Below are 72,089 nucleotides of genomic sequence, written 5' to 3' on the forward strand. Positions count from 1 at the left end.
GTTGGCCTAAGTATTAGTGAGCCGAATAGTAGTTTACTACTAGAGATGCGTCAATATATATATATATATAGAAATGTTCCTTTTGAAATATAAACATAGGACAAGTGCATTCATTGGTCCGGAAAAATGAAACAGATGGAAGGAACTTGACATAGATGTACTAGACCTCTTCAGCACATACTGTAACCTACTGTGCTGCTTTACCTTCCGTGGTAGGCAGCATTTTCTGTTGCCTATTTATTCCAATACTCTGCATCCTCCATATGATTTCATAAGTTGAAATATCTGGCTGTAGATGTAGTTTTTCCAAGACAAAGAGACGCAATTAATAAACTGGTCTTGAGAAAAACACAAAAGTAAAAAATGAAACTCAGTTGTAAGCACAGCAGCAACACGAACTTCACTTTGAAAGGGGGAGGGAGGAAAGTGGGCATTCTTTATTAACAATGAGCAGCAACTTCTACCTGTGCAGTAAACATCTCTCCGAGAGAAAAGGTCCAGCGATTGGAAACTGCTGGACCCGACTTCTTACCAAGTCATTTGCATGCAAGGAGCTGGTTCTCCAGGGCGCCCCCAGGAGGGACATTCACACAAGGTCGCAGTCATGGGAGCCTCTTGCAAAGTAACTTCAATTACGTGACTTTAACGTGTGTTGTGGCGCTTTTACTATTGTTTTGCAAACCTGAGCCCTCTGACATATTTGCCAATCACACTTTTCAGAGTTGTCACTGTGGTGCACCTTTTTGTTTGACACCCCTGCAATTTAACTGAAGGAACCGCCACTGTCCCCCAACCTCCCTCCGTCCTCTGCATCCTGTATGCCTCATTTCCACTCCCCTCCCCCAGAAAATGTTTATAGCGTTTCCAGGGTGTTCCCTAGTCTTGGCTCTCAAGAGGGACTTTGTTGCCATGTAAAATGGGAAGCCAGTGGAGGGTGAGGGATTACCACGCTATTAAATGTGTGCCTTTGTTCACAACCTTAAGGCTTTCAGCTTGTCAAGTAAAAAGGAGAGACGCCCATAATTCGCCCCCAAGCACACCAAAAAGCAAGCAAAAGGACAAACACTGAGCAAGCTTCCGCGCCACTGCAGACCCACCATCCAGTACCCTTGTGAGAAGGCGTGCCTCACCTCGCAAGCTCAAGCTGCACTCCAGCGAAAATGCAGGTCCTCCCGTGCAAGCCCAGACTGCACTCCAGCTAAAACGCGGGTCCTCCCTTCCAAAGCCAGACTGCACCCCAGAAAAAATGAGCGCCCTCCCTTGCAAAGCCCAGACTGCACCCCAGCGAAATCGCGCACCTCACCTCGCAATGCCCTTGCCTCTCACTTTATCTCTAAAACCCAGGACATCCTGTCCACCCTCCCCTACCCTTCCCCTCCACTTCCTGTTCCATCTGTGCTTCCTGACCCTCCTTCAGCCATCCCCCAACTCCCTTCTCGTCCTTCCCTCTTTTCTCTCCCGATGAGGTCGCTAGACAAGTCCGATCTATGAAAGCCTCATCAAAACAGGTTCATCCCTGTTCCTCTAAAACTATCAAGGACCACATTGATACCGTCGCTCTGGCCCTTGCCGACTTTTGCAACCACTCCTTTGCCTCAGGATCCTTCCCCTCCCCTCTAAAGCACTCCCTTGGGCATCCTCCTCTCAAGAAACCCACAGCTGATTCTTCCTGTCGAGCTAACTTTCACCCAATTTCCAGGCGGCGGGGGCGGTAGAGAGCCCGACAAAGATGGCCGCAGGCCCGTGAAGCTCTCCAGCACCACATAAATCCGGTCTGCTATCCGGCTGTCTCCGCGGTGTAATTTGTGATCACGCTGGGTGATTAGTTGCCTGACTGTATTGGGCTCCTGGGGACCTCATTTTTGGGCCAAATCAGTGAAGAAATCGCTGTGGGCCGGTGCGGCGGAGCTGCAGCCGTGGGCCGGGCTGGAAAGGAGTGGGGGAGGTGCGGTCCCGCCGCGAGCTTGGTGTGGTGAGGCACCCCGAAAATACCATCTGGAGCAGATTGCAGGCTGGGCGTGCAGAGAGGATCGTATGCCACCCCGGGGGGGCGCCCGCCATGGGGGTGTGCACCCTAGGTCCGAGAGTCCTGGAGGTGCCACTGTGCCTGGCGTCTGGAGGGGAGCCTCATCGGAGGAGGTTTGGGAGGCAGCGGCACCAGAATGCGGAGTGAGCCAGGAAGAACGGAGGTCTAGCCCGGGCGGCTGGCGGGAGGAGTGCCTTGTACTCTGGCTGTGCCATGCAGGCTGGGCACCCCCCCGCGGCTGAACGAGGCAATGGACATCTGCTCCGCGTTAGCCAGGGGTGCTCTGGGCTGCAAGCAGGTGCTATTGGGGTCTGATCCCCTCTGGCGGAGCGGCTCAGTGAGACGTGCCGGATTGCGCTGAACCCCTTGGGACGTCTGGCATTAGCAGCGGCGGTCCCCCGTGCGCAGCTGACTAGGGGAAGCGGGGCTGTGCCAGTGGGGCCCCAAGGCGAGAGCGGCCACCGGTGTGGACACTGAAGGAAGGGAGCTGGTGAATACCCCGGGTCCCGCTGTAGGCTTCCAAGAACGGGCACGGAGGGTGCACTGCTGGGAGCAGCAACCAGGTGAAGCACTGGAGGAGACTGGTGTCACAGATTGTGGATGCTGGTGATCTGAGATAGGAGGGAGTGTCGAGCCAACTAACTGGGTGGCCCAGCCACGAATCTGGGATGAAAGAGACGCTGTCCAGCCATCATACGGACTGTGCGTGAATTGAGAAAGCCACAAGGGTGGACATCTGGTACTCCTATAGCCTGGGAACATAGTTGGGTGCTTGCTGTGTAGGTTGGAGGAGCTGACCTTAGGTGGAGTTGGTCGTACCTACGGCGTTCGAAATCACGGGAATTCCGCTCCTGTAGGCACAAGGACGCTTGGGTCTAGCGTACTGCCGCTGTGGTGAGGCAGCCACTGCAGATCGGTGGGCCGCCTCCCCTTTGTCCGTGTCAACTGCAGCAGAACCTGGGATTGGCCGCACGGCTAGGCCCGGACCCCCGAGGGGAGAGAGGTGGATATTACAGGGGCGCCATCGGCCCTAGCCGCTACATACAGCAGATTGCTTTGGTGGCCTGTTTGTCTCAGGTATCATGTCTAAGTCGGGCAAGGGAGGCAAACAGCAGTTGAAGCCACACTTTGAAATGGACACTTCAGCAGCCAAAAATAATGGAATAGATAACTCGGTTGTTTCTGAGGCTAGGGAGAAAGGAACGGTATCCTATAAAGGCGATGTGAGCAAATTCTTCCCGGACTTCTCGGATAAAGTGCAAATGGCTAGGAAAACGTTCCTGGATGTTAAGAGGGAGGCTACGGGACAGGAACATAAAATATGCTATGCTATTTCCGGCCAAGTTGCGGATTGTACATGAAGGAAAGTCCCTGTTTTTCCAAACCGTTGAGGAAGCCGCCTCCTTTCTCGACATGTTGCCAAATTCCCCCAGGTCAAGGAATAACAATGATTGATGCTGTTCAACCATGGATGTAGCATAGGTAGCGTGATGTCACTGTACAGTTGGAGTTACACATAAGTTGGGAGACAATGCTCCTGCAACGGTGCACGGAAGGGTTGGGCTCGTAGCCGCCCCTTGAGCGAAAGCCATCTGCATACATGCTAAGGGCAGTAGGGGTGCTGGAAGGTTGGGGTATCCAGCGTGGGAGGGTGGGGTCTATGTTGGGGATGGGCAGGGGTGTGGGACAGCATGGGTGGGGGGATCACCGACAAGTTGGGGGGTTGTTGGTAGAGGGAAGGGGATGGTAGGGGAGGGGGAGGGACTCAGCGGTACAGAAGGTGCTGATGTATCTGATGATAGGAGGCGACTGGTCAGCATATACCAAGATATTCCCTAATGGCGACGCTGAATCTTATGACGTGGAACGTCAGGGGCCTTAACGGCCAGCCTAAAGCCCGGAAGGGTTTGCAATACCTGGGGGGCATCAGGTGGAGGTGGCTTTCCTCCAGGAGACCCACTTGACAGCGGCCACTAAGTCTAAATTTGGCAAGAGCTGGAGGTGCCATAGGTACTTCTCTTACTACAACTCCTACTCCAGGTGTTTGCATTTTGGTGCATAGTTCAGTGGGATTCTGGCTGACAAAAGTTGTGAAGGATCAAGAGGGCCGGGCCCTGGTGGTGCAGGGGATTATTCAGGGGAAGCTATATACACCGATTTGTTATTATGGTCCCAACCAAGATACGACGGACTCATTAGATTGGGTGGAGAGGCAGTTGGGGGGACTTCCTGACGGGGAAATTGTATGGGCAGGAAATTTCAACTCTGTTCTGGACCCGACTTGGGATAGGGTAGGCAACACTACACGTTTGAGTAGCAAAAGCTCTGTGAGAATTCGGGGCATGCTCACAGTGTGGGGTATTGAGGACATATGGAGGGTGAGGAATCCGGGGGTGAACCAATTCACACACTACTCTGCACCGCATGGCTCCGCCGCTCGGTTAGATTATTTCCTGGTGTCTCATGCGATTATGGGCCGGTCCACGGGGGTGGATATTATGGCCTGTGCTCTTTCGGATCATGCCCCCGTTCTTCTGTCTGTCCGAATGGGGGGTCAGGCGAGGGCAAGGCTCCCGTGGTGATTTAAGAGTGATGAGCTCATGGATGTGGTCTTCAGGGAGGAATTGGCGAGGGCTATAGATGGATATTTTGAGGTTAACGACGGGTCGGTGGTTTCGGCTGGCATCCTATGGGAAGGATTCAAATGCGCGATGAGGGGGGAGTGCATTGCAAAGGAGTTGGGGATCTTGAAGAAGATACGGAGGGACCTGGCAGTTGTAGAAGGGGACTTACGTGCCTTACACGGGGTGGCCCTCGCCCTGTCAAAAATCCAGCAGGGTAACATCATGCGGAAACTACAGAAATTTCATCCTCTGGCCCAACGGGAGGTGAAATATATGTGGGATAGGGCAGCCCCCCGGAAGTATGGAGAGGGTCAGGCCCCAGTGCGGTCGCTCGCTAGAGCCACCCGGATACGCGGCCAAGAGAACAGGGTAGCGGTGATCACAGATGAGCGGGGGTGGATCACTTCGAAGACGAGGGGATAGTTCATGAGTTCCAGGAATTTTATAGTCACTTGTGTGCATCCCAGTTGCAGGCTGCGCAGGCCGATATAGAGGCTTATCTTGGCCAGGTGGGGCTGTACTGGTGCTCAGAGGAGCAAAGGGAGTGTGACTGAACAGGCCGGTGACACTAGAGGAGGTGGTTGGGGCCATTAAATCGTTACCGGGTGGGAAGTCCATGGGCCCGGACGGCTTTACAGCCGAATTCTATAAATGGTTTGCTGACAAATTAGCGCCATATCTACTGCGAGTGTATCAGGAGGCAGTGTCTGTGGGTCGGCTACCAGATTCTCTCAAGGAGGCAGTAGTGGTTGTATTGTTAAAGCCAGGGAAGCCGGGGGAGATTGTTCCTCATATCGCTCGATATTGCTTATCAATCTTGATATCTTGGCAAAAATTCTAGCGGCAAGGCTTGCACCGTTGATGCCAATTATGGTGAGGGCAGATCAAGCGGGATTCAAACCTGGTCGGTCGACCTCGTTTGAGCTGCGGAGGGTGTTTGGTTTGATGGCGGCTCTACCAAGGAATGACCCAGTGGTGGCAGTTTTGTTGGATGCCACCAAGGCATTTCATTCCATCGAATGACAGTTCTTATTCACGGTTCTGCGCAGGATGGGTCTGGGTAGGCTTTTTATCTCCTTGGTGGAATTATTGTATACAAAACCGGTGGCCAGGGTGAGGGTGAATGGGCGGACCACCGGATTAATACCACTTGAACGGGGGACGCGCCAGGGCTGTCCACTGTCTCCTCTACTATTTGCCCTGGCGATAGAGCCTTGGGCTGAGAGGGTTAGGGAGCTACACTTACACCGAGGAGTCCAGTTGCATACTCACAAAGTGGTGATCTCGTTGTATACGGATGATATGGTCCTATTCGTTCGGCAACCGGAGGTCAACCTGGATCCGATCATGGTGTATGTTAAAAAATTTGGTGACCTCTCGGGGCTTAAGGTAAATACCAGTAAGTCAGTTATATGCCCGTTGACGGACAGGTTGTGTCAATTCCAGGATGCTTGGGGATTTCAATGGGACTTGATTAGCACTCGCTATCTGGGGATCACAGTAGCTAAGAAGGAGGAGGTGGTGTACCGTAGTAATTATGGGGAAGCTCTTGAGTCGGCCAAATTGGCGATGTTGAGATGGGACTCTCTCCTGATCAACTTATATGGTAGGATCTCTGTAATCAAGATGACCATTCTACCCAAGCTCCTGTATGTGCTTCTTAATGCGCCTATAAAGGTTCCCCAAAAATATTTCCGAGACATCCGCTCGCTGGTGACAAAATTTGACAAAATGTATCTGGGCCGGTAAGAAGGCTCGGGTATCCTGGGATAAGCTCACTGCACCGGTTCGGGAGGGAAGTCTAGCATTGCCAGATTTGGAACTTTACTTTATGGTAGCTCAAGCCAGTTTTCTCCGGTATTGGTATGGGATGGCAGCGGAGCGTCGGCATGTGGAGATAGAGAGGTCAATTGCATCGTTGTGGCGGTCGGTCATTCTGACTGCTCCGAGCCGCTCGCAGATACCACGGAATTTGGTGGAGCTGACATGCAGGGCCTGGTCTCTCCTGGAACGTGTGTCCGTGGGTGGCATCCTTTACTCGCCACAGCTCCCGACTATATTCATCCCTGGCGTTCCCCTGACTAGTGAAGCACGGTATGTGGCGATAGTGAAGAGGTTGGGTTTTACTGAATTTGGGGACCTGTTCCTGAATGGAAGGTTCATTTCAATGGAGCAATTGAGGGAGAAGGGGGCCCTCTCAGGATTAGATGTGTTTTTGTATTATAGGCTGCGGGTGAAGCTACAGCGGCTGTTCCCATCCTTTCCCGAACCACCCCCAGTGGCCGTGATGCTTGATAAAATGATAGGGGGAGGTATGGGGCAGCGAGTCCTCTCGGAGTTATATGCGATGGCCCTGAAAGGCAGACCTGGTGCTGCAACGTCGTCCCGAGAACTGTGGGAGAAGAACTTGGGTAGGGAAATATCAACAGCTACATGGGATTATTGCTGTGAAATGACCAGGAGGGGGCTGTCAATACAAATTTCAAGCTGATTCACTTTAAGTTTTTGCATCAATGCTACTACACCCCGGCTCAGCTGAAGGATTATTTCCCTCAAAGGTCCGGGGCCTATATTAGATGTGGGCGAGAGGCGGCGGGATTTCTTCATGTGGCTTGGGAATGTGGTGAGTTGGAGCACTTCTGGGGGCAGGTGTTTGTGGTGATCGGTGACATTGTGGGGCAACAGCTCACACTGCATCCCGTAAAGGCCCTATTGGGGTATACCAAACAAGTACCTAAAGGGACCAGGAAGTTGATAGGCCTCCTACTGATCCTGGCTAAACGCTGCGTGGCCATGGGGTGGGGTAGGAAGTGAAGCCCGACAATCGCCCAATGGACTGAAGACATTTTGTATTGTAATGATATGGAGACTAGATGGGGTGCAATGAAAGGGAAATGCTGGGCAGACAGGCAGATGTGGGACGCCAGGCCACAATACACCAACTTACTCCATATCCCACGCATCAAAAAAGCCAAAGCTGGTGGCCTAAGCTTCCCCTACATTGCTGCCAAGTCCTGGAACCCTCTACCTGCAGACATTAGAGCGGAGAACTCATTGTCGATTTTTCGTTGGAAACTTAAGACCTCCTTCCTTGCACAATAATATGTGACACTCACTAACCTATGTAAATATACTGCACTGTAAATTTGTACAAATGTCATACCTGCTCCTGTACATTATGTATTACTTGTGTATATGCAACTAAGATATGTCTGTAACAAGCGCCACGATGCCCCCAGGCTGACGTGCGCTCTACAAATCCGAATAAATAATAAATAATAAATAAATAAATAAATATATCTCCTCATGCAGCCAAGTGGAGGGGGTTCTGAGCCCTTTTTGCCGCAGGAATGTTCACCTCAACCTGTCTTGTAGGGAGAGGCTTGCCTATTAACCAGAGTTCCACTTCAAGGCTAGCAGGGCTGTGGGACCACACTGGCGTAAGAACCTGGGTCTATGCGGATGCTATGGCATGACTTGATTCTCCTGAGAGCGTTAATTGGGGGACGTTGGGCTTGTCATCCATATCGCGTTGGACTCATACTGATGGCTGCTATAGTATATCTGTCAACATTTGTTATTTCTTTCCTTCTTTTCTCTCTTATCCAGAACGCCCTGTCATGGAATGAATCCATACCTTCATGAATGTACTGGGGGGGGGGGTTTGGAGGGGGTAGGGGGATCTGTTTGTTGTTTGTATTGTTAAGTAAAATGCCAATAAAGAAAGGTTAAAAAAAAATCTATTGCCCAATTTCCATTGCTCCCTTTCTGGGCAAACTCCTGGAAAAGCAGGCCATCTCCCAGCTTAACCTCCACTCCGATTCTGTTGGCTGTCTCCAGGACCACCAGTCTGGCTTCAGAGCTGCCAGAAGCACGGAAACTACTCTCTTGAACATCCGTGAAGATCTGCTCTCCAACCTTGACTCTAACATTTCCTCTGTCCTCATCCTACTCGATCTCTCCTCTGTCAACCATACCATCCTGCTCAACCGTCTCCGTGATAACCTGGGTATCAACGATCAGGTTCTGGCCTGGCTGACCTCTTTCCTCTCTGATCGACCCTCCCAGGTCTTACTGGGGTCCTTCCTATCATCTATCTCCCTCTCTACCTGTGGTGTTCCCCATGGGTCTAACCTTTCGCCATGAATTTTCAACCAATGCCTGGAAACTCTCGCCCACTGCATTGCCATTTTCTGCTCAAATTTCCAGTGCTACACTGATGACATTGAAATCATTTTCAGACTACCCTCGGCCATCCCTCTCTCATCTCTGATTGCCTTACTGCCATTCAAGATTGGTGTTCCGCCAATGCTCTTTGTCTGAATGCCAGCAAGACTGAGATCCTCCTCATCGGCACACCTTCTCCATCCTTTCCCCTCACTCTCTGGCCAGCCTCCCTTGACCCTCCTCCTACCCCCACCTGTGAGGCTAAGAACCTTGGGGTCATCTTTGATTCCACACTTTCCTTCTCCGCCCACATCTCTGATGTCTCTAAAAAGTCAAACTTCCTACTGCACCTCCTCAGAGGTACTCGGCCTTTCCTCTCCTTCCCCCAGAAGCTCATTGGGCCTCATTACGAGGTTGGAGGTAACCATGGCGCTATTAGCGCCATGGCTGCCTCCAAATCCTTACCGACTCCGCCCTGGTGAATGGAGCGATTACCGCCACATTCCAAGGTTGGCGGGGTCGGTAATTCCCCATTCACCAGGGCACTTCCCCATTCCCATTTGAGCCCCCATAGGGCTCAATGGGATTGGGGAAGGCGATAATAACGGTACCGCAAATTGCGGTACCGTTATTAGCTCCAAAGTCCCTTTGCGGGTCCAGTCCTTACCGCCTGGGAAACCAGACGTTAAGTGAGGACCCGCAAAGGGAACTCGTAGTAGGGCGGTAAGGGATTGCCGGCACCGGTGCCCTTACCAGTGCCGGTAATCCCTTACCGCCCACCTCGTAATGAGGCCCATTTATTGTCTCCAAAGCTCTGGTTCTCTCTAGGTTGGACTATTGCAACAGCCTCTTCTTAAATGTACCTGCCTCTACTCTCCGCCCTCTGCAACTAATCCAGAACAGGACTGCAAGACTTCTCCTTGGCCACAGGCCCTGGGATCGCATCTCTCCAGCTCTGAAATCTCTCCATTGGTTCCGAGTGGTTGCAAGGATTAAATTCAAAACCCTCTGCATTGTCCACAAGGATTTCTGGGGCCTGGGTCCAAAATACATTCAGCTATCCCTCCACAAATACCTCCCCTCTCAAGCTCTTAACTCTTCTACCTCTAACTCCCTCAGGGTCAGTAGTTTTTTTAAAGAAACCAGCTGGGTTTAGATCTCTATCTTCGGCTGGTGCCTCCCTCTGGAACAGCATCCCAGCCACTCTAAAACTTGAGGAGAACCATCTCCGGTTCGGGAAGCACCTCAACACCTTCCTCTTTTCTTCTACCTTCGCTCCCCCTCTCACCTGCTGATCTGTTCTCTCTTGGCACTGTGCACCTGGCCACCCTCTGTCCTCCGGGCCCAGGTACCTGCTCACCCTACCACCCTCCCGCACTGCCTCCGGGCCACCTCTTGCACTGGGGTCTGTATCTGGACCCATACAGTCCCCCCCTTTTTTCTTCCTGCACTTATCTGACCATCCCTTTCTGCTCCCTTAAACGTAGCACTTGCCACGTGTTGGCTGCACTACAACTTTTACGGCTTTTATTATTTATTGATTTATTTATTATTATGTATTCTGTTTCTCCTTTTGCTCTGCACTTTCCACTTCTCCCCCTTCCTTGCACTTTTCCCCTCCCCCTCTGCCATGCACTTGCACATTCTTAATGCCACTGGCCCTCATTACGACCCTGGCGGAATCCGGAAAACGATGGCGGAAATGCAATACCGCCATCGAATAGCGCTCGGTGCGACTATGACCCGTCACCGCAAAGTACGATGCCATTAGCGACACCGTAGTGAACGCCAACGCCAACTGCACCAAGCACGCGCGCGCGCGCCATGCCAAACCGTAAACACCACCATGGCGCAAGGGTACGCCAATTCCGACCCTAGCGGACATGTACCTAACGCCATCAAGCATGGCGGAATGCACCATTCCGCCATGGTGAGAAGTACGGCATCGCGAATCAACCGTAAACGGCCCCACTGAGTGCCTGTACACCGCTCCCTGCCCACAAAGTACAACTCCCCGTAGGTGCAATGAAGTCACAATGCAACCATTGAAATGTACAAGTCACCCATGCATGCCAACGAACAAAAGAAACACAACAGGGGCCAATGGGAGCTGCAGGGCACAGATGGCACGAATACAGAAGCCATCCCAATGGACATGACCACAGTCCCCCACCAAGAAACGCACGCAAACACAGGCACCTGTGACCAGCAATATTCCGAAAATCACATCATTCCACCAGTCCACCTGGCTGACCGGCATCTGGCACACAAAACCCAATCCCCCGCCCCTGAGCATGACAACATTGGGCAGCCCCCATCCCTGACCTCACGGGCTTCGTAGGCAAACGCGCCCAGTACAGTACCACGCAACTAAACTCCGAAGCTGGAACCCAGTGCAGATCTCCTCACAATACATCGCCCCCCAAATAGGCATATGCCACATCACTTGCAAAGAAGAACGCTACACGGGCCAAATCAGAATAGAAATTTAATGCACATCAAAATCACCAAGCCCATACAGCCATCAGGCCATGAACTCCAAAACACATTTCACCATTGTGGGCTGCATCCGCAAGAAATGACCAGCCACTACTTGTGTGACGCCCTGTTCCCTCATGGTACACAGAGCCACATTCACGTACGAAAAGGCAACATGGAAGCGCACAGAACCGCAGGGCCGTCCCAATGGGGAGGCAATAGTCCAGCTGAAAGGCCGAAATGTTGCTCCGAGCCACCAGTACTGCGTAAGGGCATGTGGCCCCTTGGCGATCGTCTCATAAGATCGTAATGCTGCTCCACTGATTAACACGAAGCAGCAGGTGTCGGGAGTAAAACCCATCTGCAGGAGTGGCATACAGATGGCAGTGGCAAAAGGGGAGGAGATACCTGTCAACCAAAAGAAAAGAAAAAGAACAGAATGGCCATCAGTACTACATTCCAACAACTCACTGCAATGATCACACTAAATCCACAGCCACATGCATGCTAGCCCACTCCAAAGGTCCATCACCACCCAAAAACCACTTGCGACTCATAACTATCTATATCGAGGTGTAAACACCATCACAAACGAGTGTACCTGTGCATGCGCCTGTGAAAACAGAATCCATCTGATGGGATTGTTAACGTGCATGGACACAAGTGTCTGAAGGCGCGTCGAGACAGGGAGGGCTCAACAAGGCCAGATAGACGATGGTCCCACTATGGCAGCCCTGCATCACATAGCGCAGGGGAGGCGGACAGATTCCAAGAAGCCCTGTACATGGCAAACTCTGTATCAAATCATCTGCCCATGCATCCATTCATCATTCCCTCATCCCGGTATAAAAACGCCTGAATATTTACTCACATAACATTAGAAATATCCATTGAGTCTGTGCGTTATGCAGCCTGCAAAATCCACAGTGCCCCAGCCCGTAATTCCAGTGTAGTGAAGTAACATGTATTTGGGAACGTCCGGCCTCATCGCCCACGTCGCTATTGCGCATCCCAAACCATTCATATCAATCATTGCATTATCGCCATGGCTCCTGTCTCAAGGACATTGTACAATAGTACGTTATATTTGCAGTCAGACCTGTGGGCATTTCCTCGCCGCTAGCTGAAAACCGAAAGCGCCGCCCTCCGAATTCCTCATTTGCAACATCACGTCGAAAAGGCATCTGTGGCCGCTTGAAATCACAAATTAATCCATCTAGTGCGGCTGTGTGTGAAAATGGCAACTGCCTTCACTCACAAATGGCACGCCCCGCCCGTCGGTGAACCTCGGTACAGTGATGCATGAGGGTCCACCGTTACTCGAGTACTACGTTCCACTGACCCTTCACAACTCTGTTCGCGACTGCACAGATAGTATGTGAAACAATGGGACCACAGCAGAATGAACATATCAACCAATGTTACACGGCCATCGGGTACAAATACATGATTGCAATAGCAAGATGCCATTCCACGAATTGCAGCGTTGTGCGCGGGACGTGCTCGGCCAAAGGGGAGAGCAGTTTGCACAGGTGGAATGAATCACCACAGGTGGAGGCCATTCAGCCTGAAAACACATAAATTGCACAGCCAGTCTCCTCCCACAACCACACCGAAATGCTACCGGCAGGACTCGCGATGTTGGCCCTGGGGGACCTGATAGCACTGCAAGTACTCCAACTCCAAGAAGAAGACGAACACCAACTACAACCGGCCGCACGGAGGAGACGCAGGAGGAGGAGGAGGCCAAGGCAGGGCCAGCAAGGGCCGCCAGCACAGCCACTACCACCACGCAGGCAGCCCGCAATCCCACGCCTCCGAGCACATCCGTTCAACCTCACTGATGAGCAGATCCACACCCTCTACTGTCTGGACCGGGACACCATAGCCGCCATTGTGGACATGACACAGGCTGACCTTGTCAGCATGATAGACAGCCCAACCGCCATCCCACCCCTACTGAAGGTGGTGTCTGTACTCCACTTCCTGGCCACAGGCACCTACCAGCACACAGTCGGACAGTTGCATGGCATTTCTCAGCCACTGTTCTCACGGACACTATTGCAAGTGCTCGATGCCCTCCTGCAGCACGCAGACGACTACATCTCCCTACCACGCTCGGAGCAGGAAATTACCAACACAAAAGTGGGATTCCATGCACTTGCCGGCATACCTGGTTGCATTGGTGCCATCGACTGCACCCATGTGGAATTGGTCGTCCCACATGCCATGGAGGCCCAGTACCGCAACCGAAAACAATTTCATTCTCTGAATGTACAAATGGTGTGTGACTCCAACAGGATCATTACACATTGTTGTGCCCGATTCCCTGGATCAACCCATGATTCAATGGTCTTGAGGAACTCTACAATACCACGCTACATGGAGCGACACGCAGGGAACAGATCCTGGCTACTCGGTGAGTCTCATTACATGCATGATAATGTGGGGTATGTGATTCGGCAATGACCTGGCAGGAAGGGGGGGGGTGTGCGTACGTAGCAATGGCATTCCACATCATACGTTTCTCGTCCACATACAGGTGATGCTGGATATCCACTGAAGAGATGGCTCCTCACACCAGTCCGGAACCCACGGGACCAGCATGAGGAGGACTACAACCATGCCCACTCACGTACCCGTGTAGTCATTGAACAGGCATTCGGCCTACTGAAGGGTCGTTTCCGCTGCCTCAGCAGGTCTGGCGGGGCACTCCTGTACCGCCATGAGAAGGTTGCAAAGATGGTGATGGCATGTGTCATGCTCCACAACATGTGCGTACGTAGAAATGTGCCCATGCCCCCTGACGCAGAACTGCAAGCACCTGATGATGGTCATGATGAGGGTGGGGATGTGGCAGCACCTCAAGGAGTCCGCGAGGCACAGGAGGGCCGTGACATTCGTCAGCATCTCATTGATGCATGCTTCTAGCACTCACGCCTGGTGGCTGATACATGGACACGGGACTCTTGTGTGTCTGGGACATGCACAATATGGACTGTACGCCTATGATGGCCTAGTACACAAAGATCAATGTCCACACATCTCATTGGTTGATCGTGCACTTTTTATGGCATATGTGATATCATGTGGAACACCCTATCGACCCGCCACCCAAGTGAGCCCAACACACCCCCTCCACCCTCCTACCTCCCCCCCGAACACCAGTGTCCAAAGATGCTCATTGTCAGTGGGCAGTCGCTATTGCAAGCCCCCTCTGCGGGTATCAGGGGCACCCCTGCCTGTGGAGCGCAGGTTCCTCCCAGATCTACGTTGGGGGCTGCCCTGGACGGAACTTGCAACGGATGATGTCTCTGCCTGCTCACGTCCATGCATGTCCCTAAGGGTTTGCGAGAGCTCAGTGAGCACACGGCGCACTGCGGCAAGTTCGGCACATACGTCCTTGGACGTCGCATGCAGTTCCCCCCTCAGGCTCTCGGTGCTTCTCTCCATTTGTACTCTCAAGCTCTCGGTGCTACTCTCCATTTGTGTCCTTAGTGTCTCTGTACTCCTCTCCATTTCTGCCCTAAGTGTCTCAGTTGATGTTTCTATGTCTGCCTTAGTGCCCCCACATTCATCGGCATGGTCCTTGAGGAGCGTGGCCAGTTGCTGCTGTTGCACGATTAACTGGTCGAGGGACTGTTGCCTCTGCTGGGCCATGGCCATTTGCGGGGGTGTCACAGAGGGGCTGTTGTCCTCATGTTGCCCTGCCACAGGGCTTGTGGGGGATGGCCAGTCGTCGTCTTGTGGGTGCCCCTGCGTGGTATCCTCATGTTGTACGGGATGGGACAGACAGGGGGATTGGGACAGGTCATGGATGGATCTGACTTCGACATCCCCGTCTTCTGTGTCGGAGCATGCTGCCATCAATGGGGTGTCACCTATGGTGCTGCTGCCACCGGAGGCAGTGCCTTCTGTGGCATCCGTTGGGGGGACCTGTGGTGGTGGTGTTGTGGGCATGCTGGCTGCTGGGGTGCCTGTTGATGTTCCCTCCTCTGTGCTGCCACCTGATTTGTGCTGCTGCCGTGTCTTGATGCGTGCAGCTGAGGTGGAGGGTCTTTGGCCGTTGGTCTTGGCCCTCTTTGCAGGTGTGCTGGTAGGGGTGTCCTGAAGCTCGTCGTTTGGATCGGACCCTGTGGTGGAGTAAAGGAGGGCGAGGGTTATTGATGGGTCTGTGGGAATTGGAATGGCATTGTATCACATGCATTGGGGTGGTACCTGAGGGTGATTTGGGTCGGGGCCTTGGAGGTGCTTTCATTTGTGTGTGGAGTGAGGGTGCAGTTGTTTGGCAGCCTGCAGTTAGGGTGTGCCTGCTGCACGTGTAGTGCGTGTTTTAGGGGTTTTTAATTATTTATGTATTTATTGTGGGTTTTAACGTGCGCTATCAGGCCGATGTGTGTGGCCGTTCTCCTGGACATGTGTTTCTGTTGCACTATGTGGACGCATGGTACTTCACATGGATGGACTTTGTGGATTTGGCATTGTTTCATTTGGGCCACCTACCTGAATCTTCGGATGTCTGCACTCCTTTCTCCATCCCTCCGACTCCCTCTATGCTCTCCATTCCGATGGTGGAGGCACAGATTTCTTCCCAGGGGGTCAACTTGATGGGTGATTCAGGACCTCCCCCGGTGGCTGTGGCAATGTTGTGGTTGGCAGAGAGTATGCTGCGGACGCGTATCCGCAGGTCGTCCCATCGCTTACGGCATTGCTGTGGGGTGCGGGGTGCGGTCCCCACCGCACTTACCCTCTGTGCCACCAGAGCCCATATGGCCTTCTTGTTTGCAAGTGCCGTCCTGGTCATTTGCGTGCAGAAGACGACGGCAGCATTCTCCTGGAGGGTCTCTGTTAGCACGGTGAGTTCCTCACGGGAGAAGTGGACCTGCCGCTTGCGGTCGCACGCTTTCTTCGCTACTTTTCCCATTTTTCTTGGTTTCGCTAGGGTGGATGACGGGTTGGGGTGTGTCTCAGGGTAGTGATTTTAGTGGTTGTGTGGTTTTAGTGGTTTTATAGGTGTACGGCGGGATGTTTCCCGTTCCGGGCCCATGTTTTAACTTCCGTTTCCGTATATTTCCGGTCACCGTACTTTCCGGTAGGCGCACACTGCGGTGTTCGCTGTGATGGGTGGCGGTATTGCACCTAGGGCGCCCTACGGCGGCGGTGTGGGCCGTTTTGGGGTCATTTCAGCCATCGCGGACTTTGCACTTCCGCCATGCCGTGGTGCTCGTGCCCGATGGGTCGGAATGGGCCGCACTTTGCTCCATCGTGCAATGGCGGAAACGCTATTTACGCTGTGGCGGTCCGGTCAGTCACTTTCCGCCAGGGTCGTAATGAGGGCCACTGTGTCTAGTAAGATCATTGTTTTGTTCTCCCCTGTTCCCCTCCCTTGCCTTCTTGCGCTCTGAAACACTTGGGTATGAGCGCGATAGAAAGAAAAATATCAATATCAAGTCATGGATTTAAAGACGCATTACTAGCCAATGCGCAAGTAAAAACAAGCTGCGCGAGGAACGTCCACAACACGCCCCCACGCACACCAAAAAGCAAGGAAAAGGACAAACACGGCACAAGCCTCCGCATCACCGCAGGCCCACCATCCAGTACCCCTGTGAGAAGACGCGCCTCACCTCGCAAGCCCAGGCTGCACCCCAGTGAAAACGTGTGCCCTCCCTCGCAAAGCCAGACTGCACCCCAGCAAAAACGCACGCCCTCCCTGGCAAAGGCAGACTGCACCCCAGCAAAATCACGCACCTCACCTCGCAAGCCCAGGCTGCATCCCAGAGAAAATGCAGGTCCTCCCTCGCAAGCCCAGACTGCACCCTAACAAAAACACGGGTCCTACCTCACAAGCCCAGGCTGCACCCCAGTGAAAATGAGTGCCCTCCCTTACAAAGCCAGACTGCACCCAAGCGAAATCGTGCATCTCACCTCTCAAGCTCAGGCTGCACCCCAGCGAAAATGTGTGCCCTCCCTCGCAAAGCCTCACTGCACCCCAGCGAAAATGCATGCCCGCCCTCGCAAAGCCAGACTGCACACCAGTGAAAATGCACACCTCATCTCGCAAGCCCAGGCTGCACCCCAGCGAAAACACATGTCCTCCCTGGCAAGCCCAGACTGCAGCCCAGCGAAATCGCGCACCTCACATCGCAAGCCCAGGCTGCACTCCAGCGAGCATGCAGGTCCTCCCTCGCAAGCCCAGACCGCACCCCAACGAAAACGAGTGCCCTCCCTTGCAAAGCCAGACTGCATGTTAGGGAGAATTCTCAAGAATGTGCTAATTTCCCTTAACTTTTGAGACCCCCAGCAACTTTGCTGGATTTCTAGGATTGGATTTTTTGCCTGGAAAGAGTGTGATCCTTTTTTTCCCACTCTTTCATGTATTTTCTGGTGTGTTTTACTTTTGTGTTCTTTGGTTATGGAGTTTTAAACAACTCTATAGGCATCATCTTTTTCTGTGTGTCACACAGCACCCTCAGTGCAGTGGCACAGGGATTTCTTTCAGACTTCCCAAGGTTTAAATACCTTCTCTGGGACTGACTACTGTCTCCCAGAGCATGTAAAGTTAAATTGACTTTACTAGTCTCTTTAAATTTACTGACCCAGCACACACTATCTTCCTATAGAGTGCTGGAGGGGTTGCCTAGCATCCCCTGCGTCAAAACACTCCTGTAACAGTCAAATGTTACCCTTTCCTACTTTAAATGGCCGGTGGCAGTGGTTTAGATCAAACTACCATGATTTTTCCCGACCACAAACAATGGTAGGTAAAAATCGGGTCAGCCATGTTTTTCAATATGGCGCCCCAGAATTATCTGTAAAAACAGACTCCGGTCGACTTTTTTCGCCATTTATTTTATGAAAGGTCCTTCTTGTGTTTGTCTCTATGAGCCAAACCAGGTTTGGTCCCTTTGTTCGTTGTCTTTTGGCAGGCTTCAGTGCTGAAGCCCTCCTCTGGCGCCTCAGTGTCTGGGGTGGACAGGATGTGAGGGAGGTGCCCGAAACTCCCTGTGCTTAGTCTTCTAGGAGCCCCATATGCACTCTGGCGTGATTGGCCGGCTGGCTGTCCGGCAAGGACAGCCACCCTGCTGTGTGAATGAATAGGGGAAAACTGTTTAAAAGCAGGTCTCTGGGACTTGGAAAGCAGAGACGACCACTGGAACGAAAGAACCAAAGACGAGCTGAAGGAAGAGGAGTGCTGCAACTCCTGGACGACCGGTGAAGCCCTGATGAAGGTCCGAATTGCCTGAAACTCCATCGACAGAGAAGACCTTCAAGGTTAACTTCTTCCCTCGAGTTTGGTGGGAACAACCAACTTTCAAGCCACCTGGACACCGTCCCCATCTGGTCGAATTTTCATTAGAGTGCTGTTGAAAACCGGATAGCCAGAGGGAAGGAAACTAGCTGTTGGACTTTAAGGCACTCACACCTTAAACCGACGTCTTGCTAAAGCTTTTGGCCTCATCCCTGGGCAGTGCAGGAACCTCCTGATGTCCTCCTTCTTGTCCCCACGACTGAAGCTTAGGAACAGCGAGATCTGCTCAAACTGCCAGGAACAACTGCCTCAGCTACAGCTCTTCTTCATTCACAAGGTACTGTGCAAACGCGGTCCGGAAATCTTTTCGGCCATGGAGAAAGTGTGTGAAACGTTCCTCAACTACGAAGGCTTGTCCTTCCCTTAATATTCGTCAAACATTTCGCCTAGCCAAATTCTTCTAATCTCCGTGGCAAAGACTTAACCGTTATCTACCAGAACTGTGCTATCCTACACAAAAACTCTGAACCATTGACTTTGGCCCAGGCCTATGAGAAGAATTGCTGGTTGTAGTGAACTGAAACCCTTTGCCCAGCCTATGGATGTATTTGGGCTGTCTATTCTTATAACCTTGTCTTTTTACCCCTTTAATAAGTATCTGAAGTGCCTTTTTGCTCCCACTTCAGGGGCGCTAAACTTGTTCATTTACTTACCGGTTGTATTTTTGTGGTTTATTAGTGTGTGATATTGAGCTGCTTATGCTAGTGTAATGTTTTCTAACTGACTGATTAAATAAATGTATATTCTTTTACCAAGAAACCTTGAGTAAGTGTATATTTGAATCACTCTATTAGTTGGTCCTTTCTGTAACTTGTTCTACTGCTCACTCAACTCTTGAGATAAGTCTGGTTGCTCAGCCACTGCTACCACATAAACTGTGTAGTACAGGCTTGTACCAAAGGTGAAATTGTACTGACACTTGTAGTCTTAATTGCATGTAGTGTTCCCAAATGGTACTACATGTGATTCTGCCGAACACTGCACCCCAGCGAAAACGCGTGCCTCACCTCGCAAGCCCAGTCTGCACCCCAGCAAAAACGCAGGCACTTCTTCACAAGACCAGACTGCAACCCAGCGTAAATGTGGGTCCTCCCTCGCAAACCCAGATTGCATACCAGCGTAAATGCGTGCCTCACCTCGCAAGCCCAGAATACACCCCAGTCAAAACAGGGGTCCTCTGTCGCAAGCCCAGACTGCACGCCAGCGAAATCGTGCACCTCACCTCGCAAGCACAGGCTGCACCCTGGACACCACCCTTCAGCCCCCTCCAGACTGGACACCACCACCCAGACCCCCTCTCCAGTGACACCTCCAACAGGCAGCCCACTCCAGACTGGACACCACCCCCAGCCTCACTCACCTGTGACACCCCCTACAGGTATCCCCCTCCAGACTGGACACCTCCCCCTACCCCCCTCACCTGTGACCCCCCCCAGGCAGCCCCTTCCAGACTGGACACCAGCCCCCCTCACCCAAGAAAACCCCAGGCAGCCCCCTCCAGACTGGACAGCACCCCTCAGCCCCCCTCACCTGTGAAATCCCCCCATGCAGCCCCCTGACAGTCTCCCACAATACCAGTGCAATGCATGTCTGCAGCTCTCCTCCTGAGCATGAGTGACCTGGGTGGCAAAATACCTGTCAGGGAACATCACATTACAGGGCCATGCATGGTTGATGGCAGGGCAGTCAGAGGGAGAATGACACACAGAGACTGGAGAATTGTGCTGCCACTCCAGAAGAGCAAACATGGCCCACTACTGCATTCCAGTGGTAGAGGTTGAGCAATACATGAGAGAAGGCATTGTGTAACTGCACATGCTGGTGAACGTGGCTGCACAACATGGGTTTTACAAAGAAATGCCAAACTAATGTGCTATGAACGTGACCATGGAACACTCCCACAGTGAGGCCACCTCCCTTAACCACAACCACACTGATGCCAAACACACAGTGACGATGCACATGTAAATGGTAATGGAACATACAGTGCAGACCCAGTCGTCTGATGGACCCACCCGCATATGTCAGGCACATGTGCATCCTGCCATCCGCAACCATCCCAGCAACAACAACACACAAACATGCACACCACAAGACACATGACTTGCAATGGAGAGATGCACTGGCTGAAAATAGAACTATCAAAGAGGCCGACACAGAAATGAACTGCATGAATCGTGGAATGTAACAAAAAGAATAATGTATTTAAGGTAAATTTGTACAAAAATAAACTGGGAATGAAGCTCAAATTAGTCCAGGGGAAAAATGTAATAAAACTAATATCCTATGCCTAAACAACTATATACAATAAAAATGGGTAAGGAATGTCTTCAAAGTCTGAGGGAAACCTACACCTAAAGAACTATATTCACAGCGACAGGCTAGTCCAATTCCTGCTCTCCTATCTCAATGAGCCTTTCCACCAGGGCTTAGTCCAGTGCCATGCCTAGGTTCTTGCCTGGAGGGCTTGCAGGGTCTCCAGCATTTGTGTCTCTATCACTTCGGCCTCCCTGCAAGTGGCCTCCAGGATGGCAGCCCGTCTCCTCGCCAGATGCAGCGCAATCTCAGCCCTGGCCATCACAACCCTTGCTTCCCGAGCCCGCTGCCTCTCTGCCCCAATCTGTTCTCCATGTCATCTGAACATGCAAGACATCCGGTCCTTCAGGTCCACGTGTGCCTCCTGCTTCACACCGTGCACCTGCCTCCTTTGGATGGTCTGCCCTGAAAAAGACAGCCTGCTCCTTGTTGCCACCTGCTGCCACAGTGCCGGGAGCCTGCTATGTGTGTATGCCCTCCGAGCCGATGACACTACCCGGAGACATGCAGCACCTGCACTGCTTCTGGGTGCCTGCTGTCCCTGTCAGTGACTTGGTAGGCACGGTGACCACCTCAGCTGATGTGCATTGGACTCCCAACTCGTGCAGGGATCTTGGCTCCACCAGACTGGGCAATGTGGGTGGGACTAGTGCACAGGGAGCCCTGCTGGTATCTGGGCCGGAAGGCACCCTGGAGGATGACTGGCGGACAGAGGAGGAAGACGAGGAGGGGTTGCAGCAGTGAACATCCCATGGAGCACAACATGGAACAGGCATGTTGCAAGTCAGCCGATGAGGTGGAATAGCTCACTGTGATGATGTGTAAGCAGACTACGAGTAGCCTGCACCTCATCACGAATGACAGCTGTCTGCCTCACCAACCCGGCCTGTAGGGGTAGCACATAATCCCGGATGGCAACACCAGATGGTAAAGGGGTGTCGGTCTGGGTGGACACATCAGCCCACACCGGGTGTTGGGTTTGGGTGGAGGCATCCCAGCAGGCGCATACTGCTGTCACTGATGGGCCAGGGACTAGATTTTGCACAGGCACCTCCACAGTGTCCTGCACAGCCTCATGCCCCTGGGACAGACCTGCAGTAGGCACACACACCTCAACACCCCAATTTGACCCCATGGGCTGCGCTTCAATGGCGACCTCCTCCCTCTTCCCCTGTGCCAACCTGGATGACTCTGTGGCGTCTTCCATCATGCATGGCCTGTGTGTGGCATCGTCTGTCCCCATCGCTGCTGAGGAGTCCACTCCCACCTTCACTTTTTTGGACTTACCCCCAGCAGCCATGCCCGATGTCACCAGCGCTGCCACAGCCACATTGCTTCCAGAAGATGAGCTTTCATGGGGGCGTGGCAGGGCCCTGCGCCTCTGCCTGGTGGAGGCACCCCTGCTGCCATGCTCCACAGCACTGGTTCCGCCCTCTTCATCAGATGCAACTGTGGAAAAGGAGACACAGAAAAGAAACATCAGTGTGCTGCACCAAATTGTGTGTGGCAACACCAACATTCACATGAACATGACTAGTCAAGGGAACAACCACCAACCTCCACACCCACACACATGGACATGCAATCCACATCCATGCAGACACCTGCCTGGCCATCACTCCACACATTCACATCAGGCTACTTGCCACTGTCACAACCAATCAATTGGGTATGCCACACACACATGCATCATTTGCACATGCACATATCAGCATGCCACAACAACAAGCACATACACATGTCATGCACACACATCAACTGAGAGGCCCCAAGCAGTGTGATGACCAATCACATCAGATTCCTGTGAACTGTAATGCCTCTACGTGACTAAGCCAAGCATCCAAATGCACGTGTTGCATTCAGGCGTGAGTGATACCCAGTCACACATTCCCATCTTTGGCACATACACATGAACATCATGCAGGCACATGACGCGGGCAACACTACCTCAACTGTCACACCTGTCACTTCGGCACGTCTCAGACACAAGTAACATTGCATGTGCACAGTCTGAAAAGCAGCAATACGACACACAATGCAAGTGATAGCTCATTCCAAATACATATCGGTCTGAATGCAAACATGGAGAGCAATGTCTGGGGCATGCACGCAGACATCCATCTCAGAAGCATACTTGCTGCAAGCCTAAGGGGTTCACTGCCAACATGCTGCAACATGAACAGAGCATTGCACCACATGGCTACTCACCAGTCGACTCCAGAAGTTCATGTAACTCGCAGACCTGGGTGTGCAGCGCCGGGTAGAACTACTCCAGGACCCGAATGTTGTTAGCTGACATCCGGCACCTGTGCACACGGTGCACCTTCACGGTGGTACCGGCTTGGACGTAGCGCAGTGCCTTGCTGTGGTGCCTGGATTTCAGGTCCTCCAGCGCTTGTGCATGGTCTTGAAGGTGTGGGATGCTACCCCCTCCACATTGATGGCATACGTTATCCTGTCCCAGATGTGCTGACATCCTTCCTTGCCGTGTTGCCTCAAAGGGTTGAAGCATCATAATGCTCCAGGACCTTTTCTACCAGGAGGTCAACTTCCCTGGCAGTGAAGTTCAAAGCCCTCTGCCTCGCTGGCATGGGGTTGCCGCTGATGATGATGGTGCAGACATGGCAACCCCCGAGGTAGGTGTGGGTGGGCAAGGTGGTCCTGGAGCTGGGCTGTGGAGCGGTGGTGGTGGAATGGCATGGTGGGAGTCCGATGAAGCAGCTGAGGTGGTCACAGGGCCAAGGACAGGAGCGCCAGGCAATGGCTGAACAGCAGGCCCTCCAAACGCAGTGCAGGTGGGCAGCAGGCACACACACTGGACAGGCAGCAGCTGATGGCTAAGTAGGAGGCAGCACAGGGCAGTAGGAGGCAGGTAAAAAGGCACAGAGGCATTAGCGTGGGGCTTCCATGTATATCTATTTTGGCAGCCGGAAACAGAGTGACAGGACTTTGCGTGTAAAATATTTGCGTGGACACATGAAATCTGAGGAAAGGCCCTCAGTGCGTAACTTACGTGACACACACTGCGTGCAGGCATTGGGCACATAAGAATCGTGAATACATTAGTATGTACAGAAGCAACCCCGAACGTGTGTACGAAGGGGAGGAGATGGACGAGTGGAGTACTGTGTATTTTGGGGTGCCACGCAATCCGTTCACTTCAGGGACTGTACAAACTTCTTATTTTGGTGGGGATTTATCTCTGCACAAACTGTGGGTGCCCATGTGTAGTGCATACCTCTATTCTTGCCTTTTGGGTAGCTTTCCAGGGTTCAAGTATGCATTTTTTTGTATTGCTGGCTGTCACTACGTATCGCATACCGCTTTTGCCTTTTTCCGGAAGCTATCCTGGTCTCGCGGATGCATCTATTTTATTTTTGGGGTGCCTGTGCGTTATGCATACCATATTTTTCACACCTGGGGTGGGTACGTATGAGCTTTGCTGGACCACAGAAGTACATCTTTCATCACGTACACTGCCCCCTCACTCTAATTGCCCAGGACAATTGCTTGGCGTGCCTTCCATTTTTCCCTTACACCTGGAACATGAGTGGAAAGGCCCCAAGAGGGAAAGGGGGCACAGGTGGCCAGGGTCAGGGACATGCAGCAGAAGCAGATGTCCCAGCCCAAGGGTTTCAGGGACCTCCTGCAGAAGCAGCTGTCCCAGCCCCAAGGGTCCATGGACTTGCAGCAGAAGCAGCTGCCCACCCCCAAAGGGCCAGGGCATGCAGCACAAGCATCTGTCCCAGCCCCAAGGGTCCAGGGATGTGCAGCAGAAGCAGCTGTCCCAACTCAAAAGGGTAAGGCATGTGCAGCAGAAGCAGCCGTCCCAGCCCAGAAGGGTAAGGGATGTGCAGCAGAAGCAGCTGTTCCAGTCCAGAAGGGTAAGGGACATGCAGCAGAAGCAGCTGTACCAGCCCGGTAGGGTAAGGGACATGCAGCATAAGCAGCTGTACCAGCCCAGAAGGGTAAGGGACATGCAGCAGAAGCAGCTGTCCCAGCCCAGAAGTGTAAGGGATGTGAAGCAGAAACAGCATCCCCAGCCCAAAAGGGTAAGGGACTTGCAGCAGAAGCAGCTGCCCCAGCCCAAAAGGGTAAGTGACATACAGTGGAAGCAGTTGTCCCAGCCTGAAAGGGTAAGGGACGTGCAGCGGAAGCAGCTGCCCCAGCCCCAGGGGTTAATGCCATGCCCCAGGCCACTAGTGGTCTGGCATCTGGACCCCAGAGTGGTCCAGCCACCAACACATCATGGAAAGAAGGCAAAGCCTGCACAGCAGGACAAGGCTCAACCACATGGCACGGCACAGGACACTGGCACGTTGAGGAAGAACTCCATATCCTCATGGACTACATGACCATGCACCACCGTGACATGTGTTCATCGTATGGTGCATTGGCAGAATGTCACGGATGAAATCAACGCCTTAGGGTTTGAGAAGTGCACGGCTGCACAGGTAGTGAAGTGCTGGAATGACCTCACCCGTCGCACCAAGTCCAAGCTGGGTGCCAACCTCGCCTCCGCTCTAGCAACTGGAGGGGGTCACCAGAGGAGGAGGAGCTTAACAAGCATGAAGAGGCCATGAGCCAATTCATTCTAATGGAGCAGGTGCAAGACGTGGGAGACCTGGAAAATTATGAGGACACGTCCAGTGAGTGACCAAGATTGTGCATCCTGAGTATGTCTAGTGAAGCATCACCAAGATGTACGATTGTGGTGCATATCTGGCTGCATTTGAATGATTGTCCCGGGTGAGCCATGTCGAGGTGTACTGACTCATGTCCAGTGTACAAAAGAGTGCATACAATCCATGTGTTGTACATCAGTTGAACATGGCCGAGTGACTGTACTCATCGCCCACTAGCATACCCACCCAACATCTGCAACATGATACCACAGCGTGCCCTCATGTTAGTTGCATTCTTAATGTCAGTGACTCTGCTCTGTTAGACATGTGCTTGTGTCCAAGATACAAGTTACACTTCATGCCTTGCAGGGTATAGATTCTCATTTCACACATGTACGTAGGTGCTTCCATGCTACATAGACCATCCAAGATGACAACCAACATGCCTTACGGCAAGCCTGAGTGAGTGTGCATATGTCTAGAATGTGCACATCCCTGCTGCCGCTATGGCAATGACACATGAGTCAAATAGTTGTGAGGCCTGATCCCTGTTACCCTCCCACACTCAGCACACACTCCATGGGTCCATGCCCTTCTCCCCCTAGTGGGTCACTGTACCATGTTCCTATCTACAACTCCATTGACTTACTCTCTCCACTTCACAGACCTTGGCTAGTTGGTACTCTTACAGCCATACATCAACTGGGACTGTTTCCTTGTTCCCATTGTGTGCAGTCCCTGGATGTGGATATATGTGTCTGTCTGTTGCCATGTCATGTAATTGCATGTCACAGCCATATGACCATGCCCATTTCACTGGTATTAGTCAACATTTAGCTGTGCCATGTGCCATAATGTGCTTGTTAACTACCCTGTTTGTTGGCAATGTGTCCACTGGCAGCATAGCCCTGAGCAGGGAATGTTGTTGCCAGTCTGCATATGCCATGATCAGATGGCTTCTTTTACATAGTGTGTGTATATAGTGTGTGGATGCAGTTTCTCTTATGGTAACATGCCCTGCATTTTGTTGCATGACAGCAATGTGATTCACATGTTTACTGTAGACACGTTGCACATGACCCCTCATGTCTTTTTCTGTTCTTGTACAGATGTAGAGGAGGAGGAAGAAGAGTCTGTTGCGGTTCAGACCACCAGTGGCAGACGTGGCAGGCCATGAGAATCCACTGGTGATACAGACCATCCTGAGCTTTGCTGCAGACAATTCTGACTCTTTGAACTCCAGTAGCTCTGATACTGTACCGGATGTGCAGTCCTCAATGCTGGCGGTGGTGAGTGCACCAATGGGTGGAGCAGTTGGGGCCCGTGAGTCTGCAGGGGGTCAGGAGCCTTCACAAGGCCAGTCAGTGGTGTCACGGCCATCTGTGGTGGTTAAGGCTGTAAGGCCACACTCCCATGTATCGTTTCTAGTCCTGGGGCAGATGTCCAAGGGAGGGTTGCAGTCCTGCAGCCAGAGATAGTGGCTTCACAGCAAGGGCCATGCTCCCTTGGATCAGGCAGGCATGGGCCCTGCAAATCATCGGTCAGCTGTCAACGTTTCTACAGGCCGTCAAAAAGACAACCATGTATGCTCGAACTACCACACTATGCCACATTTGCACGTTACAGAGTAGAACGGAAGGATGGGCTGCTGTTTGTCGACCTGGGAAATTGTTTGTGCCCTTTCCATCTTTGCAGCAGAAAGTACTGGACTGGTGCCATGATAACCTCAGAGCTGGTCATTGCGGCATCAAGGGCACCACAGATCTAGTATCTCGCAGTTTCTTTTGGCCTTCCATGTCCTCAGATGTAAGCAAGTATTGCTGATCATGTCCAGTCTGTTCCAGAAGCAAGCCAGCAAGGAATTGGTGGGTTTGATACAAGTTACTTTGCGCTCTTGCCCATTCGGTAATTGGAAAGGATTAGGAAATGTGCTCTGGCAGCGAGGATCCCAGAACAAAACCACCCACTAAGGTTTATAACATGATAAATACAAAGAAACCGGTCATGAGATAACCACTTGCACTCACAAAGCCAAGTGTTGTATTAGAAAGTAATCTAAGAGTTGAATGTCCTGAAAGACCTGCATTAGATATCTATGCTTGTTTTGAAAGAAAACATGAAAAATGACATCTTCTTGGCTTTAAGAAGCCAGGTTTATTTCTCATCAATCCAGAGCCGAAACGTGTTTTGACCAACCGGGTCGTTCTCAAGGCTGAAATATGTCATAGAATTCATGAACATAAATACATTTCATGATAGAAAACAACAAAAGTTAATAATAATTTCAAACAAATCATAAATCAACATTTGTAAACAAAAGTAAAAGAAACAACGTGCCACACAAGAAATTTGAAGCAGAGATTTGCAGCGTCACGGGCAGACATTTGGAGTAAGAAGATCAATATTTAGAAACATTGTACAAGTATACATGTGATGTCATATCTATATGAAGCCAGATAATTGCCCAAGAACCATTAAAGAAATAAAAGCTGTTACGAACATCGTGAGTTGAAAGGACTAATCCCAAAAATTTAGTGTGAATAAACACTGACTGTCCACCATACGTACCGTGGTATATTGACGAAAGCATGGAGAGTGAATGCTATATCCATAAACACACATCATTAAATACCTGCTGTGAGTTGCCAATAAATAGTCACATCATCATATAAATTAGAACAGTAAAATGAAAACCGAAAAAAGTACCTGAAAGACAACTATGTCCCTTGAAAAAACGTTTTAAGTATGTGTTCCACTGAAGGGTTCAAACGCTTCAATATTATCTGTGGCAAACAGCTATTCCAATAGTCATGTTCCACTTAGGGCCTCATTACACGGTAGGCGGTAAGGGTTTACCGGTACCGGTAAATGCTTACCGCCTTACTACGAGGTCCCTTTGCGGGTTGGGGAATTTAACGCCTGCTTTTTGCAGGCGTTAAAAACCAACCCGCAAAGGGACCAGGGAGCTAATTACGGTACCGCAATTTGCGGTGCCGTAATTAGCACCTTCCCCATTCCCATAGAGCCCTATGGGGCAAAAATGGGAATGGGGAAGGGCAATGGGGGAAGGGGGAATTACCGCACCACCAACCTTGGAATAGGGCGGTAATTCCCCTTTCCACCAAGGCGGTGCCGGTATTTTACCGGCATGGACCAAGGTGCTAATAGCGTGTAATGAGGCCCATCTGCAAATTATTCATAAAGGATTTAAAGTGAGATCATCATCAATTAAATGAGAATCTAAATATCAAAACATCCCTTTGGTGCATATCTGACACATACCTGCGATTCTGTCAATCCAATAGTCTAATAGCACAAAAAAGTTATTCCAAAGGCGAACGGAAATCTTTCCTTTCAATTCCAATATCAACTGTAGAAAAATCATATATTTAACATTCTTTTGACTATTCCAATAACCGTGCGATATATAAAAATTATCCCGAAGGCATTCCAAAATAACATTGGCGCGTTCCATTTATTCAAATACTGTCATAAAATATTGTGTTGAGACGCTCAAACGGATACTACATTAACTAGGACACAGCTTTTTCTTATACTTTTTGTTTAGACAGATGACTGAAAATATTCTATCAAATGCCGCAAGAAATGCCTCCTGAAATTAGCCCAAAAACAAACTCAGGAAAAGAGATTGCCGCGATAAACTAGTGCATTATAGAATTACGTGAAACAATATCCTTGTCATGTAATGAGAGAAAATACTGACCCGTTGAATACAATATCATTCACTCAATGAAACCGTTGATGCACCAGAAATCTCTGGGATATATCCCAATACATCTATGAGGAAAGCCTTAAAGGAATGGTTCGCCCAAAAAATGTTATTGCAAAAAAAGATGGGCAATAATAAAATAAATAGATTGGCACTTTTTTTTTTAAGTCCCTTGGTAAAATTTTGAGCAAATGAAGCTCAAAATTTACAAAAGGAAACACATGGGGGCATCCATTTTGTGAAATCGATGCCCGCCTGTGCTTGCTTTTGCGGCACTAATGAAGGAAAAGCCAGCCAGCTGTAGTAAACAAAAGCTACCACTGGGTGGCTTTTCCTTCACTGGTGCCGGGACTCGGAGGACGCAGACCGGAAACTACAGGCAGAAAAGCTGCAGCTGCATCTCAGTAAGTGCTATTTATTTTTAAAAAAATAAGCACTAGCTGCGTTTTTTTTTTCTAAGTTTTCTGGGCTCAATAAAACGGAGGTCATCTTTATTGGCCAGCTGGCGTTCTTGTTGCCAGTGCACTGCCAATGGAAGTTTGGGATCTTGGTTTCTTAGACTTGCTAAATGTTCCCGAATTCGTATCCTCAACTGCCTAATAGTGCTTCCAATATAAATTTTAGCACACATATGATAGCATACACCACAAAGCAGGTTTTACAATTGATGAAGTCATTGATTTTGATAGAATTGCCCGAAGGAGCAGTAAAGACTTGACAATTGACATGTGCATATTTACATTGGTTGCAGTTGCTGCACTTGAAAAAATCGCTATTCTTTTGTAACCAATTTTTGTCCAAGCTTTCAACTGGAACATTTAGAAAAGATGGACTCAGTTTATGCTTGATTGTCGGTGCTCTAGTGAACGTCAATTTAGGTCGATCAGACAAAAAAGGTACTAGATCCTTGTCAAATTTCAAAATATGCCAATGTTTCTTAGTCAATCTATATAAAATGGATGAATCCCTGGAAAATCGGGTGATGATGAAGATATGTTGTGACTGAGTTTCGTCCACTTTTTTGTCAATTAAAAGCTCAGATTGTTTCACATTAACAAAAAAATGTATCTGCAGATTTTTTGATAATGTCAGCATGATAACCTCTATCCAAGAAACGCTGAGTAAGAATACCATACAGTTCCATCTCGCTGTGTAGAATTCACCCACTGGAATATTGTTAATCGTGCTACGTTGATGGCTAATTTTAGCATACAGAACTGAATTTACTTCAGTGGGTTTGCGATAGGTGTTGGTTTGTATGGTTCCATCTTGAATGAAAATATGAAGATCCAAGAAATCAATTTGCAAAGAGCTAGCATGACCAGTAAGTTTGATCCGAAAAGTATTATTGTTGGTATATCTTACAAAGTTCTGAAAAGAAACTTCAGTTTCCTTCCAAATTATTATGATGTCATCAATGAATCTCTTCCATACAATCAAGTTATTCGAGAAAAGAAGCTGGTTATAAATGTGAGTTTCTTCATATGTAGACATAAACAAATTGGCAAGGGCAGGAGAAAATTTCGCCCCTGTGGTCACTCCCTTTGCTTGCAGGAAATATTGGTTATTAAATAGACAAACACAAGGTAAACACCAGAAAACTCTTAAGCATGTCTACATGTTTCCAATATGATGCAGATGTGTTGCGAAAAGTAAAGTCCAAGGTTTTAACTGCAAGGTCATGGTCAATGCTTGTATATAGTGTAGTCACATCTAGTGTGGCAAGCAGATAATCTGATTTCCATTCTATGAATTTGAGGAACTGTGGGACATGAGTACTATCAGGAATGTATGATTTCATTTTTACAACAAAAGGTTTAAGGGCTTCGTCTAAGTTTTGGGAAAGACCCTCTGTGGCCAAGCCAATGCCACTCATTATTGGTCTCACTTCTGACAGTTGATGATACGATTGGTGTATTTTAGGCAAGAAATATCGTGGGGTCAGTAATGGCTTAGTGGCTTTTTTATCGATACTCTCTGTGCCTGCTGAACGCCATTAAGAATCATGACTGATTATATGTGCAACAGGGATGAGGAAAAGGGCACTTTATTTGCTCCTAGAGTAAGCACTGCAAATCCTTCTCAAAAGCAGTTATTCTTCAATGGAAACTCTTAGACAAAAATGTGTTAAGCTAGAGAGACTACCTAAGAGAGAAATAAATAAATATTGGGAGCAAGTGTCACTTACCAACTATTTGGAGAATTATATTATTCCTCGAGGTTTAAGGATTTTGATATTCCCTAATTTTGAAAATGATGAAGATGCCGATCTGGCAAAAAATGGGAAAATCATTTTAATCAAGTTCTAAGGCAATGGTTGAGCTACTGTTTTTTCATGCGACTTGGGAACATAAGAGGTTAACACTGTGAAAGAAAAAATTCAAAATATGTCTAATGCTGAAACTACTTAACAGAAAAATGTTGAGAACATGAATGAGATTCTTAGAGAATATCAGGATGAGAATAAGATGAGAAAATTCAGATTTTTTTTTAGAGACGGTAGAGATTATAGACAAGATAGAGTATATACATTCCAACCTAAATACGATAATGTTGGCCCTAGAGCCAAACCCAGTTCATCTAACACTACTCCTGCTAGTTCAGATCCGGAATCTGAGGAGGAAATTAGCGAAACAGATAATACAGGTGAGAAAATTACGGAACCACTGAATCCTGGGGATCTCAGTGTTTTAGAACAGATACGCAGACACAAAAAAGGACACCAAAGATTTATCAACTCCAAACAGGTCAGGTTTCAAACCACACCCACTTTCCTAACACTAAGTACCACACAAGGGGCAGGAGTGGGTGGGGAACCGCAAGCGGAAGTGGCAGCTCGACGAGGACATAAGCTGTCCAGGGATTCTGACCCGTTCAAATACCAAGAAACGTCAATCAAAATAACTCTACCTAATTTAGTTGTTAATCTTTCCAACCGTTAATGAACCCAGTCAGAGATTTCTATTCTCAACAAAGCACTCATTTGCTCCAGAAATTGGTACTAACTTTGTGGACTTCCAAATTGATTTGTTTAAATTTGTAAGAAAATCAAAATTATAAATGTTCTTTTCAATTGAAGTGCATTCATTTATGCCTCAACCCACACTAGATCCCCTCAGTTATTTCACCATATCAGAACTCAGGAATATAGAGACATTGCCATCCCTTAATCAGGATACCTTTATTGATACCAATACCATTTGTATCGAATTAGAGATCAAACCGAGGCATCTGGAAATTATTAATTAAAGAAATTAAGCTCAACTCCACATTTACTCCACAATTATCATCTGAAAATATAATAGAAACTTTTCATAAAGCAATGTCACGACCCTCGCCCAAAACCCCCTCTGGCAAACCCATTGGCCTGGTGGAGTCAGGACTCGGCCTCTAGAGCCTGGCATCCTCTTCAAAAGCCCTCATGGGGCCAGTCCTGGCGCCTATGGCGCCAGGCTCATACACCATGAAAAACAATGTGCTTGGGAACTACTTTATTGTATTGTCAGCCAACATGGAGGCATCCACATAGCTTGGTTCCTAAGAACCAAGCTATGCGGTCTAGTGTTTTGGGTGTGGTAGCCCAGGGACTACTTTACCTGGAATATTTTATTGGGGCTATTTAAACCACACCTGAGCAAGACAACACGCTTTGTGTTACTTTGCAGCTTACAACGTGATGCTCACCGTGTCCATCTATTCCCTCGAACCTCGGAGAAGCAGGACATGCAAGGAGACAAAAGGAACATCATTAGCAGCAGTATCTTACCTGCAGTCTTCATCTTTAAACACTCGCATCTACTGAGAACAGCTTCCTGGAATCTGCACGCCTCCCGGACAGAACGACCTGAAAAAGGAAGATCGAGGCAACATTAAAGAAAGCAGTAGAGACATTAACAAATTACGAACTGCTCAAAAGGCTTACCTGGCTGGTCGCCTCTCGGCTGGCACCACTCCGGACATTCCACTCGCGCTGAAGAACACCGCGACCTACAAGGAAGGAAAACACAGGTTAGCAAAGGCAAGACTTTGCAGCGCTGCGCATAGCGCTTACTTACCGCTTCATAGCGCTCTTAATTCGCCATCATTTACCAGCGGGGCTCCACCAAGCCAGTTCGCCGCGCTGAAGCTCCGCATAGCTAAGGGAGAAAAAAGAGACCTCTTAAACAAAGAAAGGCATGCATGATAGCAACAAAACTAAAGAACAGCAATAAGACCTACCTGAACAATATCAAACGGGCCGGCGTCAGTGAAGTAACTGGACCGCACTCGCCCATGAAAGACAACGCACCCCTGCAAAGAAGGCAGGACGGAGAGCACGCTTAATTCTACCACAAGGCAGAACCTTCCCCGCAGACCACATCAGGGCAAAGCTGAGAAGCATACCAGCGAGTAACCCGGCTGGGTGGCGTCCCTGTGGATACCAGGTGAGCGTAACAACCAATCACCAAAGACATTCATGCGCATATAGACAGATCTAAGAATAAGAGGAAATACAGATCAAACCTCAGCAAAGAAGAATGTAAAGCTTTGGACAACTTGGCGCAAGACCATTCCATTACCATAAAGGAGGCTGATAAGGGAGGGAATGTTGTTGTGCTTATTACATCAGACTACATCCAAATGGGTATGAACCATTTAGCCACTCCCGAGTGGTACATACTTCTCAAATCTAATCCAACAAAAAGGGTAGTAGCGGAACTACAAGATCTTATACACAAATGGCACAATATGGGATATTTGACTGATCATGAAAAGAGATTTTTAACCATTACTAACCATTACTGACCCCACAGTCTTTCTCAATATTTAGACGAAGCCCTTAAACCTTTTGTCTTAAAAATGAAATCATACATGTGTGTTAGTACTCATGTCCTACAGTTCCTCAAATCGGTAGAATGGAAATCAGATTATCCTGCTTGCCATGCTAGCCGTGACTGCACTATATACAAGCATTGACCATGACCTTGCAGTTAAAACCTTGGACACACAGACGTCTCCAAAGACCTCAGGTATAACAGAAGACACGACGACCCCAAGGCATACAGAACGAGGAAACGTTCCGACAGCTGGGACCACGACAATAAAATCAGGCCAACTCAAGGACACCGAAGAGAAAGTGAGAGGGAAGAAGAAAACAAAAGAAATTTAAAATACCCTACTCCATTACAAAAAACAGAATACAAGAAAAAATATACTTCAAGAACAGAAAATCAACGAAGGCAAAAAGACCACAAAAACCGCAATAACAGAGAGTACGAAAACTCACACAACGAAGAAGAGCATCTGCCACACGGGCCTCTCCAAAACTGGAATATCACAATCAGTAGAGAACCACAAAAGAGAACCCCACACGTCCAAACCTCCCAGAACGAAGTGAACGAAAGGAAAAGAGAGCTAAATAGCTGGGACTGGCTGCCCAAAGTGCTAGCGGAGCCTACAAGATCCTAGCAACGAAAAAATCTCACTGAATCAAGACGAGTTCATAATGAGCAAGCAACTATAGAACAAAGGCCAGATGTAACAACCCTAGGATCATGGAACACACAAGGCTTCTCCCACCTCATGGAGCCAGCGGAAGTAAACTTGGGAAGCTACGACCTCTTATGTCTTCAAGAGACTTGGTTACTAGACCCACCAACTCTGGACGGTTATGAAATAATAACATCGCCAGCCAAAAAAGGCACAAAGGGAAGACCAGCAGCAGGTCTGCTGATAGGAATAAGATCAGGCAGCGGATACAAGCTGGAAACCATTGAAAGGAAAGATCCCTTCTTCTTCGTAACGATCGCCAGAAACCAACCTTACAAAGCAGAGACGGAAATGACAAAAAAACTCTTACTGTTAATAACGACTTACTGGAATCGAAAAGCCCAACCGGACAAAAGTTACCTGGAACTGGAACGCACTATCGACGGAGATTCAGTCAAAAACCTCATTGGTCAAACAGTGATATGCGGTGACATGAATGCAACCAGCTCTGGTACTCTCAAAGAATTGGCCAGAAACGATCCCAAGACCAAAGCGGCCACCCAGAGGGGAACCAAGCTAGATCGCCTCCTACTCTCTCGAGACTTCCACAACCTTCAAACCACAAGATCAAACGTGAATCAGGAAATCTCGACTTGGGAAAAAGATGGTCTGAAAGACAACATAGACCACATCTACATCTCAAGATCTATACTGGCACTAACCACAAACCTATAGGTCAGAAGAACCTCGAAAAGTGACCACAATATATTACAAACTGGTTGGGAGATACCAGTAACTCCCACCCCGTACTTTATGAACCAACAAATAGAACCGACCCAACAGGGTAGGAGCCTGAAATTGACTACCTCAGCAATAGAAAACGTCACCGCCAATTATCACAGAATCAAAGGAGAGCTAACCTCAAAATTGGCTTTGGGAAAATTGGACTACAGGCCACTATTATATCCATATATGCGAGCAAAAAAGAAGAGCAATATGCAACCCATAATCTGTGCACACTTCAGGAACGAGAAACTGGTGGAGATAAGAAAGACCATGAGACACGCAATCAGAACAGCTAAGAAAGGACCGACCAAAAAAAACATAACAGCAGCAAACACGGCTAAATAAATCTACAAATCCTAGTTGAAACATCACAGACACATGCCAAGAGGACGCGGAAAAAATGTTAATATGTCTCAGTGGCAAAAGAACAAAAGACTTCTGGTCTCTGATCGATTCAACAAACCATCTCACACAAGACACGCTGCTGAATAATATAGGAGAACAAAAATGGATCGACCATTTCTCTAAACTATTCTGCAAACCAGAAGCAGAGATCCAGTACAAACAGCCACAGATTACTACACCATGGTAACTAGACTACGACAGAGACTCTATTGAAGAAAAAATCAAAAAACTGAAACCCTCACGCGTGCCGGGCCCGGACGGAATCACGAACCAAGATCTGAAAAAGAACAGTGAGACCTGGATCCCATTAATAATGGACATCTTCGACACATGTATCAGATCAAAAAACCTACCACCATCCTGGACAACAGCCAACGTAGTCCCCATCTACAAGAAAAACGACAAAAAGAACCCTGAGAACTATCGCCCGATAGCACTCCTAGATGTGCTGGGTAAGCTATTCAGATCTTTTCTTCAAGACAGCTTCCAACTTTGGGTAGCAGCTTTGGAATGCCGAGATTCCTTTCAGTCAGGGTTCGTTAAAAACTCAGGGACACTGGCTAACATCTTCGCACTGAGTGTTATGAAGGCTAAAATCCTGGAGGGGGGACTGAAAATATTCATGGTGTTCGTGGACCCAAGTCAAGCCTTCGACAGAGTAAACAGAGACAGACTCTGGCACAAACTGACAACATGGAACTGTCCAAATACCATCCTAGCCCCAATCAAAAGCCTATACTCAGAAACCACCGTGCGAGTGTGACTTAGTGGTACGGGCCAGCTCTCAAAAGAAATTGGAACGGCAAGAGGAGTAAAGCATGGCTGTCCACTTGCACCAGCACTGTACAACGCCTACACGGGTGACATAGGGCACCACAAGACCAATCTAAGGATCTTTCCTCCACCGCTAGGAAACGAGAAAATTAGTCGCCTACTGTACGCAGACGACATAATATTGCTCGATCAAACGGCAATTGGTATACAACGTTGACTAGATGGGCTACTGGCATACACAAAGGAAAACGACCTGGAAATTAACATCCAAAAAATGAAAGTGCTAATTGTGGAAAAACATCACAAACCAAAGGAAAGCTTAAAGTGGTCAATTGCTGGACAAAAGGTGGAAAAAGTCACCTCCCTCACATACTTAGGAGTGACCTTCAACTGTAGCAGACAAGAAACTCAAATGCAGGAAACACTGTGGGCGAAAACAAAAACGATGATGGCACAAACAAAGAAAGTAGACAGAAAATATGGCAGGTTCACGATAAAAGCTACAATCAACTTCTACAAGTCGAAAGTAATCCCACAATCTGGTCAAAATTGGAAGGCTTCCTCTGGAAAAGAACACTAAACCTACCGCAATCAACCTCAATCGTGGCACTAAGAAGAGAACTCACGTTGGTCTCTCTGAAAGCTACAGTCGCACTAAACGACCTGATATTGTACAGGAAAATCTAAATCTCAAGCTTCAAAACCTTCGAACTGATCAGAGAGGAAATTGAGAAAAAAAGAAACAAGATGCTGACAGCCTGGGCACAAAAAAACGATGATCTCCTCACAGAAATAGGAAGCTCGGAAAGAGAACTAGAAGAAAACCCAAACAAAACAAAAGTGAGACTAAAAACCTGGGAATGGATTCAAACCTTAGAGGGTGCAGCAAAAAACAAACTCACCTTGCACCTTCCACCAAACTCACAAAAAGTCAATGAGACGATCAACTACTTGATAACATTTCGGAACAAAGGAACACGAACAACTTTCCCAAGAATCTGTTTAAATCTCCTGGAAACTAAAATCGCAATCCGAGGAAAATCGCCCAACAACAGCTGTCGTTTCTGCAAGACCAAAGAAACCGTGGAAACCCTAAGATATCTACTCCAAACATGCAAAGGAACAACAAAAAACAGAGAATCCCACATGTGCCACCTGTTCCAAGACACACTGATCCTAGAAGAGCAATACTGGTGGGACTGCTTGATGAGTGGCAAAATGACAAAAGGGGTCATTGCAGTAGTTCAATTTTTTGACAGCTTACAACTTGACACATTAACTACAAACTTATAGGAATAAGAACAAACCTCAATAAGGAACCATAAACAAACAGACATCAAAGGAATGTACCAATAAGGGATACCTAAAGATAACCCAAACCTTGTAAAAACTGCAACGAACAGTTAAACCAAGAAAAGAAAAAAAACCTTGGACTTCACTTTTCGCAACACATCTGCATCATATTGGAAACATGTAGACATGCTTAAGAGTTTTCTGGTCTTTACCTTGTGTTTGTCTATTTAATAACCAATATTTCCTGCAAGCAAAGGGAGTGACCACAGGGGCGAAATTTTCTCCTGCCCTTGCCAATTTGTTTATGTCTACATATGAAGAAACTCACATTTATAACCAGCTTCTTTTCTCGAATAACTTGATTGTATGGAAGAGATTCATTGATGACATCATAATAATTTGGAAGGAAACTGAAGATTCTTTTCAGAACTTTGTAAGATATACCAACAATAATACTTTTCGGATCAAACTTACTGGTCATGCTAGCTCTTTGCAAATTGATTTCTTGGATCTTCATATTTTCATTCAAGATGGAACCATACAAACCAACAACTATCGCAAACCCACTGAAGTAAATTCAGTTCTGTATGCTAAAAGTAGCCATCAATATAGCACGATTGACAGTATTCCAGTGGGTGAATTCTACACGGCGAGAAGAAACTGTAGTTTGGACTCACATTATGGAAATGAGTGTGGTATTCTTACTCAGCATTTCTTGGATAGATGTTAACATGCTGACATTATCAAAAAAGCTGCAGATAAACTCGTTAATATGAAACAATCTGAGCTTTTAATTGACAAAAAAATTGACAAAACTCAGCTACAACATATCTCCATCATCACCGATTTTCCAAGGATTCATCCATTATATATAAATTGTCTAAGCAACATTTGGCACATTTTGAAATTGGACAAGGATCTAGTACCTTTTTTGTCTGATCGACCTAAATTGACATTCACTAGAGCACCGACAATCAAGCATTAACTGAGTCAATTTTTTCTAAATGTTCCAGTTGAAAGCTTGAACAAAAATTGGTTACAAAAGAATAGTGGTTGTTCAAGTGCAGCAACTGCAACCAATGTAAATATGCGCATGTCAATTGTCAAGTCTTTACTGATCCTTCGGGCAATTCTATCAAAATCAATGACTTCATCAATTGTAAAACCTGCTTTGTGGTGTATGCTATCATATGTGTGTGTGGTAATATTTATATTGGGAGCACTATTAGGCAGTTGAGGATACGAATTCGGGAACATTTAGCAAGTCTAAGAAACCATGATCCCAAACTTCCATTGGCAATGCACTGGCAACAAGAACGCCAGCTGGCCAATAAAAATGACCTCTGTTTTATTGGACTAATGAAAGCAAAAAAGGGGATAAGGGCTGGAAACATGCAGTTGACACTGCGTCAAATGGAATCAAAACTCATTTGTTTTTTATGATCTACAGAATGTGGTCTGAACACGGATCATAAAATGTATGTGTTTTTGTAATTATTGTTCTGATGTGGGTCCTTATGACCGCTAGTGAGAAATTATAGTTTATCAATATTCATTTTTGTCCATTTGTAACAGTAAACTTAGTGTGTACTATTCACTGACTTCCCCATTAATTACAGTTTTTTGCATTTCACAGTATGCATTTAGCGCGTCCACTTACATAGGGGAACTAATTCATCTATTGCATTACCTTTCAGAATGTCTAGCTGCATTTATTTAAATTTTCTTATACTTGAATATGATATATGGTGTGTTAGAAAAGTCATTAGTTATATTTTCTTTAATGGAATATTTTTTGGCTATTTTTCAGATCTTTTAGCATTATGGAAAGGTAATTACATTTCTCTTAGTGGCGGGATTCCAGAAGGGTTTTTGGTTTACATCCAGTTATTTCAAACCATTTATGGACAGTGAACATGTAACATTCAGCAGGAACATACTCATTTAATATTTAAACTGTCCATCAATGCAGCGATCTACACTTAGGTGATGCTGCAATGCGCTTTGCTAATATTGCGCTCGCACTGGACTTGACGTGCCTTTTTTTCCATATGACATCACGCGTACTAAACATGTAACGTCATCACGTTCATCTGGCACCGCGGATGACGAAACGTCCATTAAAGCTAGCCACTCACCATGAGCCCTTCTTGCTAACTTGTAGGTACACCATTAAGGCTTTTCTCATAGATGTATTGGGATATATCCCAAAGATTTCTGGTGCATTGACAGTTTAATTGAGTGAATTATATTGTATTCAACAGGTCAGTATTTTTTGTCATCACATGACAGGAATATTGTTTCACGTAATTCTATGACGCACTAGTTTATCGCAGCAAACTCTTTTCCTGTGTTTGTTTTTGGGCTAATTTCAGGAGGCATTTATTGCGGCATTTGATAGAATATTTTCAGACATCTGTCTAAACAAAGAGTATAAGGAAAAGATTATTCCTAATTAATGTAGAATCCATTTGAGTGTCTCAACAAAATATTTGATGACAGTATTTGAACAAAGGGAACGCGCCAATGCTATTTTGGAATGCCTTCGGGATCATTTTAATATATCTCACAGTTATTGGAATAGTCAAAGACTGTTAAATATATGATTTGACAACAGGTGATATTGGAATTGAAAGGAAAGATTTCTGTTCGTCTTTTGGAATATAAGAGCTTTTTTGTGCTGTTAGACTATTGGATTTACAGAATCGCAGGTATATGTCGGATATGCACCAAAGGTATGTTTTCATATTTAGATTCTCATTTAATTGATGATGATCTCACTTTAAATCCTTTATGAATAATTTGCCGATTAAGTAGAACATGACTATTGGAATAGCTGTTTGCCACAGATAATATTGAAGCATTTGAAACATTCAGTGGAACACATACAAAAACGTTTTTTCATGGGACATAGTTGTCCTTCAGGAACTTTTTTCAGTTTTCATGTCACTTTTGTAATTTGTATGATGATGTGACTATTTATTGGCAACTCACAGCCAGTATTTAAAGATTTGTGTTTTTTTTATTAAGGAAGTGCATAATTCAGAACAAGGGTAAGCCCCCCCCCCTTATTCTTCATACAATGGCACATCCTTTCTATCCTAGATGTATACTGTGTTTATGCATATAGCATTCAATCTCCATTCTTTGGTGAATACACCACATGTGTTTGGTGCTCACATTCACTTTTCTCAAGGATATCATACTATTCATAGGGCTCATAACCCTCTCACGTATGGTGGACAGTCAGTGTTTATTCACACAACATTTTTGGGGTGATTCCTTTCAACTCAAGATGTTCGTAACAGCTTTTATTTCTCTAATGGTTATTGGCCAATTATCTGGCTTCATATAGATATGACATCACATGTATACTTATACAATTTTTCTACATATTGATCTTCTTACTCCAAATGTCTGCCCATGACGCTGCAAATCTCTGCTTGCAATTTCATGTGTGGTGTGTTGTTTCTTTTACTTTTGTTTACAAATGTTGATTTATGATTTGTTTGAAATTATTATTAACTTTTGTTGTTTTCTATCATGAAATGTACTTATGTTCATGAATTCTATGACATATTTCAGCCTTGAGAAGGACCGGGTTGGTCGAAACACGTGTCGTCTCTGGATTGATGAGAAATAAACTTGGCTACTTAAAGCCAAGAAGATGTCATTTTACATGTTTTCTTTAGAAACAAGCATAGATATCTAATGCAAGACTTTGAGGACATTGAACTCTTAGATTACTTTTAAATACAGCACTTGGCTTGGTGAGCGCAAGTTGTTATGTCATGACCCATTTCTTTGAGTTCCAGAAGCAATGTTTGCAACTAAAAGCCTATTGGACTCTTGGAGCAGATTCCGGTTCCCACCAAACCCTGGTCTCAAATCTCGACAGATTTTATTGTGGACCTCCCAGTATCCCAAGGCTGTTCGTGCATAATGGTCACTGTTGACTACTACTCCAAATTGGCTAATTCTTCCCCTTTGTTGGGGGTTTCTTCAGCCTCAGATATGGCCGAGGTGTTCATCAGGGATCTCTTCCGTCTACATTGACATCCGGACAAGATCATCTCTGACCGAGGATGTCAGTACACATCCACGTTTTGGAAGGCTCTGCGTGGTAGGCTAGGTATCGAAAGAGCTCTTTCGTCTGGATTTCACCCGCAGATGAATGGTCAGACTGAGCGTCTCAACGCAACATTGGAACAGTGCCTCAGATGTTATATCAATCAACATCAAGATAATTGGGTTGCCCTTTTACACACAGTGGAATACGCCTATAACAACACAGTGCATTCGGCAATTGGCATCACCTCTTTCTTCTGTAGTTACGGTCTACATCCCTGCACCATCTTTCTGACCAAACTGAACCCCACCAACATACCGTCCATTGACTCTAACCTGTCTGAGATAGCCACAGCTCATAACGCAGCCAGGAAAAGCCTTTTGGAAGCACACAGCCAGTACAAGACTCAGGCTGATCGTCACTGCAGGCTGTGTCCTGAGTGGAATGTGGGTTCCAAGGTTTGGCTGTCTACTAGGTACCTGCCCCATTGGGTCCACCCCTCTAAACTGTCTCCCCATTTTTTGGGTCCCTACGAAGTTACCGCCAAGATCAACCCTGTGGCTCATCGTCTCAGACTTCCCAAAAGTTATGCGCGCATCCCTGCAGTCTTTCACACATCCCTTTTGCATCCGGTAGAGCAGGGCTCTCGCCCCTTACTGGTCCGTTGAATTCCCTACTCCTCCATTCCTGCACCAGAGGAGTATGAAGTCTCCCTCATTCACTGCTCTCGCTACAGAAGTGGTCACCTGAATACCTGGTGATTTGGAAGGGCTTCCCGACTTCCAAGGACTCTTGGGAGCCCTGGTCCTACGTGAATGCGCCAAGATTGGTTCACCTGTTCCACCAAGCTCACCCGGGGAAGCCTTGGGGGGAAAGGTTCGGGGAGGGGGCATACTGTCATGCGCCGGGTCGGTCGGCGCCTGTTGGACCGCTGGCGCACTCACGGCCATTGACTGTGCCATCACGTTTCTGTTCCGCCTGGGGCTGCAGTCTAGTGTTTTGCAACATGGCCACTGCAGGGAGGTAATTGTCTCCCCTCCTCCCGGCAGTCGGCGCGTTGCAACCCTCTACTCTGGTAGTGCGCTTTGGGTTCCTTCGCTAGTGAGCATTTCCCTCTCTGTGCATACAGCACAGCTGTCATCTCATCTATCTACTCCAAATGTTACTCTATCACCTATCCTACCTACATTTCGAAGCCTGGAAGGAAAAAGTTAAAACAAGATCTACTGGTCTCCAACCCAGGCCTGCCCATCGCCGACACCTACGTCAATGCTTCTTCCAGGCAGACTGTCACTGACATCCTCTTTGTCGCTCCCTTCCTGGATATATGAACTCTGCATATGGTCTCTGTCCTTTCTCCTTTCTCCTCATCTCCCATTAGCGGCGGCACCAGATGGGAAGTACTCTTGGCGGGCTTCTCATCCTCTAGGTGCATCATTAATGTCTATCACAATGGCAATGTCATGGCCCAGGGCTCTCAGCCCAACTTTCTCCTTCTTGATAGCCATCTTCCGTCTCTCATCAACTTCCTTCCTTCTCCTGCGACTCCTCTCGCAGCCTCATCCCTTACCCCCTTCTCCACCTCTGATGGGTATCCTACGTCCCTGTACTCCTTCTCGGAAGACCTTCAAAGGTGGAAACCAGGTCCACCTTGCTACCCTCAACTCTCGCTCTGCCGTCAAACACGCTTCTGATATCTACCTCCTTCTTGAAGACTTTGACCTTGCTATTCTTGCCCTCACCGAGACGTGGTTCACTGCCTGTTCTGTCACTGCTTTTGACACACTTCTGCCTGAGGGCTACAAAATGGTCTCCAAGCCCAGGCCTAACCGGTCTGGAGGCAGAGTGGCCTTGATCTTCCCTGACTGGATCCCTGCTACTATCATTCCCACTCAATCCTACTCCTCCTTCGTCTGACGGCTCGGTGTATTTCCAACCCTTTCGCTGACTCTTGCACCATCTACAGGACCCCTGGTCTGGTCGCCCTCTTCCTGTTTAAATGGTGTGACCTCACCTCTTCCCTTCTTGCCTCGGGAGGATAGCTTAGGGCGTAACGTGCTCACCTTGGAAGCAAGACGACACGGAGCAACACAGGTTCGATCCCCGGGTCAGCGCTTAGAAACCTCTGGGTATTAAGCGCGTTATAAATAACCTATCATATCATATCATATCATATCATACCTCCAAACTTCTCAGTGACTTCAATATTCACCTCGACTCTCCCGAGGCGCCACTGGACACTTGCGCAACCTCTGCAACGTTATCTCCCTCAGCAATCATCACTCTGGTCCGATGCATTCTGCTGGACATACCTTGGATGCTCTCATCTCCTCAGACATTCCTATGTCCAACCCTATCAATACGCCTCCCTCCTGGTCTCACAATTCCCTCCTGTCCTCTTATCTGGATCTCTTTCGTCCCCCTGCTAAACCTCTACCTGCAATGCCTGTCTCCTTCTCCGTCCTCCAACCGATGAAGCGAGTGTCAGTTGCTGCCTTTGCTGCAACTTTCATTCCCCTGCACACTCCTGCCACAGACTCTCTCATTGCCTTTGCCCTTGCTAATCATCACCTTTCTATCAACAACACCCTGGATATCCTTGCCCCTGCCATGAGTATCAGAATGAAGCCTGTCTCCAAGCGCAATACCTGGTATGACTCTGACCTAGCCTCTCTGAGAAGCAAGTGTAGAGTGGCTGAGCGGAAGTGGTGGGCATAAAACACATACTCTGAAAAACTGGCCTGTCACCTGCTCCAAAGGCAATGCAGACTTTCCTGTTTGCTCGAAGAAGAGTGCGCACATCCAAGCCCACATCTCCGGAGCCACTTTCAACTCTGGTGAACTGCTTAAAATCTGCAAGGAACTCGCCAACCCTTCTGCAGTCTCCACATCTCCACTGTCATCCCTGACCCTCTGTACCTCTTTGGCCTCCCACTTCCTTTCCAAAACTCAGGACATTCTGTCCTCACTCTGCTCTTCCCCCCTGCTTCTTCCCTCCCCATCTATCATTCCACCCTTGTCTCTCCTCTCCCCTTCCCTACTTCTTCCCCTTCCCATAGCACCGGATGAGGTCTTTAGACTAGTCCTCTCTATGAAAGTCTCCTCCAAACACGTTCTTCCCTGCTCCTACATAACAATCAAGGACAATATTGCCTCCCTCATGCCTTCCCTGACTGAGTTCTATAATCACTCTTTTGCCACTGGCTCCTCCCTCAAACACTCACATGTGCATCTGCGGCTTAAAACATTCTTCTGACCCCCTCCTGTCCTGCTAACTATTGCCCTATTTTCATCACCCCCTTTCAGGGCAAACTCCCGGAGAAGCTGGCCATCTCCCAACTGACCCGACACACCAAATCTGTCGGCTGTCTCCATGACCACCAGTCTGGCTTCAGAGCTACCAGAGGCACAGAAACTGCTCTGCTGAAGACCTGTGGTGACTTGCTCTCTAATCTTGACTCTATCTCTCCATCCGTCCTTATCCTCCTGGATCTTTCCTCTGCCTTCGATACTGTCAACTATGCCATTCTGACAAGTCGGCTCTGTGACACCCTCGGCATCACAGGCCTGGCACTCAACTGGTTGAACTCTTTCCTCTCCAACCGTTCTCCTCAGTTTGAAATTGGCCCTTTTCTCTCCCCTATCACTCTCTCCACCTGCGGCAACCCTCAAGGCTTTATCCTCTCACTGTGGATTTTCAACATCTACTTTGCCCCTCTGGCCTACTTGATCTCTTCCATCTCTCCTCAATTCCAGTTTTATGCAGACGACCCACAGCTCTCCTTCAAGCTTCCCTCCCCTTCCTCTTCTCCCATCCCTAACTGTCTGACTGCTATTCAGTCATGGTGTGCTGCCGATGATCTCTGCCTTAATGCCAGTAAGACTGAGATCCTTCTCATTAGGACCCCTGATCCCACCTTCCCTCTCTCTGGCCGCCCTCTATGGGTCCCCACCCCTCACCCTCTTGTGATGCAAAAAACCTTGGTGTCATCTTGGATTCCCCTTTCTCCTTCTTGCCTCACATCGCGGACCTTGCCAAGAAGGCCCACTATCAGCTGTACCTCCTCAGAGGTATTCTCCCTTTCCTCTCCTTGCCCCAGAATGTCTCCAGAGCTCTGGTCCTCTCTAGGCTTGATTACTGTAATAGCCTCTTCCACAATATTCCTTCTTCCTCCCTTCGTCCCCTTCAACTAATCTAGAATTGGACTGCAAGACTTATTCTTGGCCTCAAGCTCAGGGACCACATCTTTCCAGCCCGAATTTCTCTCCACCAGCTTCCAGTTGCTGCTAGGATCATATTGAAGACCCTCTGCATCATCCACAAGGCTTTCTGGGGCCTGGGACCTCACTAAATCCAACTCTCTCTCCCTAAATAACTCCCCGCTAGAGCCCTTCAGTCTGCTAGCTCCAACTGTCTGCAAAGCAGACACTTCTCTAAGCAAAGGGGGGTGGGGTAGATGGACAAGTTACTTACCAACTGTAACGTTCTTTCGACTGGATGTTCCTCCCAAATATTCCTCATCTTAGATATCTTGTCTGCCAGCTTTGCAGCTTCGGAAAAACGATTGCGCCAGAGGGTGCTGTGCTCGAGGCCACGGAGTCCAGGTCCCTCAAGGGTTGCCGTCGACCGCCAATGTCATCTGCAGTACAAAGGGCTTGAGCCACGCCCATTGGTCTCAGTTCTGTTTTTTCAGTGTTAGTGGTCACATCAGTTATATCAGGCATTGGAAGATGTAAGGCAGTTAAAGTGCAAGAAGCGTAAACTGTACGGAGGGGAAGGTTGGGAGGGTCAATGAGGAATACGTGGGAGAAAGAATGTTACAGTTCGTAAGCAACTTGTTCTTCAAATGGATTGTGTCCCCCCACGTATTCCTCATCTTATATAGACTCCCACAGCAGTTGGAATTTGGAGGAGGGAGTACCAGAGTATTTAGTCATGGGGCCTCATTACACGGTAAGGGATTACCGGCACCGTGTAAGGGCACCAGTGCAGGTAATCCCTTAGCGCCCTACTACGAGCTACAAACATCTGGCAAGAGTGGGTCCAAGAATGTGGCACCCTTAGTGCCTCTCCCAGTGGTGGGAGTTCCTTTTGAGAGGGTAGGGATTGACATTGCTGGTCCTCTTGACCCTCCCACTTCTTCAGGCAACAGGTTTATCCTGGTTGTAGTGGACCATGCCACTAGATTTCCTGAAGCCATACCTATGAGGACTGTTACGGCTCCGGCTGTGGCTAAGGCCCTACTTGGTATTTTTTACCAGAGTAGGTTTTCCTAAGGAAGTGATATCTGACAGGGGATCAAATTGTATGTCCCACTACATGCAAACCATGTGGAATACCTGTGGAGTTACCTACAAGTTCTCAACTGCCTACCACCCCCAAACCAATGGACTGATAGAGAGGTTTAACAGAACTAGAAGAGCATGTTAGGTGTTTTAGGAGAACCCCTTAGAAGAAAGTAGGACCTTCTACTGCAATGCCTTCTCTTTGCTTATAGAGAAGTCCCTCAGGAGGGAGTAGGATTTAGTCCCTTCGAACTTCTCTATGGCCATCCAGTCAGAGGTCCATTGGCCCTGATTAAGGAGGGGTTGGAGAGTGCTCCTTCCCCCAAACTAGTCAGAGTGACTGACTATGTGATAGGTCTCCGGAGGAGAATGTCACACATGATGGCAGAAGCAATTGATAACTTGAGGGCTGATCAAGCTCTGGTCAAGCACTGGCATGACCAGAAGGCTAACATGGTTGAGTTTACTCAAGACCAGCTTGTTCTTGTTATGGTCCCCACAAGGCAGAGGGCCTTGCAGGACAAATGGATAGGACCCTTCAAGGTTGTGGGTAAACTTGGAGAAGTGAACTATCTGGTGGACTTAGGCAACCCTAAGGAGGCTCCCAGCATCTTTCACAGCAACCATTTAAAGGCTTATGTCTCTAGATCTGACATAGGAGCTCTGCTTCTAGCTTCAGCTCAGGAGGAGGAGGAGAGTGAACCTCTGCCTGACCTCCTCAGAGGCTTACCTTTAGATGAGCAAGTGGAAGGAGTTAATCTCTCTTCCAGTCTCACATCTGACCAGCAGGATGAGTGCAAGTTATTGTTGAATCAGTTTGCCTCCCTGTTCTCACTTTCACCAGGCTTGACCCCTTGGGGCCAGCGTGACATACACACTGGTAACTGTTTACCTGTCAAAAGGAGGGGGGTACAGAATGTCAGACAATATCAGATCCCACATAAGGAATGAGGTCAACAAGATGCTTGAACTCAGGGTAATAGAGCCCTCCACTAGCCCATGGTCTAGCCCAGTTGTGCTTCTACCAAAGGCAGGATCCAAGCAGTTGAGATTCTGTGTGGACTATAGAGCTCTAAATTCAGTCACCACGACTGATGACCATCCTTTGCCTAGGACAGATGAGCTGGTGGACAAACTTGGTGCAGCCAAGTACCTCAGCACATTTGACCTAATGTCAGGCTATTGGCAAATAGCCCTGACAAACCATGCCAAGGAGAAAACTGCATTCTCCACTCCAGCTGGCCTCTACCAATTCAAGGTGATGCCTTTTGGACTAAGAAATGCACCTGCTACATTTCAGAGGATGGTCAATCAAGTTCTGAATGGGATGGAGGACTTCTGCATGGCATACTTGGATGACATTGCAGTGTTCAGCCCTACATGGAAAGAACATATTGAACACCTAGGTTATGTATTGCAGGTTCTCGAACAGGCCCATCTAACCATAAAGGCAAGCAAATGTCAAATTGGTCAGAGTTCAGTGGTCTACCTTGGACATGAGGTAGGAGGAGTTGAAATAAGGCCATTGCCTAGCAAAGTACAAGCTGTACAAAACCGGGCCACCCCTACTACTCAAACCCAATTAAGAGCCTTCCTAGGTTTTACTGGGTACTATAGGAACTTCATAGAGAATTATGGGACCATAGCTTCTCCCTTGAATGTCATCTCCTCTCCCAAATTTCCTAAAAAGGTCAGGTGGAATGAGGAGTGCAATCAAGCCTTTGAAGGTCTAAAGAAAGCCATTTGTCAAGCTCCAGTCCTAAGAGCTCCCGACTACCACCAACCCTTCATTGTACAAACTGATGCTTCTAATGTAGGTATAGGTGCAGTCCTTAGTCAACTGCATGAGAAAGGTAGGGAACACCCCATTTGTTTCATCAGCAGGAAGTTAAATGATCCTGAAACAAGGTGGGCAACAATAGAAAGAGAATGCTTTGCTATTGTGTGGTCACTGAAGAGGTTTAGACCATGCTTGTATGGATCTACCTTCATCATTCAGACTGACCTCCAACCCTTGGAATGGCTGATGCAAATGAAAGGGGAAAACCCAAAATTACTCAGATGGTCAATCTGCCTGCAGGGATTTGATTTTTCCATTGAGCACAGAGCAGGAAGTCACCACCAAAATGCTGATGGTCTCTCTAGGATGTTTGTAACCGACTAGAGGAATGAGATCTATCCAGGAGTGGATTAAATCATCCCGTCCCTTAGTGTGTGGGTGGGAGGGAGCGAGTGTTAGGGAGAATTCTCCTACTAGGGCTAATTTCCCTCACCTGGTGAGTCCCCCAGGAGCTTTGCTGGATTTCTGGAGTTTATTTTTTTCCACCTGGTAAGAGTGTACATCCTTTTTTTACTCTTATATGTGTTTTGGCCTATGTGTTTTTACTCAATGTGTGATCTTGGGCACTGGAGCACACCACTCCAGGTGCCCCTGTTCTTGTATGAGTTACACTGCACCTTCAGTGTAGTAACCCAGTGTTGTCTTTAAGACTGCCCTCTGACTCCATTTCGCTGGGGCTGACTACTGTCCCCCAGAGAAAGGTAAAGTTGCCATTTACTTTACATAGTCACTTTTACCACAGACCCAGTACACCCCATCTTACATGGAGTACTGGAAAGGGCTAATCTGTACCCCTTTTCTGTCTGTACCTCCCTGAGCATTGTTTCGCTCTTTTAACATTTAGACTTGGCTGGTGGCAGTGGTATCTACCCTATCATTTCTACCGCGATTATATTAGATAAACGTCGTTATACTTTTGGCTATTTTAACAGCCTTAAGCATAAACCCACTTGACCATATCGTCTTTCTTTTGGCTCCAGTTGGGTTTATTCGCCATTTCTTTTTGTTAAAGTCCTTCTTGTGTTTTACTTTGCGCGGCAAACTAGGTTCGCCTACTTTGTTCACTGTCTTTTGGCGGGCTTCTGCAGAGAAGCCCTCCTCTTGGCGCCTGGGTGTAACGCTCACCTGATTCCCGCAGAGGCGCCGGTCTTGAATGCCGTATCTTCAAAGGTGATGTGTAACACACGGTTGGCTCTTTGGGCTGGACCTCTGTGCACTGTATGTCTGACTTGAAGAGTAAGATGTCTGCAGATAGAAAATATGGGATTAATGAACTGGGGTTATTGGGTGCCTCTCTCCTCTTCCCTTTCTCTTCTCCTGTAGAACCCCTAAGGTTAACGCCCTCACCTTAGGTAAGTGAACGCCAAGCTCTCCATCTGCCTCGGGGCAGGGTGCCGTAACCAGTTTCTTCACTGGATAAGGGTGCAGGCCTCTTGACCTCAGAGGACTGCTGTCCGTCGTTAACTGCACGAACGGTAAGTTCTGGGCACTTCAAATGTCTTAAAAGTCTTTTCTAATGATATCTCTTGTTTTGCAGGGTTCCGGCGATGGCGGATGGCGGGCTGATGAGAGTTGAGGATCGAACCCGCGTGAGGAATAGAAGCGTCTGGAAGCACGTAAGTAAGCGCTTGTAGCCTGCTTCACGATGCGCACTAACTGTCCCTTTTATCTTGCAGGTACAAGTTCGGAGCTTTAGAGAAGCTGAAGGAAGCTGGAATACCCACTGGATTCGGCGTGGGAAGGAGCAATGGCACGTGAGTAATAAAGTTGCCCAATGTCTTTAAACGCACCTAATTTTGTCTTTCAGATGCGGGATGCAGCGCCGAAGGCCTCCGGAGCGTGCGAAGAGTAGGTAAGCCTTTGTCTTTCAGATGCCGGAATGCAGCGTGAGGCGTTGGTGACAGCCGATGGACCAGGTAAGAGATGCGCTGCCACTGAAGACCGTAGTGCTAACATGTTCTTTCTTTGTCTTTACAGGTGCTGCTGAAGACTGGATTCCAGGATGGTAAGCCTTTGTTCCCTTAGGCCCAGGATCAGAAGCAGAAGACACGATGAGCGTTCTGCTGCAGAGAATGCAGAATAACACAAAGCAAGATTCATCCATCGGGTGTGGTTTAAATAGCCTCCTGTAGTGCTTAGGTGTCTCCTTCCACAGCCACGCCTAGGTAAGAAAAGAGTTCCTGCTTTCCAGAAGAGTTCCAGTGTTCTGAACCTAGGGAGTGGCCCCTGCCCCACCCAACAGGAAAAGTAGTCCCAAACAGAAGAGGTTCAGGGGTTCAACTGGCAGGTAAATAAGCAGCATGGTCTGCTGCAGGTAAGTCCACCCAAGCATTATGAGCCCGGCGCTTCCAGCGCTGGGACTGGGCATCTTTATGAGCCTGGTGCCACTGGCGCCAGGACAGGGTCCAAAAGTTCCCAATTGGGACTGGCTGGCACTCGGAACCGGGGTTATGGGTCTGCTTCCAAGGGAGTCGGGCAAGTCCTGATCTTTTGGAAGCAGAGATCATGACAGCACCCCCCCTCAAGGCCCCTCCCAAACCGGGCTTCTCCGGGGGTTTGGGCTTGTTAGGAAATGTTCGATGAAATCTTTTGATTAGACGAGGCGCGTGGACATATTCTGCAGGTTCCCAGGATCTTTCTTGGGGACCGTAGCCTTTCCAGTCAATCAGGTAAAATAGTTTAGATTTGGAGATCTTGGAATCCAGGATGCTTTTGACTTCAAACTCGAGTTCTCCATCAACTAGAATAGGTTTTGGAGATGTAGTTAGTCGGGTTTGAGGTTGCACGGGTTTTAATAGAGAGACGTGGAAGACCGGATGTATCTTCATGTGAGGGGGCAAGTCCAACTTGACCGCTACTGGATTTACTATGGTAGTGATGGAATAGGGACCAAGGTATCTTGGGTTGAATGTGCGTGGTCCTTTTAGAGGTAGATATTTGGTGGATAACCAGACTTGATCTCCTACTTGATATTGGGGGGCTTCCTTCCGATGTTGGTCTGCTCCTTTCTTGTATTGTTCTTTAGCCCTTTGAAGGTGAGAAACGGCTTCCTTAAAGGCTTGGGTGATTGTAGAATGCAGGTGGTCTACTGCTGGTGTTCCAAGATCTTGGAGTGGATCCAACTCCGAGGTTCGAGGGTGACTACCGTATAAAAGAAAAAACGGGGTCTTCCCAGTTCCCGAGTGGACAGAGTTATTGTTGGCATATTCGGCTATCCAAAGGATATCTTTCCAAGTTTTTTCAGTTTGTTGTAGCATGCAGCGCAAATACTGTTCCAGAGTTTGATTGGTCCTCTCGGTTTGTCCGTCGGTTTGAGGGTGGTGGCTGGTCGAAAGTCTCACATCAATTTGAGCCGACCGACAGCAACTTCGCCAAAAATGAGAAATAAATTGACTACCTCGATCCGAAATTAGAACTGAAGGAAAACCGTGCAGTCGGACGATGTTTTCGAGAAATTCTCGGGCCAGAGTTGCTGCTGTTGGTAAGCCTTTGAGTGGAATGAAATGCGCCATCTTGGAGAATAGGTCCACGATTACTAGGATCGTATTGTATCCGGAGCATGGAGGTAGATCGGTGATGAAGTCCATAGAAAGCGTATGCCAAGGGCGAGGCGGGATGTCAATAGGGCGTAAGAGGCCGGCTGGTTTTTCCTTTTGACTCTTGTTTTGGGCGCATACTCCACAGGACATTATAAAGTCTCTGATATCTTTTTTCCAAGACGGCCACCAGAAGTAGCGCTTGATCTTTTCCGAGGTCTTGGTCATACCGGGATGTCCTTCCATTAAAGAATCGTGATAACAAGAGATTACCTTTTTCTGTAAATCTGTGCTGGGCAGGTATAACCGTTCTTGGAAATATAATAGGTTGTCCTTCACCGTAAAGTCCTTTCCCTGCAGATGCCAATTCTGTATGTCTGCTGGAGTTACCAGTAGCCTGGCTTTATCCTTAACTTCCTCTATGGATTGTGTGGCGATTACACCTAGAATTCTTTGTTCGGGAATGATAGGTACAGGTTTAGGATTGATCAAATGTTCTTCCACTCCCATCCGAGAAAGGGCATCAGCTTTACCGTTTTTTGTACCAGGTCGATAGGTAATTATGAAGTCAAACTCGGCAAAGAATAGTGCCCAACGGAGTTTCCTAGAGGATTGAGCTTTTGCGGTTTTCAAATATTGCAGGTTTCGGTGATCTGTAATCACAGTAACGGTGTGTCGGGCCCCCAGAAGATAATGCCGCCAAGCCTTAAAGGCGGACTTGATAGCTAGAAGTTCCTTATCAGTAATAGTGTAATTGATTTCAGGAGGTGAGAATTTGCGGGACCAAAATGCCACGGGATGCAACTGATTGGTTACTGGGTCCTTTTGTGATAGAACTGCCCCCATGGCAAGGCTCGAAGCATCAGTTTCAACGATGTAGGGGAGTTCTGGGCGAGGATGTTTTAAGATCGGTGCAGAGATAAATCTAGTCTTCAAATTCTGGAAAGCTTGTTCCGCCTCGGTAGACCATTCAAAACGTTTGTTTTTCTTTAACAAGGCGGTGATGGGCTGGACTATTCGAGAGAATTCGGGGATAAACCTGCGGTAAAAGTTAGCGAAGCCTAACATGCTTTGAACACCTTTTACGGAGGATGGCGATGGCCATTTGAGAATTGCATCGACCTTCTTTGAATCCATACGCACTCCGCTAGGTGATAATATGAATCCCAAGAATTCAACTTCAGTCACGTTGAAAACACATTTTTCCAACTTAGCGAAAGGTTTGTGTTGACGCAATCTCTCGAGGACCATTTTCAAGTGTTTCCGATGTTCAGTTTACGATGAAGAATAAACGAGGATGTCAACAATGTAAACAACAACACACACATCTATGAGCTCTCTGAGGACATCGTTCATAAAATATTGAAAGGCGGCCGGGGCATTGCAAAGTCCGAAGGGCATGACCTGATATTCAAATAGCCCATACTTGGTGCGGAAGGCCGTCTTCCATTCATCGCCCTCTTTTACTCGTACCAAGTGGTAGGCTCCTCTAAGATCCAGCTTTGTATATATGCATGCTTTTCTGACTTGGTCCAGGAGTTCAGGGATCAAAGGTAACGGATATCTATTCTTAACGGTGATCTGGTTCAGGGCGCGATAATCTATACAAGTTCTAAGGTCCCCTTCTTTTTTTGGAACGAAGAACAAAGCTGAGGAAGCAGGGGACTTGGAAGGACGAATAAACCCATTCGCTAGGTATTGATCCAGGTATTGTCGGAGGTGAAGATTCTCAGGCTCGGTGAGGGCATAAATTCTACTACAAGGAGGAGTAGATCCAGGTATCAGGTCTATCTGGCAGTCATAAGACCTATGAGGCGGTAGAGAGTTAGCCTGATCCTTCCGGAAAACATCTTGGAATTCTAGGTATTCAGGAGGTAACTGGGGAGCCTCCGAGGAAATTTCTGCCAGTGCAACACCAGGTTGAGGGTGACAAGTAGAGACACATTCTGGAAACTGAACCGTTCTTGCTCGCCAATCGATCTGAGGATTGTGCTTCTCTAACCAAGGAATTCCTAGAATAATCTGGAACTGAGGGGCCTTGATCACATCGAACACGATCTTCTCATGGTGTCCATCTTGACTTACTAGCGTCACTTCTTGGGTGGTATGCGTTACTGGTCCGGAGGCTATCTCCGTACCATCCACCGTAGTAATGACGTCCTTTACAGCCTTTGGACAAAGAGTCAGATTCATCCTCAAAACCATTTCATGATCCACATAATTGCCGATGGCACCGCTGTCGACGTAAGCTTCAATCGCATGTAATCGATCCGGATGTTCAGGGCTAATGAGGATCATAGGTATCACGAAATGCGAGGTCACTGAACTGGTTTTAACGCTCGGCAAGAGGCAGGGGAGTTGCTAGGTCTGGAAAAGACCCGGGGCTAAGCTCATGTCGGAACTGTTGGGACTGGGGGCTACCTAGTCTTTTGGCTGTAGCTCCTGAGATTCTATCCGGGGCTACAACCAAAAGATCAGGGGCTATAGCCCCCTAAGCCCCCCCCTAGCAACGCCCCTGGCAAGAGGACCTCTATTCTTGTCGGGCGAGGTCGTTTCCCTGCTCAGAGTTTGTGACCCTGGTAACTGCAGCTCCTACTGCCTTCTTGGCTGGTTTCACCGGACAGTCTCGAAGAAAGTGCCCCGAGTTTCCGCAATAGAGGCATAATTGCAGCTGTTTTCTCCTTTCCCGCTCCTTTTGTGTTAGTGGTCCTTTCAGGCCCCCTATTTGCATGGGTTCCCCGGAGTCTACTCCTTTGGTAGGAGTTGGTCGTTTGGAAAATACTCGAGCATCAAACTTGGAACGATCGGCCTTCCTGTTCTGCAGTCTGTGGTCAATTTGAACGACTAAGTCAATATAGTCCGAACAGTCTTGCGGGGGATTCACTACTTGGGATAACACATCTTTGAGCTCTCCACGTAGACCTCTATAAAACAGCGTAATCCTTTTGTCCTCAGGCCATCGAGTTTCCACTATCAGTCTGTTGAAAGACGCAATATAAGCCAAAAGGTCTTGATTACCCTGTCGCAATGAAAGGAGCTCATTGTCCAAGGTCTGCCCCTGTGAATGTCTTGCAAACAGTTTTTCCATACTGAGCTGAAAAGCTTGAAAATCATGGAGAACCGGATCATCTTGATTAACTAGAGGGATCGACCAGTCTGCCGCATTGCCACTAAGGTACGAAAGCACGAAAGCTACCTTAGCTTGATCAGTTGGAAAGGCTGCTGGCCGGCATAAGAAGTGCAACCGGCACTGATTAATAAATACTGCAAACCTCTTTGGCTCACCAGAAAATCGTTCGGGCGGAGCCAGAGGTACATTCCCAGGTAGGTTGATCTGCACTTGGTTCGTAGAGGATGTTGAAGGAAGATTTGCCCCTGATGCGGGTAACGGAGTTTGTCCGGCTTGTGACTGTAGCAATTGTCTAGCGGGATCGTCTGTTCGCTCCTTGGAAATAATCAGTTCCCTTCTTAGAGCATTTGTTTCCTGACGGGCTGCATGCACTTCTGCTCTTAGTTCCCCAAGTAACTGGGCTAGCTGGTCGGTATCCGAGGTTTCCATAGCGCCTGGGTGGGAGTTTTGCGGAAGGCTTTGTGTTCTGTAACGCTCACCTGATTCCCGCAGAGGCGCCGGTCTTGACTGGGTGAATGCCGTATCTTCAAAGGTGATGTGTAACACACGGTTGGCTCTTTGGGCTGGACCTCTGTGCACTGTATGTCTGACTTGAAGAGTAAGATGCCTGCAGATAGAAAAATGGGATTAATGAACTGGGGTTATTGGGTGCCTCTCTCCTCTTCAGTTTCTCTTCTCCTGTAGAACCCCTAAGGTTAACGCCCTCACCTTAGGTAAGTGAACGCCAAGCTCTCCATCTGCCTCAGGGCAGGGTGCCGTAACCAGTTTCTTCACTGGATAAGGGTGCAGGCCTCTTGACCTCAGAGGACTGCTGTCCGTCGTTAACTGCACGAACGGTAAGTTCTGGGCACTTCAAATGTCTTAAAAGTCTTTTGTAATGATATCTCTTGTTTTGCAGGGTTCCGGCGATGGCGGATGGCGGGCTAATGAGAGTTGAGGATCGAACCCGCGTGAGGAATAGAAGCGCCTGGAAGCACGTAAGTAAGCGCTTGTAGCCTGCTTCACGATGCGCACTAACTGTCCCTTTTATCTTGCAGGTACAAGTTCGGAGCTTTAGAGAAGCTGAAGGGTGCTGGAATACCCACTGGATTCGGCGTGGGAAGGAGTAATGGCACGTGAGTAATAAAGTTGCCCAATGTCTTTAAACGCACCTTCTTTTGTCTTTCAGATGCGGGATGCAGCGCCGAAGGCCTCCGGAGCGTGCGAAGAGTAGGTAAGCCTTTGTCTTTCAGATGCCGGAATGCAGCGCGAGGTGTTGGTGACAGCCGATGGACCAGGTAAGAGATGCGCTGCCACTGAAGACCGTAGTGCTAACCTGTTCTTTCTTTGTCTTTACAGGTGCTGCTGAAGACTGGATTCCAGGATGGTAAACCTTTGTTCCCTTAGGCCCAGGATCAGAAGCAGAAGACACGATGAGCGTTCTGCTGCAGAGAATGCAGAATAACACAAAGCAAGATTCATCCATCGGGTGTGGTTTAAATAGCCTCCTGTAGTGCTTAGGTGTCTCCTTCCACAGCCACGCCTAGGTAAGAAAAGAGTTCCTGCTTTCCAGAAGAGTTCCAGTGTTCTGAACCTAGGGAGTGGCTCCTGCCCCACCCAACAGGAAAAGTAGTCCCAAACAGAAGAGGATCAGGGGTTCAACTGGCAGGTAAGTAAGCAGCATAGTCTGCTGCAGGTAAGTCCACCCAAGCATTATGAGCCCGGCGCTTCCAGCGCTGGGACTGGGCATCTTTATGAGCCTGGTGCCACTGGCGCCAGGACAGGGTCCAAAAGGTCCCAATTGGGACTGGCTGGCACTCGGAACCGGGGTTATGGGTCTGCTTCCAAGGGAGTCAGGCAAGTCCTGATCTTTTGGAAGCAGAGATCATGACACTGGGTGTCTAGGTAGACTGAATGGGGGGAAGGGGTGTAGTCACCCCCTGCACAGGGTATCCTAGGAAACCCAAGTTGCACTTTTCCATGATTGGCTGAGGTGGTTGTCCCGGCTGGACAACCCCCCTGCTGCGTGATTGACAGCCAGGCTGTGTGAAAGGGGGTTTTGCCTATAAAAGGCAGGTCTCTTGGGCTAGAAGTCAGAGTCGCCTCTGGAACTACAAGGAACTGAATAGAAGCGGAGAGAACGACGGCTGCTGCAACTACCCCGTCCCGGTGAAGCTCTGCTGCAGTCCTGAGCTATCTACCCCTCGTCGACTAAGAGAAGATCCAGTCCGGAGTCTTCTTCCCTTGAGCCTGGTGGGGATAACCAGCTCATCTTCTTCAGACAGAGGTCTCCGTCGTGGCCGAAATCGCTGCACACTGCTATAGTGGTCCGGATAGCCACCTGCCGAGCCTCTCCTGTTTTTAAGGAGCGCACCTTTTATTCATTGTCGCTGCTGCTGGCTTCATCCCTGTGTGTTGCAGACCCCCTTCAGACGTCCTCCTTCATAACGAAGATCCAGGAATCATGGGTCTGCGGGAAACCAACAGGAACAACTGCCAGGGCACCAGCTGTACCATTGGAATGAGGTACTGTGTTCTGCTCGAGGAAACTGGGTGAATTCCCTTTTCTTTATCCTCGAGGCTCGCCCTTGTCTTCCCTCCTTCTTATAACTTTTGCTTCCAAACATTGACAATATCAAAGTACTTTTGGGCTACGCTGAATCGTGAACTGTCTAACGGTGTGATCTTCGGCAACAGGTTTCTGGTGTCACTTAACCCTGGCTCCGGCCCTTTGACTTTTGAACTCCCGTTTCCGAGTGTTTCTCGATGCTGTCTGCCTAACCTAAATATTGCCTGTGATTTTTGCCTCCAACTCCCTCTGGGTATCTCAGGTGCTAAGTGTGATTTTGCCCCGGTAGCATTTCATGTCACGGATACGCTTTTATTTAGTAGACCGAACTGTCAAAAAGTGATCGCAACCGTATCCGCGGTATTGTGTTTTGTTCATAACACCGGTTCATTCAAATACAGGGTACTTACCTTGAGACATACTGTACAAAGTGAATTGGTTAGTTGTAGTATATTTAACATGTGGTTTTGTTTAAAGGTTAATAGAAGTGTTGTGTTTATAACTGATGGTTTAAAAATAAATGTACTTACATTTTTTACCTGAAACCTTGAGTCAGTGTTTGCTTGAGCCACAGTAATTGTGGTCCTTTTGTGTAATCTCTGCTACTGCTCATATACTCTTGAGATAAGCCTGGCTGCTCTGCTACTGCTACCAATATAACTTAGTAGTACAGGCTTGTACCAAAGGTAAAACTTGTATTGCCACCTGTGGTCTTAATTGTGTGTAGTGGTCCCTAAGGGCACTGCACAGGATTCTGCCTAACACTGGTCTTCTAGCCGAAAGCAAAATCTCCATGAAGTCGTCCCGGAGGTCTCAATCCATATACCTCAGCCTCTCAGAAGCCATGCGTGAAGGCTGAGAGTTTTGACCTCTGGATGCAGAACCTGAACTTCCCTTTGCAAGAGGAGATCCTCTCTTTGTGGAAGACGAATTGGAGGGCAGATGGACATGTCCAGAAGGCCCGGGTACCACGTGCTCCTGGCCCAATCCGGGGCAATGAGGATCATGGTTTTCCTGAACTTTCTCAACCTCCTGATTACTTGAGGAATCACAGGGACTGGAGGAAACGCGTACAGAAGTGGAAATTCTCAGTCCACCACGAAGGCGTCTCCTAGAGCTCCTCTCGGAGGAAATTCCCTTGAGCAATACAGTTCGCACTTTCGGTTTACCCCAGTCGTGAACAGGTCCACTTGAGGGGTTCCCCAAAGGGCGAAGATCTCTTGAAGGACTTCCTGAGCTAAGTCCCACACGTTGGATACCGTGCTCTGCCTGCTCAGAGCGACCACCACCGTGTTTTACTCTATCCGGCAAGGGTTACTAACGACAGAGAGATTCCTTCTGTCACAGGTTTCCCCCCTTCTCACCTGTCTGTGTTGTTTGTTGGAGTTCTTCGATGAAGTCTTCTTTCGCACAGTCCGGGTCTTGTATAACCCTGTGCGTAGGTCCTCGGGTTCCAGCGTGCGTTCTGTGTGCCGTCTCCAGTGAACGTTCAGATGTCCGGGAAAGATCCAGGAAACGGCGAGGAGTGCACTCGGGAGACGAGTGCAAAGGAGATCCGGGAAGCAAACTGAGGACAAGAAAGGGAAGGATGAAGGAGTGGGAATTTAAGGAACCGGGAACCAGGAATCAAAGGAATTCACTGTACGAACTACGGCAGCACATGTCTGGCTACTGGAAGCGGTAGCGTTGAGACGCACAGGGCCGCAGGGGCGTGTCAGCTTTGTAGAACATAGTGCGTACGAGGCAGAGACTGGTAAACAGCGTTCCGCGTTCGGCGGCCATGTTGGGAGTACTGCTGAGTGCAGGCTCCTATGGGTCAGGGACCATGAAGTCCAGAAAGGATGCGTCCGATGGTTCATGACAGCATGCCTCCTCCGAAGGCCTGTTCCTCCAGGTTTGCCCGGGTGTATATGGTGGTACCTTCGGAGTAGTCTGGTGGCATTTAGGTTTGAGACTGGTTCCCAGGTGCGTTCACTCGGAGGGTACCCTTTCCACTCGACCAGATACTGTAGCTGACCACGTCTGTACCTGGAGTCACATATTCTGGACACTTTGTATTCCAACTGATCATCGACAACCACAGGGGTAGATCTTGGAGCAGTCTGGGAGGACTGGACGTATGGTTTCAACAGAGAAGTGTGAAAAACTGGGTGGATCCTCTTCCAGGAGTCTGGTAGTTTGAGTCGGAAGGCCACTGGGTTAATGATTTCCTTTATGGAAAAAGGGCCATAGTACCGGGGAGCCAACTTATTTGGTCGTAAGTGTCGAGGCAGTAGTTTCGAGGATAGCCAGACCTTATCACCCACTGCATAGGAAGGCCCTGGCCTTCTTTTGGATTCCGCATACTGCTTGGTGTTTTTTCGGGCCCTTTCGAGGTGTTCTTTGGCTTCCTTGTGTACGTTGATGAGGGTTTTAATCCAGGAGTCGACTGTAGGAACTGGTGTAGGATGTGGGAGAATGGATGGTAGAACCGAAGGGTGGAATCCTTGGCTGCAGAAGAAGGGGCTGGTTTTGACAGCCGAGTGATCCGAATTGTTGTAGGCGAATTCAGCCACAGGTATTAAGAGTGATCAATCATCCTGGACCTTGGTGGTAAACCAGCGAAGATACTGCTCCAGGGTTTGGTTCACACGTTCAGTAGCTCCGTTGGTCTGTGGATGATAACCTGAGGAGAGGGCACGTTGGATTCCTAGTATACGGCATAAGTGTTTCCAGAACTGAGATATGTATTGAGGTCCTCTGTCTGATATGATCTTGGAAGGGAGTCCATGAAGTCGGAATATGTGTTCCAGGAAGATTCTAGCGAGTTCTGAGGAAGATGGTAGTTTATATAAGGGTGTAAAATGAGCCATGTGAGTGAATAAATCTGTCATGATCTCTGCTTCCAAAAGATCAGGACTTGCCCGACTCCCTTGGAAGCAGACCCATAACCCCGGTTCCGAGTGCCAGCCAGTCCCAATTGGGACCTTTTGGACCCTGTCCTGGCGCCAGTGGCACCAGGCTCATAAAGATGCCCAGTCCCAGCGCTGGAAGCGCCGGGCTCATAATGCTTGGGTGGACTTACCTGCAGCAGACCATGCTGCTTACTTACCTGCCAGTTGAACCCCGGATCCTCTTCTGTTTGGGACTACTTTTCCTGTTGGGTGGGGCAGGAGCCACTCCCTAGGTTCAGAACACTGGAACTCTTCTGGAAAGCAGGAACTCTTTTCTTACCTAGGCGTGGCTGTGGAAGGAGACACCTAAGCACTACAGGAGGCTATTTAAACCACACCCGATGGATGAATCTTGCTTTGTGTTATTCTGCATTCTCTGCAGCAGAACGCTCATCGTGTCTTCTGCTTCTGATCCTGGGCCTAAGGAAACAAAGGCTTACCATCCTGGAATCCAGTCTTCAGCAGCACCTGTAAAGACAAAGAAAGAACAGGTTAGCACTACGGTCTTCAGTGGCAGCGCATCTCTTACCTGGTCCATCGGCTGTCACCAACGCCTAGCGCTGCATTCCGGCATCTGAAAGACAAAGGCTTACCTACTCTTCGCATGTTCCGGAGGTCTTCGCACTGCATTCCGGCATCTGAAAGACAAAAGCTTACCAGCTCTTCGCACGCTCCGGAGGCCTTCGGCGCTGCATCCCGCATCTGAAAGACAAAAGAAGGTGCGTTTAAAGACATTGGGCAACTTTATTACTCACGTGCCATTACTCCTTCCCACGCCGAATCCAGTGGGTATTCCAGCACCCTTCAGCTTCTCTAAAGCTCCGAACTTGTACCTGCAAGATAAAAGGGACAGTTAGTGCGCATCGTGAAGCAGGCTACAAGCGCTTACCTACGTGCTTCCAGGCGCTTCTATTCCTCACGCGGGTTCGATCCTCAACTCTCATCAGCCCGCCATCCGCCATCGCCGGAACTCTGCAAAACAAGAGATATCATTACAAAAGACTTTTAAGACATTTGAAGCGCCCAGAACTTACCGTTCGTGCAGTTAACGACGGACAGCAGCCCTCTGAGGTCAAGAGGCCTGCACCCTTATCCAGTGAAGGAACTGGTTACGGCACCCTGCCCCGAGGCAGATGGAGAGCTCGGCGTTCACCTACCTAAGACATCTTACTCTTCGAGTCAGACATACAGTGCACAGAGGTCCAGCCCAAAGAGCCAACCGTGTGTTACACATCACCTTTGAAGATACGGCATTCACCCAGTCAAGACCGGCGCCTCTGCGGGAATCAGGTGAACGTTACAGAACACAAAGCCTACCGCAAAACTCCCACCCAGGTGCTATGGAAACCTCGGATACCGACCAACTAGCCCAGTTACTTGGGGAACTAAGAGCAGAAGTGCATGCAGCCCGTCAGGAAACGAATGCTCTAAGAAGGGAACTGATTATTTCCAAGGAGCGATCAGACGATCTCGCTAGACAATTGCTACAGTCATAAGACGGACAAACTCCGTTACCCGCATCAGGGGCAAATCTTCCTTCAACATCCTCTACGAACCCAGTGCAGATCAACCTACCTGGGAATGTACCTCTGGCTCCGCCCGAACGATTTTCTGGTGACCCAAAGAGGTTTGCAGTATTCATTAATCAGTGCCGGTTGCACTTCTTATGCCGGCCAGCAGCCTTTCCAACTGATCAAGCTAAGGTAGCTTTCGTGCTTTCGTACCTTAGTGGCAATGCGGCAGACTGGTCGATCCCTCTAGGTGAGAATTTGCGGGACCAAAATGCCACGGGATGCAACTGATTGGTTACTGGGTCCTTTTGTGATAGAACTGCCCCCATGGCAAGGCTCGAAGCATCAGTTTCAACGATGTAGGGGAGTTCTGGGCGAGGATGTTTTAAGATCGGTGCAGAGATAAATCTAGTCTTCAAATTCTGGAAAGCTTGTTCCGCCTCGGTAGACCATTCAAAACGTTTGTTTTTCTTTAACAAGGCGGTGATGGGCTGGACTATTCGAGAGAATTCGGGGATAAACCTGCGGTAAAAGTTAGCGAAGCCTAACATGCTTTGAACACCTTTTACGGAGGATGGCGATGGCCATTTGAGAATTGCATCGACCTTCTTTGAATCCATACGCACTCCGCTAGGTGATAATATGAATCCCAAGAATTCAACTTCAGTCACGTTGAAAACACATTTTTCCAACTTAGCGAAAGGTTTGTGTTGACGCAATCTCTCGAGGACCATTTTCAAGTGTTTCCGATGTTCAGTTTACGATGAAGAATAAACGAGGATGTCAACAATGTAAACAACAACACACACATCTATGAGCTCTCTGAGGACATCGTTCATAAAATATTGAAAGGCGGCCGGGGCATTGCAAAGTCCGAAGGGCATGACCTGATATTCAAATAGCCCATACTTGGTGCGGAAGGCCGTCTTCCATTCATCGCCCTCTTTTACTCGTACCAAGTGGTAGGCTCCTCTAAGATCCAGCTTTGTATATATGCATGCTTTTCTGACTTGGTCCAGGAGTTCAGGGATCAAAGGTAACGGATATCTATTCTTAACGGTGATCTGGTTCAGGGCGCGATAATCTATACAAGTTCTAAGGTCCCCTTCTTTTTTTGGAACGAAGAACAAAGCTGAGGAAGCAGGGGACTTGGAAGGACGAATAAACCCATTCGCTAGGTATTGATCCAGGTATTGTCGGAGGTGAAGATTCTCAGGCTCGGTGAGGGCATAAATTCTACTACAAGGAGGAGTAGATCCAGGTATCAGGTCTATCTGGCAGTCATAAGACCTATGAGGCGGTAGAGAGTTAGCCTGATCCTTCCGGAAAACATCTTGGAATTCTAGGTATTCAGGAGGTAACTGGGGAGCCTCCGAGGAAATTTCTGCCAGTGCAACACCAGGTTGAGGGTGACAAGTAGAGACACATTCTGGAAACTGAACCGTTCTTGCTCGCCAATCGATCTGAGGATTGTGCTTCTCTAACCAAGGAATTCCTAGAATAATCTGGAACTGAGGGGCCTTGATCACATCGAACACGATCTTCTCATGGTGTCCATCTTGACTTACTAGCGTCACTTCTTGGGTGGTATGCGTTACTGGTCCGGAGGCTATCTCCGTACCATCCACCGTAGTAATGACGTCCTTTACAGCCTTTGGACAAAGAGTCAGATTCATCCTCAAAACCATTTCATGATCCACATAATTGCCGATGGCACCGCTGTCGACGTAAGCTTCAATCGCATGTAATCGATCCGGATGTTCAGGGCTAATGAGGATCATAGGTATCACGAAATGCGAGGTCACTGAACTGGTTTTAACGCTCGGCAAGAGGCAGGGGAGTTGCTAGGTCTGGAAAAGACCCGGGGCTAAGCTCATGTCGGAACTGTTGGGACTGGGGGCTACCTAGTCTTTTGGCTGTAGCTCCTGAGATTCTATCCGGGGCTACAACCAAAAGATCAGGGGCTATAGCCCCCTAAGCCCCCCCCTAGCAACGCCCATGGCAAGAGGACCTCTATTCTTGTCGGGCGAGGTCGTTTCCCTGCTCAGAGTTTGTGACCCTGGTAACTGCAGCTCCTACTGCCTTCTTGGCTGGTTTCACCGGACAGTCTCGAAGAAAGTGCCCCGAGTTTCCGCAATAGAGGCATAATTGCAGCTGTTTTCTCCTTTCCCGCTCCTTTTGTGTTAGTGGTCCTTTCAGGCCCCCTATTTGCATGGGTTCCCCGGAGTCTACTCCTTTGGTAGGAGTTGGTCGTTTGGAAAATACTCGAGCATCAAACTTGGAACGATCGGCCTTCCTGTTCTGCAGTCTGTGGTCAATTTGAACGACTAAGTCAATATAGTCCGAACAGTCTTGCGGGGGATTCACTACTTGGGATAACACATCTTTGAGCTCTCCACGTAGACCTCTATAAAACAGCGTAATCCTTTTGTCCTCAGGCCATCGAGTTTCCACTATCAGTCTGTTGAAAGACGCAATATAAGCCAAAAGGTCTTGATTACCCTGTCGCAATGAAAGGAGCTCATTGTCCAAGGTCTGCCCCTGTGAATGTCTTGCAAACAGTTTTTCCATACTGAGCTGAAAAGCTTGAAAATCATGGAGAACCGGATCATCTTGATTAACTAGAGGGATCGACCAGTCTGCCGCATTGCCACTAAGGTACGAAAGCACGAAAGCTACCTTAGCTTGATCAGTTGGAAAGGCTGCTGGCCGGCATAAGAAGTGCAACCGGCACTGATTAATAAATACTGCAAACCTCTTTGGGTCACCAGAAAATCGTTCGGGCGGAGCCAGAGGTACATTCCCAGGTAGGTTGATCTGCACTTGGTTCGTAGAGGATGTTGAAGGAAGATTTGCCCCTGATGCGGGTAACGGAGTTTGTCCGGCTTGTGACTGTAGCAATTGTCTAGCGGGATCGTCTGTTCGCTCCTTGGAAATAATCAGTTCCCTTCTTAGAGCATTCGTTTCCTGACGGGCTGCATGCACTTCTGCTCTTAGTTCCCCAAGTAACTGGGCTAGCTGGTCGGTATCCGAGGTTTCCATAGCGCCTGGGTGGGAGTTTTGCGGAAGGCTTTGTGTTCTGTAACGCTCACCTGATTCCCGCAGAGGCGCCGGTCTTGACTGGGTGAATGCCGTATCTTCAAAGGTGATGTGTAACACACGGTTGGCTCTTTGGGCTGGACCTCTGTGCACTGTATGTCTGACTTGAAGAGTAAGATGCCTGCAGATAGAAAAATGGGATTAATGAACTGGGGTTATTGGGTGCCTCTCTCCTCTTCAGTTTCTCTTCTCCTGTAGAACCCCTAAGGTTAACGCCCTCACCTTAGGTAAGTGAACGCCAAGCTCTCCATCTGCCTCAGGGCAGGGTGCCGTAACCAGTTTCTTCACTGGATAAGGGTGCAGGCCTCTTGACCTCAGAGGACTGCTGTCCGTCGTTAACTGCACGAACGGTAAGTTCTGGGCACTTCAAATGTCTTAAAAGTCTTTTGTAATGATATCTCTTGTTTTGCAGGGTTCCGGCGATGGCGGATGGCGGGCTAATGAGAGTTGAGGATCGAACCCGCGTGAGGAATAGAAGCGCCTGGAAGCACGTAAGTAAGCGCTTGTAGCCTGCTTCACGATGCGCACTAACTGTCCCTTTTATCTTGCAGGTACAAGTTCGGAGCTTTAGAGAAGCTGAAGGGTGCTGGAATACCCACTGGATTCGGCGTGGGAAGGAGTAATGGCACGTGAGTAATAAAGTTGCCCAATGTCTTTAAACGCACCTTCTTTTGTCTTTCAGATGCGGGATGCAGCGCCGAAGGCCTCCGGAGCGTGCGAAGAGTAGGTAAGCCTTTGTCTTTCAGATGCCGGAATGCAGCGCGAGGTGTTGGTGACAGCCGATGGACCAGGTAAGAGATGCGCTGCCACTGAAGACCGTAGTGCTAACCTGTTCTTTCTTTGTCTTTACAGGTGCTGCTGAAGACTGGATTCCAGGATGGTAAGCCTTTGTTCCCTTAGGCCCAGGATCAGAAGCAGAAGACACGATGAGCGTTCTGCTGCAGAGAATGCAGAATAACACAAAGCAAGATTCATCCATCGGGTGTGGTTTAAATAGCCTCCTGTAGTGCTTAGGTGTCTCCTTCCACAGCCACGCCTAGGTAAGAAAAGAGTTCCTGCTTTCCAGAAGAGTTCCAGTGTTCTGAACCTAGGGAGTGGCTCCTGCCCCACCCAACAGGAAAAGTAGTCCCAAACAGAAGAGGATCAGGGGTTCAACTGGCAGGTAAGTAAGCAGCATAGTCTGCTGCAGGTAAGTCCACCCAAGCATTATGAGCCCGGCGCTTCCAGCGCTGGGACTGGGCATCTTTATGAGCCTGGTGCCACTGGCGCCAGGACAGGGTCCAAAAGGTCCCAATTGGGACTGGCTGGCACTCGGAACCGGGGTTATGGGTCTGCTTCCAAGGGAGTCAGGCAAGTCCTGATCTTTTGGAAGCAGAGATCATGACACTGGGTGTCTAGGTAGACTGAATGGGGGGAAGGGGTGTAGTCACCCCCTGCACAGGGTATCCTAGGAAACCCAAGTTGCACTTTTCCATGATTGGCTGAGGTGGTTGTCCCGGCTGGACAACCCCCCTGCTGCGTGATTGACAGCCAGGCTGTGTGAAAGGGGGTTTTGCCTATAAAAGGCAGGTCTCTTGGGCTAGAAGTCAGAGTCGCCTCTGGAACTACAAGGAACTGAATAGAAGCGGAGAGAACGACGGCTGCTGCAACTACCCCGTCCCGGTGAAGCTCTGCTGCAGTCCTGAGCTATCTACCCCTCGTCGACTAAGAGAAGATCCAGTCCGGAGTCTTCTTCCCTTGAGCCTGGTGGGGATAACCAGCTCATCTTCTTCAGACAGAGGTCTCCGTCGTGGCCGAAATCGCTGCACACTGCTATAGTGGTCCGGATAGCCACCTGCCGAGCCTCTCCTGTTTTTAAGGAGCGCACCTTTTATTCATTGTCGCTGCTGCTGGCTTCATCCCTGTGTGTTGCAGACCCCCTTCAGACGTCCTCCTTCATAACGAAGATCCAGGAATCATGGGTCTGCGGGAAACCAACAGGAACAACTGCCAGGGCACCAGCTGTACCATTGGAATGAGGTACTGTGTTCTGCTCGAGGAAACTGGGTGAATTCCCTTTTCTTTATCCTCGAGGCTCGCCCTTGTCTTCCCTCCTTCTTATAACTTTTGCTTCCAAACATTGACAATATCAAAGTACTTTTGGGCTACGCTGAATCGTGAACTGTCTAACGGTGTGATCTTCGGCAACAGGTTTCTGGTGTCACTTAACCCTGGCTCCGGCCCTTTGACTTTTGAACTCCCGTTTCCGAGTGTTTCTCGATGCTGTCTGCCTAACCTAAATATTGCCTGTGATTTTTGCCTCCAACTCCCTCTGGGTATCTCAGGTGCTAAGTGTGATTTTGCCCCGGTAGCATTTCATGTCACGGATACGCTTTTATTTAGTAGACCGAACTGTCAAAAAGTGATCGCAACCGTATCCGCGGTATTGTGTTTTGTTCATAACACCGGTTCATTCAAATACAGGGTACTTACCTTGAGACATACTGTACAAAGTGAATTGGTTAGTTGTAGTATATTTAACATGTGGTTTTGTTTAAAGGTTAATAGAAGTGTTGTGTTTATAACTGATGGTTTAAAAATAAATGTACTTACATTTTTTACCTGAAACCTTGAGTCAGTGTTTGCTTGAGCCACAGTAATTGTGGTCCTTTTGTGTAATCTCTGCTACTGCTCATATACTCTTGAGATAAGCCTGGCTGCTCTGCTACTGCTACCAATATAACTTAGTAGTACAGGCTTGTACCAAAGGTAAAACTTGTATTGCCACCTGTGGTCTTAATTGTGTGTAGTGGTCCCTAAGGGCACTGCACAGGATTCTGCCTAACACTGGTCTTCTAGCCGAAAGCAAAATCTCCATGAAGTCGTCCCGGAGGTCTCAATCCATATACCTCAGCCTCTCAGAAGCCATGCGTGAAGGCTGAGAGTTTTGACCTCTGGATGCAGAACCTGAACTTCCCTTTGCAAGAGGAGATCCTCTCTTTGTGGAAGACGAATTGGAGGGCAGATGGACATGTCCAGAAGGCCCGGGTACCACGTGCTCCTGGCCCAATCCGGGGCAATGAGGATCATGGTTTTCCTGAACTTTCTCAACCTCCTGATTACTTGAGGAATCACAGGGACTGGAGGAAACGCGTACAGAAGTGGAAATTCTCAGTCCACCACGAAGGCGTCTCCTAGAGCTCCTCTCGGAGGAAATTCCCTTGAGCAATACAGTTCGCACTTTCGGTTTACCCCAGTCGTGAACAGGTCCACTTGAGGGGTTCCCCAAAGGGCGAAGATCTCTTGAAGGACTTCCTGAGCTAAGTCCCACACGTTGGATACCGTGCTCTGCCTGCTCAGAGCGACCACCACCGTGTTTTACTCTATCCGGCAAGGGTTACTAACGACAGAGAGATTCCTTCTGTCACAGGTTTCCCCCCTTCTCACCTGTCTGTGTTGTTTGTTGGAGTTCTTCGATGAAGTCTTCTTTCGCACAGTCCGGGTCTTGTATAACCCTGTGCGTAGGTCCTCGGGTTCCAGCGTGCGTTCTGTGTGCCGTCTCCAGTGAACGTTCAGATGTCCGGGAAAGATCCAGGAAACGGCGAGGAGTGCACTCGGGAGACGAGTGCAAAGGAGATCCGGGAAGCAAACTGAGGACAAGAAAGGGAAGGATGAAGGAGTGGGAATTTAAGGAACCGGGAACCAGGAATCAAAGGAATTCACTGTACGAACTACGGCAGCACATGTCTGGCTACTGGAAGCGGTAGCGTTGAGACGCACAGGGCCGCAGGGGCGTGTCAGCTTTGTAGAACATAGTGCGTACGAGGCAGAGACTGGTAAACAGCGTTCCGCGTTCGGCGGCCATGTTGGGAGTACTGCTGAGTGCAGGCTCCTATGGGTCAGGGACCATGAAGTCCAGAAAGGATGCGTCCGATGGTTCATGACAGCATGCCTCCTCCGAAGGCCTGTTCCTCCAGGTTTGCCCGGGTGTATATGGTGGTACCTTCGGAGTAGTCTGGTGGCATTTAGGTTTGAGACTGGTTCCCAGGTGCGTTCACTCGGAGGGTACCCTTTCCACTCGACCAGATACTGTAGCTGACCACGTCTGTACCTGGAGTCACATATTCTGGACACTTTGTATTCCAACTGATCATCGACAACCACAGGGGTAGATCTTGGAGCAGTCTGGGAGGACTGGACGTATGGTTTCAACAGAGAAGTGTGAAAAACTGGGTGGATCCTCTTCCAGGAGTCTGGTAGTTTGAGTCGGAAGGCCACTGGGTTAATGATTTCCTTTATGGAAAAAGGGCCATAGTACCGGGGAGCCAACTTATTTGGTCGTAAGTGTCGAGGCAGTAGTTTCGAGGATAGCCAGACCTTATCACCCACTGCATAGGAAGGCCCTGGCCTTCTTTTGGATTCCGCATACTGCTTGGTGTTTTTTCGGGCCCTTTCGAGGTGTTCTTTGGCTTCCTTGTGTACGTTGATGAGGGTTTTAATCCAGGAGTCGACTGTAGGAACTGGTGTAGGATGTGGGAGAATGGATGGTAGAACCGAAGGGTGGAATCCTTGGCTGCAGAAGAAGGGGCTGGTTTTGACAGCCGAGTGATCCGAATTGTTGTAGGCGAATTCAGCCACAGGTATTAAGAGTGATCAATCATCCTGGACCTTGGTGGTAAAACAGCGAAGATACTGCTCCAGGGTTTGGTTCACACGTTCAGTAGCTCCGTTGGTCTGTGGATGATAACCTGAGGAGAGGGCACGTTGGATTCCTAGTATACGGCATAAGTGTTTCCAGAACTGAGATATGTATTGAGGTCCTCTGTCTGATATGATCTTGGAAGGGAGTCCATGAAGTCGGAATATGTGTTCCAGGAAGATTCTAGCGAGTTCTGAGGAAGATGGTAGTTTATATAAGGGTGTAAAATGAGCCATGTGAGTGAATAAATCTGTCATGATCTCTGCTTCCAAAAGATCAGGACTTGCCCGACTCCCTTGGAAGCAGACCCATAACCCCGGTTCCGAGTGCCAGCCAGTCCCAATTGGGACCTTTTGGACCCTGTCCTGGCGCCAGTGGCACCAGGCTCATAAAGATGCCCAGTCCCAGCGCTGGAAGCGCCGGGCTCATAATGCTTGGGTGGACTTACCTGCAGCAGACCATGCTGCTTACTTACCTGCCAGTTGAACCCCGGATCCTCTTCTGTTTGGGACTACTTTTCCTGTTGGGTGGGGCAGGAGCCACTCCCTAGGTTCAGAACACTGGAACTCTTCTGGAAAGCAGGAACTCTTTTCTTACCTAGGCGTGGCTGTGGAAGGAGACACCTAAGCACTACAGGAGGCTATTTAAACCACACCCGATGGATGAATCTTGCTTTGTGTTATTCTGCATTCTCTGCAGCAGAACGCTCATCGTGTCTTCTGCTTCTGATCCTGGGCCTAAGGAAACAAAGGCTTACCATCCTGGAATCCAGTCTTCAGCAGCACCTGTAAAGACAAAGAAAGAACAGGTTAGCACTACGGTCTTCAGTGGCAGCGCATCTCTTACCTGGTCCATCGGCTGTCACCAACGCCTAGCGCTGCATTCCGGCATCTGAAAGACAAAGGCTTACCTACTCTTCGCATGTTCCGGAGGTCTTCGCACTGCATTCCGGCATCTGAAAGACAAAAGCTTACCAGCTCTTCGCACGCTCCGGAGGCCTTCGGCGCTGCATCCCGCATCTGAAAGACAAAAGAAGGTGCGTTTAAAGACATTGGGCAACTTTATTACTCACGTGCCATTACTCCTTCCCACGCCGAATCCAGTGGGTATTCCAGCACCCTTCAGCTTCTCTAAAGCTCCGAACTTGTACCTGCAAGATAAAAGGGACAGTTAGTGCGCATCGTGAAGCAGGCTACAAGCGCTTACCTACGTGCTTCCAGGCGCTTCTATTCCTCACGCGGGTTCGATCCTCAACTCTCATCAGCCCGCCATCCGCCATCGCCGGAACTCTGCAAAACAAGAGATATCATTACAAAAGACTTTTAAGACATTTGAAGCGCCCAGAACTTACCGTTCGTGCAGTTAACGACGGACAGCAGCCCTCTGAGGTCAAGAGGCCTGCACCCTTATCCAGTGAAGGAACTGGTTACGGCACCCTGCCCCGAGGCAGATGG

The sequence above is a fragment of the Ambystoma mexicanum genome, chromosome 5p, assembly GCF_040938575.1.
Source record: "Ambystoma mexicanum isolate Mex_15411 chromosome 5p, UKY_AmexF1_1, whole genome shotgun sequence".
In the NCBI taxonomy this organism is placed as follows: domain Eukaryota; kingdom Metazoa; phylum Chordata; class Amphibia; order Caudata; family Ambystomatidae; genus Ambystoma; species Ambystoma mexicanum.